Here is a 72,089-nt window from a genome sequence, read left to right as displayed (position 1 = left end):
TACTTTGTATGGTATAGATGAATGAATATATGAAGAGTTTGTTTGCAAAAACCGATAAGTCCATTTTTGAAGATTTTCAAGTACGGTCTCTGTCATAAAGTACAAAATAATACCTTTTAAATAATATATTGGTCACTACATATAAAGGTACATGTTTGAAGTTATGGTAAAAAAAACACAAAAATTTTCTTATTATTTTCTTTATTTTTCTTGACCTTTAATGGCGAATATCTCCATTTGACAAATATGGACTTATCGGTTTTTGCAAACAAACTCTTCATATGCACCAACACCTCCCCCTCTTTGATGAGCTCACGACACTTTACTTCTAATGAGTATCCATGTAGACCTAACATATGTGGCAAGGAGACATTCCAAACTTCGGATAACCCAATTACATGAAATTTTGTTTGTAGCGAATATTCATAAAGTAATCGTAATCCATCAATATTTTTGGCGATGATCTTATATTGACATGTGAAACATTAAGAGCATTCTTAGTCACTTCATTTACTTTATCCTCAAATGAACCTGGACATAAATTGGCAGAGACACACTGATGTTCAAATTGTTGGTATCATGATTATCTATCATCAATAATCAAATGTAAGCAAGCCAAAATGTGAACTATATGTTGACAGCGGTGCAGTTACTGCAGAAAATGCAGTTTGAATTGTTTGTAGTCCACATCATCTATGCCAATATCGAAGAGGTCATCTGAGCAGTAGAGATGTATTTGATCTCCTCACTGTCTTTCATTTTACACACGACAGTTCCATTGTTTGTGAGCGCGCACTGTACATGTGGCGAGTCTTTCGCAGCCATCAGAAGTTTAAACCTCATGGGAGTCAGGTCCTCGTTTAGATAAACTCCCTTACAGGAATCTTTCCCTTTCAAATTGAAGCGGGACTTGTATAGGGTGTCACGCTTTCTCCTTGCTGTAAAGCGCACCTATGGCAAGCCAAATTACGTTTTAAAAAGATTTTCTGATATCACGAATTCCATTTCGTGATATCAAAGATTCGATTTTCTGATATCACAAATTCAATTTTTGATATCACAAATACCCATTGGTTTATCACATTAAACCAAGTTTTTATATCACGAAATCGAATTAGTGATATCACAAATTCAATTCGTGATATCACAAATTCAATTCGAGATATCACGAATTCACATTCTTGATATCAAGAAATACATTGTGTGATATCACTAATTTCAATTTGTGATGTAATTAATTTACATGGAATTTCAGCACATATCTTTCGCAAAGAAATCATTTGATTTCGAGCATTAGTTTTGCGCTGAAATTCAACAGTAAATTCTAGCGTTAGTTGAGCGCAGAAATACACACGAAATTCGAGCATTAGTTTTGCGCTGAAATTCAACTGTAAATTCTAGCGTTTAGATACGAGTGTAAAAAGGTCAGTTTTCTCCTTAGCCCCGGACAAGAGATAGTACGGGACTAATTGGCCAGTGTAAAAAGCTGAAAAAATTGGTACGGGACTATAACGATAGTCCTGGGTCAGAGAGAGTCCGGGGTTAAGAAACACAAGTGTAAAAAGGGATTTTCTGTTTACACTCATTTTTGCCAAAGTGGGCTAGCCCCACCGATAGTCCGGTACTATCTGGTAACTACACTGAACTAACGCTCGAATTCCCTGTGTATTTCTGCTCTCAACTAACGCTCGAATTCCCTGTGTATTTCTGCGCTCAACTAACGCTCGAATTCACAGTTGAATTTCAGCTCAAAACTAACGCTCGAATTCCCTGTGAATTACTGATATCACGTATTCGAATTTGTGATATCAATTATTCAATTTGTGATATCACAAAATGGAATTTGTGATATCAGAAATTCGCATTTTTGATATCACAAATAAGAATTCTTGATATCACAAATTCAAATTCGTGATATCACAAATTCAAATTCGTGATATCACAAATTCGAATTTGTGATATCAAAAATTCATTTTGTGATATCACCAATTACCATAAGTTTTTCACGTGAAACCTATTTTTGATATCAAGAATTCGAATTTCTGAAATCACAAATTCATTCCGTGGTATCTCAAATTGAATTTTTCATATCACAAATTCGAATTTCTGATATCACAAATTGAATTTGTGATATCAAGAATGGATTTTTTGATATCACAAATTCGATTTCTTGATATCAGAAATTAAGTTCATGTGCTACATTTACGGAAATTTGTGATATAACAAAATGGAATTCGTGATATCAGAAATTAACTTTAAATGTAGAAAAGTCTTGCCATACGCACCATGATCTGGCGCACCTTATTCTCTGACTTTTTCCCCAAACGCTGGCAGGAATGATATCATACTCCTAAAGGTGGACTCCAGCCTGTTCTGCTACATTGCATACTTTTCGTACTAGATCATCTTCTCCCTCTTCGCCTCGGCCTCTGGTAGACCAGTGATGCGCAAGTTGTCTCGCCTAGAAAGCTGATCAAGCTCATCAGTCTTGAACTGCATCTTCAGGAGATGGGGATTTATCTCCTGTCTCATCGCTGTCATGCAGACATCTTTCACTGCCTGGACAATGGCAGGCATGGCAGCTTTGATAGCTGCCTCCACTGCCTGCGCAACTATTGGCCCAAGTTTCACTCTCTCCTTCTCACTGACATCATTGAGATGGTCAGCTAAATCCACACTTATTCTTAGGCCTTCACCATCTCCATTTGCTGACACACCCTGTTCTGCCGGCATGCCTCGACTCTGCTTGACACCGGTCTAAAGCCCCCGTTCCACTATGCCGTTCTCGCTACGATTTGACAATTTTCTCAGGTCGGGAAGGATCGGGTAAAACCTGAGCCGATCTGGACACAGTACGATGTTAGAACGCTCTAAGTACGCTGCAGTTACGACTACCAAGTGCTTGCTACGCTCTTACTACGATGATCGGGAATTAGACATTGCGATCTCTGCCGCTGCCGGTACGCTTTAGAACGATGTAGCTACGCTGTTATTTCTTCATCAGCGAGCCCGTGCTTCTGTGCCTCCAGTGCCCTGATTATGACCCACCATTTCCCTCTCCTCTCCCCTCCTCCCCCCCCCCCCCCCCTTGTCCACCTCGGACTTACGACCTTCTTCACTACTATATCTTTCTATCCTCTCATCAATTTTTTCCTTACAAGAGAGCCGCCATGTGTTTGTTAATGTGCGTACGTATATGTGCATGTATGTGTGTATTACTCTGTCTGTCTTTTTTTTTTTGCTACCGCTTAGGGAAATTTGTTGTTGTTGTTTTTTGCAATTATATATTTTTCTCTATGAGGGGACTGCATTCTAATACTACAAGCTCTGCTTTTTAGCAGTCCCCTCCATTTCCAGCAATATTTTGTATGCATTTACCACAGTGACGTAACTGTTATTTGTATCTCTGTTGATGATTTGCCTGTATCTCTTTTACAATGTTATTCTGTTCATCGCATTGTGGTACTGATTTCATGACGTCTGTGTATATGAGCGTTTCTTTGTATTTTTTATTATTCGTTTGTTGGAAGTGAAATAAATCAACTTGAACTTGAACTTGAAGAGCGTCCTCAACTCACGGTTCTTTTGCAGCAATGCATTGTATAAACAAAGACGTGCTGATTTTTAAAAGGATTTTTCTTGATGTCCTTGCTTTTATAGTCCGTCTTCCTCCAGTTGTAGATGATTTCATATTCTTCAAAATTCTGCTATGTCCTCTTCCTCCTCTTTCAGCATCACGTGTAGTCTCTCTTTCTTCGCCTTTTGGGTAGCTGCTTCGCTGCTTTCTTCTCTTCTTTTTCTTCATCTCTTCTTTTTCTTCGAAAATTACAGCTAAAATTACTTCCCGTTCTTGTGCCGATGTTACTACGCTCAGAAAGACCTTGTAACGCTCATCCCGCTGCGTTTACGCCGTCATTACGCTCTCCCCGCTGCGTTTACGCTGTCACTACGCTCTCCCCGCTTGCCGTACGATTAAAAATATGTCAATTTTGATCGGGGAGATCGGGAAGAAATTTTGAACCGGTTCAAAATTTCTTCCCGATCTGAAAAACTGCCCGCTCCAACCCCGACCTCTACACGCTGCTGCTACGATGCTTCCGATCCCCGTACGCTTTTGCCGCTCTCTCCCGATCTGCTAGATCGGGACAGATCGGGGTCCAAATCGTGATAGTGGAACGGGGGCTTAAGCCACTGCTGGTCGTAAATGCGCTCTTGGGGGTCGCTCTCTGGCCTTGCTGCATTCCTGAGGCTGAGCTGGGTAGAAACTGCCCCGGCATGCTATCCTTACCTCGTTTTCCTCGAGGCATGCTGACCTTTGACCTCTTTACCTGAAACTCTCTGGAGAATCTTATACCACCTTCATAAACTCAATTATGCGGATAATATCCGCATAATTTGGTCGTAAAATCGGAGCGGGGCAAGAATTATCCGGGTTGTTTTTTTTTTCGACGCTTCTATCATCCGCATGATAGCAGCATCGGGACCAGATTTGGAGTTTGTGAACGCAAATACAAAGTTATGTGGATAAGTAATAATTGCCGGGGTGCGGTCAAAAGGTCACCTGCCTTTCCCGCAGGAGGGACGTGTGCGGTCACCATGACGATTATCCGCCTTTTTCAGGACGGGCGCTCGTAAAAAAAAAAAGAAAAAAAGTGCGGATAATTTTCAGAGTTTGTGAACGCATTTTTTATTGAAATGTCCGCATAATTCTTAGGCGGATAATTGGAGGATGAGTTTATGAAAAGGGTATCATTTTGTTAGTACATTGTATGCAGTCACTAAGTTTGAAGAAAATACCTTCAGACATTGCATAGATATGGGGGAAATAATGAAATTTTAATTTCAATTTAAATCTTAAATTATTTTCATATTTCTAGGTGAAAAAAAATACATCAAATACAAGAAAATTAAATGAAATACATGATATCCAGCTGGAGACATACATAGAATATTGCAAATTTATAAAACATACAGTGGTCGATCTATGAAGTTTGGAATCTGTGAATGAATACTAAAGAAATATGAAGGAACCTACTTAAAAGCGAGCTTGTTGAGTATAGCTCCCAGTTAAAATCGAGTTAAAGATTAAGATGGGGAGCACGGGTACAACAATGACCGGAACATAGAGAAAAACAAAAAATAAAAAAGTACAATTATGCAGTTATAAAGCAAATTCTTCTCTAATGCAGGTTTGGGGTCGGATAAGCCACATGCTGTAGGCGGATGAGCCATTGTCGTTCTGGCAATAATAACAATATGACTCAATATATAATAACAATGATCCGGTTTAGACTGCAGTATCAAAAATGGATTGCGTGTATTAAAAATGGATTGCGTGTATTAAGAAGGGAACACATGCACCTGCAAATAAAAATAAAAGACATTCAACAACCAGTTACAGTGCAGTGAGAATTAAAATACCAGCTCTTACCATGTCCTCGCCCCAACTGTCTTTAAAGAAGGAAGAATATACAATGGGTCATGAACACAGTAACAGAATTTGAGGGCGCAAATAGCTGGGCTCTTTAAGTCTGGTTTAGGGCTCACACCCATAAATATTTCCCCATAGGGATGTGTGTTAAAAATCAAATTTCACAAAATTCTGTAAAATAGCTGGGAGAAATTAGGTATTTCAGCTTCACTAACCTGAATAAGTGAGATATACCCTTTCATCCATCAAATTTTCAGGGTGGATTCTTCAGTCCAAATTCTGTCCAGGGGTCCGCAAAGCCACACTACGAGTTCTTGTCACTCAAAAAATCACCTATTTTCAGTACACGTACCCAATGAAATATAGTCCCCTCAAATTCCATCAGAAAAGCTTTCATCTTCCAACCAAAATGCAGTTTGTATAGGAATTCATACTCAATATCTACAGCTATTCAGTTTTTTTGCCAAACTTCATCATTGATTTTTAATCAATTTTTTCCTTCATTTATTTTGGTATCTTTGGTACGAATTTGTGAAGGAGTCTGGGACATTCCATTGTATTTACGGGTGTGAGCCCTTTAACATGGCAACAACCCTGGAGTACAGTACAGCGGGATAGTCCTGGACAACACAAAACAGAATTTCAGTGAGCTGAATTAATGTAATTATTCAATAAATACTGTCTTAATTTGCATTTAAAGGATGATAGTGATAAACAACCTGTGAGTTCAGAGGGGAGATCGTTCCAGTATTTCGGTCCCGCATATACATAACTGTTTTCATCGTGAAAGTTGTGCGAGTACGTGGAAGGTGATAAGCGTCCCGTTGGCGGGTGGGATAATTGTGAACTGAGTAGTTTTTTTTTCTTTGAACATGTGAAGAAAACATCAGGAAGATCATTCGTGGAGTATTTATACATAAAAATACCTAGGTTGTAATCAAACAAATCAATCAATTTCAAAATTTTATTCTTGTGAAAAAAAAAATCGTTTGTATGAGATAGATACCCGGCGTTATTGATAATTCTGATGGCGCGTTTTTGGAGAAAGTAAAGCGAATCAAGCAAAAATCTGGACGAATTACCCCATGGAAGAATTCCATAGTTGAGGTAAGGGGAAATCATTGTTGAGTATATAATTTGTAATACATGTATGGGGAAATAATATTTCAGCTTGTTTAAAATTCCTATGTTTCTGGACAAAATTTTACTTAAATAGTTAATATGGGTTTTCCAGGATAGATCACTATCAATGTGAAGTCCTAGAAACTTGATACTATCTACCTCCAAAGCTCGTCTCAGATTCTTTCTTTCATTTCCTTTGCTGATGACACAAATTTATTTCTTTCACATCGTAACTCTAACACGCTTATACATGTTAAACAATAAACAGAAACTTGTTCAGTCCTGGATCCACGCAAATTAGTTGTCACTAAATATTGATAAGACGCATTATATGCTGTTCAGCAATTCTCTGCACTCTGTTTCTGATTATGTTAAGATCAATGGTATCAATTTAAACCAGGTAGATAATGAAATTTTAGCATTGAACTTGAACCTTCTGACCTTTGACCTCTTGCCAATTTTACTTAAAAACTGCTTAATTAATCGCCCCATCATACGTCATCCTTGGACCAGGTTTGGTGAAATTTGCTTAATCCAGTCTTAAGTTATCACGTAAACTGATACAATTTCTTATGCTAAAGTCGACCTTGACCATTGACTTCTAGTCAATTCGGGTATTAATGTGCACAATATGCTAATTAGGTGGTATTTGTATAGAGAAATAGTGTTTTGATATTACAAACCATTTCCTTTTGACTAAAGGATATGCATACAACTTTGGTAGTTTTCATCATAAAACGCAGTTCTTAGACTGTAAGAAAAACTTTAAAAATAATGTTTTTACTTCACTTTCTTCAGTAATTATTTAAATTGGCTGGTAATGATGGTTCAATTATTCAAATTCTTTCCACATTTTGTTTTACTAACGGGTTATATCTATCTAGGATGAGATTTAAGGGGGGTTTCATTATTCATAAATCAATTTGCATAACTCACATTATCATGCAAATGTTATGTTTATTTAATTAGGTATAAAATCAATTTTTGCAGGAATTGTTTCCACATACTCTAAAGAATACTTCTAGCAAATTAGCTATTTCTAATGAATGCACATATATCTATACGTATTCTTGCATAAATTATGCAAATTAAGGCTTATTTGCATAGATACAGAATGTCTCTTTAGATGAAAAAAATTTCAGTTGTACCGAGGAACATGTGTGCCAAATGGGACATTGATTTTGTACTATAAAATGCAGCAATCACCCCTTTTTTCGCCCTTAGCAAGCCTACTAAGGACGAAGGCTTGCCGATCGAACTGCTTCACTAGATTTCGAGCGATTCACACGCACACTCACAAACACACACACACACACACACATACACACACATACACACTCAAAGAATGGCGCACAAGAACATTCGAAATGCTCGACGTAAAGAGTACTTTTGTATTGTGTTTGGGCAAATGTACGTGACGATGATGATGTGTGTTGGTGCGTGTGAGTGCGAGTTCGTTTGTTTGCTTGCTCGTTTAAAGTGTCTATGGAATACGTGAGATTCACTTTGCACAAGAATGCAATTTTTTCTTTGATTTTTTATCTACGGTATTTCATGAATTTAAACATTTAACAATGTTTAAACTTGTTTTGTTACCTTTAATAGTTCAATCGAAATGAGGGTGAGTAAGAGTGTTTTACTTGGTTTGTGTTGTTCATGTGTTTCTCCATACATTACACTCAAAGTTCATTCTAATGTGGTATAGTATTCGATTTGATTTTTTATCTACGGTATTTCATGAATTTAAACATTTAACAATGTTTAAACTTGTTTTGTTACCTTTAATAGTTCAATCGAAATGAGGGTGAGTAAGAGTTTTTTACGTGGTTTGCTGTGCTGTTCATGTGTTTCTACATACATTACACTCAAAGTTCGTTCTAATGTGGTATAGTATTCGAAAGTTTTCAGTCTTTGTGGATGTTTTGATAATAAAATGAACTGTTCAGATTGAATTAGGGTACTAAGAAACTCGATAGTTAGATTTAATGGGGAAAGAGCACCCTAATTTGCTTTACGATATCAATCAGAGTCAGAGATAATCCCAGATAACGTTAAACAGCATGATGATAAAATGAATTCAGACAGCCAATTAATCACACACTGTACCTAAATCGCTGCACCCAGAGAGGTGGTATGGGCAAGGACAGCGGGAGGTAAGGTGCCTACTAGGCGAGCTCGCCTATAGTACCTCATTGGTATATGGGCTCAAGGAGCGAAGACAGTGCTTGGCTGAACATTGCGGTCGTCTCGACGCCATGCAGAGCCAGCCCAAGAGCAGCTAAATGAGCTGAGAGAGCATGATGGTGTACTTGAATTCAAGATATCATGGGCAAGCGAACAAATGTTTTGCAGGATTGTGATGAAAATGTGTAACCATAAATTCATAATAATTCACAACTCTCACAAGTCCAGATAGAATCGATGCAGCATACTTCAATTCAGATCAATTCAGATAAATTTATTCCAATCAAATCAATTACACACACACACGCACACACACACACACACAAATAAAAAAAAGGGAACATTTACATGGAACATGATAGGTAACAGTGATCTGATAAGGAGGGCCTGTCCCAAGTAGTCACACAGGGCACGTTACTTGTGTTGGGACGCCCTGATACAAAGTAACAATGTGAATAAAATGAATACAAGAATGACAAACACACACACACACACACACACACACACAAATAGACTGGGACAGAAGAAGAAGAAGAAAAAAAAAAGAAGAAGAAAAAATGTTACATACGCCTACCATAATTTCTCTAAAAAAATGTACATACAATAATGAAGACCTATATGTTTTTTCAATCCTTGGTCAGCAATTCTGGCAAATCTTATAGTTCGAATTAGTGCACTGATTAAAGGTATTTCTTAAATCTACTTTTAAACACATTCATAGATGGGACACTGGGTAACATGTAGGGATATAGTCATCGAGTTCTACAGTTTTGATCCTATAAATGTAATGTAGTATACTCGTACGTTGCTCTATAACTTGCAAGGTGTAGATGTAAAAAGACCTTTGTAGTTAAGATTAACGAGAAATACGGATCTTTAACGTTTTTCTTTTATCTTTAGTTATGAAAAACCATAAAAAGTGAGACATATACTTGCCGGAAGGGTAAATAGTAAAAGTTATTGTGGAGCCCTGATGTATCCTTATTGGCAAAGGGGGCAAAAAATTTCCGAAGACTGAGATGACAGAAAAAAAAATGTAATGACTGTGATTTCATAACTTATACTTCTGACTTTACAAACTGCATCCACATGTACAATGTGCAATGCCGTACATGCAGCGGCAGTGGCAAACTTTGGGGTGACAGACACCCTTCTACCATATATTCATTGTAACGAGGTAGAAGGTGTTCAGGCAGCTGAAAATCTGAGCTACAAATATAATCATATAAGTCTTTTGAAATCTAAACATAATAATCATATGTCACACGACGCAACAATGCACGTTCTCTTGTCTTGTCGTATAGTCCATGTTCGTCCATTGTAATTTCGAAACCTGTATAATATTGTATGATAATGTACTATTGTCATGTCATCATAAAGGGAACGGGCTCGTGAAATGATAGCGAATCAAGAAGCTGTGCGGCATGTCACGTAGTAGGTTTGATTAGTCGTTCATGCATCTGATTACTCATCTACACTAATATCGAACACGGTTTTGCAGTACACGATGCCACTGTACACAACCATGACAACGAGATTTGAGTGACCTTTTTGTGCACCAAACCATGGACCTAATATACGTACATGGACTGTTCACTGCAGTCTTTCTTTGATGTAATGATTGTCACCGACACCTAATTATGTGCATCTTCGTGAGTTCATTCAGGTGTCTGGACAATAACGATTGTGTAATCATGTATCGTCACTAACAAAAGGATCGTTTCCCTCATTTCAGTCTTGTTTCGCTGATCTGCCTTTTTCAGACGGAAATGTCTTTGAATAAATACTGATGGGGAGCAACAAACCTGAGATCATGACAAATTTTGTGCCAAAAGATGGGCAATTGCTGATTCGCACATTTTCGCACACGCATAAGACCTTGCCTAATGGCAAGATATATCTGTTCTCTACCATAACCGTCCCTTTTTGCTCTGGAATAAGTTGTAGAAAAGTGAAATATTGAGATCACAAATGACAATCAGTCTGCTAAAATGTTAGCTTTCTCTTAAAAACTGCCTGCTTCTCCCAAGCGAAATTGTTTGAGGTATGGTTTCCTAACATTATACACCACAACTGCACATTCACTTTACTTGATTTTTGTGAGTTATGTTCTTCTGCGCATATAGTGTTAGATTTCTCGAATCTCCGTCTTGTTCTTCTCCCGGCTTGCTGGCGGTGACGATAATGGGATCAAAGCAGTGAAGCATGCTAAATTATTACCTATACGAGGGAGTTTTACGAGGCAATTCCAGTTGTTATTTTGCAGGGTTAAAGGTCAGGAGTTGTTATTTTGCAGGGTTAGAGGTCAGCAGTCAATATGCTTTTCGCCACGTCGCTGCGTGTCGGTTACACACACCGCACCGTACACAAAACAATGTGTGCAAACAGTGCAGTCTTCCGGTTTGGGGAAGTTGGAAGAGAGAGAGAGAGTGGAATCTCTCTCCCCACCTCCCTGCTTTGGGGTGGGATTTCACGGAGCACGCGAACGATTTGCGAAGGACGCGAATGACAAAATCCAACATTCGGAAAAGTTTTTCTCCGAATGTGTTCCGACAATGAAGCCGAAAACTATTCTTGCGCAATTTGCGCGAAGTTTCCACGACGTATGTGCGAATGTCGTGTGTATCATTGCTAAAGTACAGCATGTTACGTACACGAAGAACACGCGACGGAAATGCGAACAACGAAAAATGTTCAATAATCATGGGAGAAAATGTACCCAAGGAGTGGTGGAAGCTGTCTTAAGTTGATTTTTTTTCGTTCCTCTATTCTCCTTTCTTTTTCTCTCATTTCTCTATCGTGTGCTTGCCTACATTTTTTTTCCCTAGGACCTATCTCCACTAGTAAAGCATTTCATTTTTTTTTTTGCAGTTCCTCTAACACATAATCTCTATATACAGTTCAAATGAAATTTTGCATACTTTAGATTAATATAATTATTAAGTTTATTCTGCGATTTTTTTTTGTATATCAAACATGTCTTTTTCTTTGGTAGTCTTTAATTTCTTTTGTTACTGTAGTTGTTAATGATTGTTTGATGTTTAGATGTATGGTACGATTTTTATTTGTAGAAAACGTATAGGTCATACATCCCCAAACGTGCGCCAAACGTTCGCGAGAATGTCTCAAAAGGTACGCGAACAGTTTGCGATTACGTCGTAAAATGATCGGAAAAACTTCGCAGATTTCGCGTAACATACGCGAGACATTCTCCAAAGTTTCGGAGTCTGTTTGGGGTTTCACGAACATTTTGCGAACACCGCGCGTGTCTTGCGAAGGTCTTGCGCATATGACGAGGCTTTAAAGACACTTTCGAGAACAATTCACGAGCAAATCACGACCAAGTGTGCGGAAAAGGTTCGCAAAAAATTTCAAACTTTTTTAAAATCATCGCCGAAGTAAAAACGACATTCGCGAACAATTGACGACGCTTCCGAACCCTCACGTTCGTTTGGCGATCTTTTGCAGACTAAAATACGAATGCTGGATTTTGCCATTCGCGTCCTTCGCAAATCGTTCGCGTGCTCCGTGAAATCCCACCCTTAAACGTAAACATTCCGATCGACCACGAAAAGAAAACTTTCCACGACGTCCAGGGTGTCAGTTACACGCACCGCAGAAGAACCCTGATAAATCAGCTCATACAAGGTCGACCACTTACAGCAGCACTAGGCAATGACTAGTCCATTTGTGCTCAGTAATTGCACAGTGACTATCAGTTTTACGACTCTCCAACTTTAAACAGAGAAGTAAAAATAAAGTGTAAGAGCGTTCAGAAGTTTGAAGTTTGCCTGTTACAACTTCATATGTATCTTTGAAGTTGGAGTTGAATGATATACATTGATGAACAATTTTGCAATTATTCAACATGTTGATGGTCTACAGGTAGTCAAATGTGGCTTGATCTGTATCAGTGTTTAGCCGTATTCACATATTTACTTAATTTACCTAAGGGATAGGTAATAATTATGATATTGACTGGCCTTTCTTTCGGGAGGTACCAGATAAATATTGCCCGCACTGAAAACATATTGCCCTCGTCTTCGACTCGGGCAATATGCTTTCAGTTTGGGCAATATTTTCTGGTACCTCCCTCAGGGCCAGTCAATATTATATAAATGTCTTTGTGGCGCTTTTGAGATGTATGGATACGATGAATGTCCATGTGTATTAGGTTCATGACCACACCAACGAGAGAGTCGTGTATTGGGCCGTCAGGAGCGTCGATCCGGGAGGGTGGGGAGACATATTATTGTGCCCGTGCCCCCACCCCCGTCCCACCGGAATAATTCTTCTTCCAGGGATATGCGGGAATAATACATCCACTGTTAAAATAGGCCAAACAAATATGGAAATTGAAATCATAAGTTGTTGCTTTCTGCTATCAAAACCAAGATTAGCCCAACGTATATATAGCTTAATAAGCTAAAAAAAAAAAAATTGGATGACACTCCTACCATCTTGCAGGTCTGATTTTAATTGATTATTGATAAATAATTGCTCTTTTAATATAATTTAACCAATATGATTTCAGTTTAACTGACAATTATGATATCAGTGATATCGGAGGAGTGCGGTATTAAGTTCATGAAAAGTATTCCACAAAACCTATTCTTTTCTATTCCTGTTGATTACACATTCACTCGGCTCTGCGTTGATATGAAGAGCTCATATTGAAGATGTTTTATGAAACAACTGAACTATTATACAGTAATATGCATCAAATGTGATATCTCGAACATCTTTTTGATCACTGCTTCCACTGGTAAACAGTAACTATTAATCACCTTCAGTGTTATTTCTGGTTAACTCCGTAAGCTCACTGTAATAGTAAAACACCCATTGCAGTGAAATGCTGAAGCTTGCTGAAGCATTTCATAAGTTTGAACAAATCAAGATTAGAGCATGGTCATTGACGTTTTACCCTGATCTTTCACTTTTCATTCCTCCATCTCACCAGAAATATTCCTGCCAAATTTGAGCACCATTACACATTCTCAGAAGGAGTTACGATAAATGATACCATTTTCAGATACATCAGTTTGTCATGGCGCAGCTCCATGCAAAGTTTAATGAAAATCCAAACAGGGGTTCTTGAAACTATCCGTGTTAACACGTTAAATAGCATATTTAGACAAGTCTCATGGATTTTGAATGAATGCTGAAGTTCCCGGGATCAGTAGTTTTCGTTCGACACATCGAAATTTCGTTTAAAGCCGAAATTTCGTTTAAGCCGAGCAGTATAAAGTATACCAGTCAAGTCACCATTTCTTTAAACATCAAACAATTATGTATTCATTTTTTTTTTATTCGAGAAAAATAATCTGTTATACACAAGTCCTCCTCAGGTGTTCCTCTTATTGTACCGTATATACCATTGTGTCTATTCTCTCCTTCTTCTGCATTCTTATCGGTGTAATTACGTACAATATTTTTTTGCAATATATTCAATCCAATGTTGTATTTTATTATTATTCTTACATCACGGAATCCAGTTTGCTTGCGTCCACGATGGCACGTGCTATATTTCCTTTTTCTTGTTTCTTTTTTCTTCTATTTTTCCTTTCCAAATTGATTTCATATCAGTTGACATTGGTTCGTTTTATTTTGTTTTATATCGGTTTGTAGATTAATTCATTATTTGCTGTCTTATGTATTTTCTGAGGGTCCCATAACATATGAGCTTTTCTTCTTAGTGGGACCCTCCATTTCGATCCCCATCTTTAATCAATTTGTACTATATGCAAATGTATATATTTCAAAAAATACTTGTGTTTTCTTCATTTACTACTCATTTTCACATGTACTTCGTTAGAGCATTTTTTATTTTTGCAATTATTACAAATATCTTCTGCTTATACGTTATATATAGTTTTTTCTGTTTATTGGATGGAAATGAAAATAAACTGGAATCTTGAATCTTGAAGCATAAAAACATATCGATAATAATTTTGAGGCCTGGATATTACTTCTTGACAAAGGAGATTTTGCTATAAGCGTCTTCGTTATATATACCAAGAGTACACTGCAGTGCAAAAAATTTGCCAGTATGCCAGAAAAAAATTATGCACCGATAAAATACCTTGACGACCAGGCCATATAATGCATGCACTTAAACTTTGAAGAAGCTATTATGTGTATACCTTAGTACTTTATATCATTCGTCATGATTGGCTCGAACAAAGTCCTTAAAATGTTGTACTTGCGAGTGATAGCGATACAATTGGCAAACTTGGTTTGCCAACTGACTGCAGTTTCAGTTAGATATTAAAACTATCATAATTTATGAACCTGCGACAACTCATGAGGCCAAAATTTAGACTCGGGGAACAGGATATGTGGTCTCATAAATGTAAATTTCATACGGTTTTATGACATTACCCTATTCTTGACAGGAATTGCAGATACAATGTAGCGTATCAAAGAAAGGAAACCTTAATCAAAGCTCGTCTGATATGCACATACTCATGAGTCATATAGCATAACATATCACAGAGTGACAGAACTTCGAATACAATCAAAAACCCATGATGAATGATATGTAAAATGCTATAAAAAGAGAGAGCGAAGATTTTTATCACTAAAAAAAAAAAATCGACAGTATTCAATTTAAAGTCAACAAGAGCACTCGGATAGGGCAGACCTCCGCCACGCAGCCATGAATAAAGTATCCCCCTTCGTAGGCAGTAATCTTCAACACAAGCATTGAGGTATATTATATAGGGACATCTACATAATACATTTTTGGTGAAAATCTGATAGTTGAGTTATTGGGAGGTAAAGTTATTCTATGCCCTTTATGACCCCATGACCTTTGATCTTTGACCTCATGACCCAAAATGTAGTTGTTTCTTTCTTGCTTCATTACGAACACGGTCTGCAAGTTGTTTTTTTTTTTTTTAATCTGATTATCCGTTCTTGAGTTATTGGGAGATTAATTTCATGTAATAAATGCTATGTTCATTTTATGTCCTTTATGACCCTGTGGCCTTTGACCTTTAACTTCATGATGCAAAATCAAAATATTTTTTTCTTATGTCATTGTGAACAGTATGCAAGTCTGGTTTTGAAGGAAAAAAAAGAAATCCAATCGTCTGTTTTTAAATACATCCTGCAAGTTTGGTGAAAATTCGCTCATCCGTACTCGAGTTACAGACCGACAAACATAGGGAAGCGAAAATATAACCGCTTATAGGTTTCACCTTCTGGCGGAGGTAACTATGAATGAGATTGGATAGGGAAACAAAAGCCTGAAACTTCCAATTTATCCTCTTAAGTGATTCGAGATATCAACACACATAACCAATAAAACTATAAACCATCAAAAATGCGATACAAACATTATTGTAGCGATAAAAGTTGATAACGTGATACGAATCGCGCATACAGTTTGCTGGCGCCTTCGTGCTCGTGAATGAGCAATTTATTACCAATGAAATCATCCGATTTTCACAGTTCATACGCACCGAGGCTATTGCAAAATCCCGGTATGATTTGCTTATCTGATTATGCAGTAAATGCTTACCCCCGAGACAAAGAGATTCGTTTCACCTTCAACGTACTCACACACTCTTAGCTCAAGAAGCAACATTCGTCTCCACCGGACCCAAATTCCTAACCTGTTATATATACTCTCTATAATTGCATGGCAGATAAAATATGAAGGCTACGCTTGCTTTGACCATTGGTTTCAGCATTTACGCTCTCATAATTATAATCATTACGATAGTTGTCATACTTTGAACTCGTTAATAAATTTGGTGGTACATAGAATTATGTGGATATGCTCGTATTTCAGCTTTTTCACATTAGTTATTATTCTTTTTTCTCTTTTCTTTTACTTCTCTTCATCTTTGTACATTGCTATTTTAGCTTTCATATAGTTGTTGTCATCAGTACTTTGTGTCCTATCTCTATGGAAGAAAAAGGTTTTAACATTGGCCTGTGTTTCTGGAACCCGAAATTTAAGCTTTGCTTTTGCGGCTCCTTTATACTTCACATCTTATCAAGTATAGTCTTTTATATAGATATCATACGCTTACACACTTTCTAGTCATATGATCCACTGTATATTATATTTTGTAGCTTGCTTGTTTTTATTTTGTTGTTGTTAGATTATATTATATTAATGTCAAGTGAAATATAGAAATAAATGTGCTGGAACTATCCACTGAGTCTCGAGTGTAAGACCAGTGCAGTTTCAGTAATTCAATTCAGTTCAACTCAATTGCTGCCGCCATATTCTGGATTCCTTGTCATAGATAACAAGAAGCGCATTCTTATCAAAATCAACGAGCATGATAGTTTTTTTTTTTAAATGTAATGTAAGCAATATAAATTGTATTTTATAGTGTTTTCTTAAGAACTTCACAGTTTACAAACTTTGGAACGAAAAGCAAATCTTGAAAGTGCGACAGCCTAGGAAGTAAACTATAAAAAATGATGTATTATTTACTTACTTAATACAAGAAGTGCAGGTGCATTTTCATGGGATGGGGGAGAAGCGGGACAAGAGAAATTGGCCCTCAAAATGTGACTCACATTTTTTTATATTAGGTGTGTTTATATAAAGTGAGAAATGTTTTTGTAACACTCAGCACAAAAAAAGGAATAAAAGTAAATACTTTTCCAGTGCATATTTTTCATAGACTTTGATAAAAATCTTTGTGTCATATACCATATTAACGGTTATTCAATGGGCTATAGACCTGATAGGTTAATACGCATGAGTGAACCATTCGTTTTTGTCTTACCAATGCATAAAATGTAAAACTTGCAGAATTTGACATTAAGTCATTCATTTGCAGAGGCCGTTAAAGGTAGGAATGATAACAAAAGACCAATTCAACACAATAAAAGAAATGAATGAATAGCAAAAATAATTTTTGTCCCTTGTAATATCTTTAAATCCCCAAACAAGAACAAAGTGGGGAGACAAAAGGGGGGAAATAAGATTTTTCTGTCCACTCAAAATCAAATGATGTAGGGAGTAAGCCGCAAAGGTGGCAAATGGACAGAATATTGTACTTCTTTTCTTATTTAGGAATTTAAGAATTCATGAGACAAATTCAAGAAACAGTTATCGTTTTAATGGTGCTGAATTCGAAATAATATTTCAAATTTCTACCATATTTCTCAATATTGCGTCTTCTCCAATATCATTTGAATTTGGATTTGACAGAAGATTCTTCATTATCTCCATTATTTTTGTCTTTCTCTATCTTTGGGGGCTACATAGACATTAAAGAGACCAATGGGTAATTTTTCCAAATTGATTTTTGCTTGTTATTGTGTTGGATTTGTCTTTAATTCTCATTGTTATATGGAAGAGCACATACGCATGCACTTGTCCACTTTTAAGTTTTTAATTTTTTGCCTTGGAAGAGAAAACGAATGTGTTCACTCATGTGTTGCGTTTCCTTTTTATTTTTCTAATAGGATGGTAGACAATTAAATTGCCTTCAACGTGGTATATCAATCATCAATATTTAGCCTAATATTCATTGAGAAATGAGCTTGAAAAAAATGTTTACTTTCTTCCTTTTTTTCCTGAGTGTTACAAAAAACATTTCCCACTTTTGATCCTTTATGGTTCAAAAACTATATATCAGATAACACCAATAGCTGAATAGTGTACAATTTTGTTGGAGATAATTTAAAAATGAAAGCATGATTCAGTTTCTTTAAATTCAACATAAATTTTTCAGTTAGGTTTCAGATTTTGCTCTATTTTCAACCCTCTGTACAAAACTTCAACTTTGCACATGGGGTTATTGGTGTGTATAGGAGAGTGTTGTTGATACCCCGGCAATGGTCCTGGACAATGGCCAGGACTGGAATGCTCTATCAAATATTTATGAGGAATTCCACTATCACAACTAGTTTTTATTCATTCTGAAATGAGGTGTATTCAAACACATGGAAACATATGCTTACTTTTTTTCATGTCCATGTATGTTAACCTGTGTCATGAATTCAAACTTGGAGTGCTCAGGGCAATCCACATGAATGATTAATAAAACATTCATGTGCCTTGCAGCAGAGCTCTGAACAGGTGGTAGCCATGTCCATTGTTCAGGGTCATTGTAAGCACACACTCACATACACATCATTGGTTCCTGTGTAAAGTTCAACTTTTTTACAGAGGGTTAAAATTTTGCTCAAAATCTGGAACATAACATTGAAATAAATCATTCATGAAGCATTCATGAAGCTTATGATAGGCTTTCATATTCAAATCACCTCAAACTAAATTGTACACTATTCAGCTATTACTCTTTCATATCAATGACAGTTTTATCTGATATATAGTTTTTAAACTATTAAGAATCAAAAGTGGGAAATGTTTTTTGTAACACCTAGTACATTATACATATGTACTATATTACTTTCCTAACATAATAGATGTCTACATATAGTACGTTTATATATATATATATATATATATATATATATATATATATATATTTGTATATATACACAATTGTTTTAAATGAATTGATTATACATATTACATTTATTTTATCTTTTCTTGTTCCAATTACAAAGTATTCACTGCTATAACATAAGGTATTATCGTCGTTCATACATATACTTTTGATTGTAGTGATTTGTCCTTCTTTCACATTGCTGAATAGTTGAATTGGTATAATATGTATTATTTTGTACATTGTATTACGGACTAGTTTCTTTTATACGGAAGTAAAGTGTAATTGATACTGAAAATGAAAATAAATGCAATTCGTCAGCATATAGAAGAATCATTGATAAAGTTATATATATAATTTTTGATTTATTATAGTGTTTCACTGCATAACATTTCTTTTAAACTTCTTCTAAAAGAGGTCCGAAGGTTTATCCGTTTGAGTGAATTGTTGATAGGCCTATATATTCGTCTGTTCAATGATGTCTAACGGCCTTAATGTGATACAAATATTTTAGGATCATGTAGTGAATTTTGTTGCATGAACGTGTCGGGTATAAATAGATGTTGCTATTGTTTGAAAAGAAAATAAAGAATACTGGGGGAAGCATTTTGCAGTGATATTTACACAAATAAGAGCTATCTGTAACATGTCCATATTATGTATCTTGAAAATTTTCCAAGTTGTGAATAAAGGATCTGTGTGTGAGAGATATGACAATTTTGGACAATTTGTAAAAGAAAAATGACCTAGCTTGGTCTTAGTGTCATTCCCCCAAATTATATTGTAAAAATACGGTAAAATTAATTCATCGCAAGAAAAAAACACTCTGACACGAATCACATCAATTAATTCAATATTCCAAGTCATGAACCACTTGGAGAAGACACATTGTTTACGATTTGGCACTATGATAGATGCCTGTCTGTTATAATACCGAAAAAATTGCCATTTTCTATAATTTCTCATCTAAAGGGAGGAAATAATGATAACAATTTGTGGTTAATTTACATTTCTACGAATAGTTTCAAACTGCATACTACGTTTTACTTACATTTAAAGATATCCTATTACATCTGAAGTATAATGACACATTTTTTCAGTTCTGAATTCATGACACTGATTAATTCTCCGGTTCTTGTGAAAACCAAATTTACTCATGAAATATTCAAATGCTTTTTTAACATAATTTACTTCTAAAAACTCAATCTTCATTATGTAAGTCTTCAATTAAATAGTATTCAAATCATCTTCTTTGATCATTGACGGATGCATTTAAAGTGTTTCTAAATGATTCGTAACATAAAAGACTTCATTATTATTAACAATATTTTTAAAAAAGGAAATATAGTTGTTAATGTTGCCGAAATCGAGGTCATTGTAGTTTAATAGTACATTCTTAAAATGGTAAAAAGCATATGAAGATAATGCCAATAGCCAATTTCGGAAAGGTATTCAAGGTACTGAAAGGCAATGACCATCATAGATATTGTTTACTCTTTCACATGTTATAGGTCCTCCCATGGGAAAAAATGAGAAGCAAACGGATCAACTTAGATATCTGTAGAGTGAAACTTCATACGTACAATAAGAACAAAGAAATTTGTGAACACACATATTCCAAGTCTTTACAATGAAAAGGAACTCCATTTGTGTTTCAAGCAAAAAAAAAAAAAAACAGTGAGAAAGAGGGTGAAAACGTATACACTGCTGACAAAAACGGAGCAAAAATCGGCATACCGTTGACAATAATATCGAGCCAATGAACTATGGTATTAGCCACAATACAATTACACGTAATGGAAAAATGATGAACTGTCACAAGACATGAATACATGCCGAATATAATTGAGTACTAAAGTATGCGTATTCAACAGAACCGTAATGTGCAGTCGCAAGAATAGACTTAATGCAGACGAGTCGTACCCACAACCGCATGTACTGACGAATCTCAATTACGGTAAAGGTAAAATGACAGGCCGACCGTTCGTCATCAGCATACCCTTTCTATAGTTTACTTGTAGTATACTTTGTCTATTTACAAACTGTGTTTACTTTGCCAGCACTATACAAATCGCGACATGCCGTATAATTATACAAATTGCTGGTAGACCACTTGTACACAGGCTTTCGCTTTTCTGCTAAAATCTAAAAACAAAATAAAACAAAACAAAACTCTCCTTAATTCTAACAATCACGTGAGAGAAAATCTATAAGAAAATATCATATCAAAAATAGTTGCCGTAGTTAATGATATAGTTGTGGGTACAAAAGAAATTACTAATACATTTTCATTCAAGAGTTCTTAAAAATAGCAGCCAAACAGTGAAAATGATGTTGTGTGTTTAACACTAAAGTTATGGTTTGTACCTTCCTTCTTTTTCATACTGTAATTCGAAAGACAAAAGATATGCGTTCATATACTCTCTTTACAATGATTTCCTGGGCACTTCAACGCCTAAGACTGCTCAAACGTCTTTTTTCTTCTTTCGATATACATCTAAAACATAATTGCTTTCGTGTGTTTAACATTGCCGTTAATGGTTCTTTTATGTTTCCTTTTCAGCATAGACCCGAAAGAAAAGACTTCAAATATAAACGTGTGGTTGTTTCCAACTTCATACACCTTACAAAGGTAATACTTTACTACATAAAGATGAAGTGTAACTATTTGACATAGACCTGAAAGAAAAGATAGATGCAATTCAAAATTTGATAGTCTTCAAGTTCAAGAGAAGTACTGCACTATAACATAAGATGATTACACATTATGAAGCTGCAAAAAGCACACAAGACGGTGTGAACAAGTCTCTGGCGTCATCCTCATATTATACATTTCACACGTAACTGAGTAAAGTTCACACCCAAAACGTGAAGCTGAACCACTTGTCCTTCCACAAGAGATTCTATGTGTATTGTCTTCTCTGGCTTTTAGCATAGTTTAATGATCATGGCTATTTTTAGAATATCAGTAATATTTGCGTGCAACATGTTTTGGTATCGAATACTCCACTTTATTTTCATTTTGTCTGTGTGAAGGCCGCGCAGTAGCTGACATTCCCGCCAATCTCAGAAGACAAATGTACCTTTTATTTTTATCTTTTTTGTCGTAAGCTTTTCCAGCGAAATATGCACTCACTTTGAAGAAATAGCGTTATACATCAGCCAATTTTAATCATTCCAAACCAATTATCACGTATTTTATTTTCATGTTTATGCACATACTCATTCAATGCATTTATGGAGAGCCTATGATATTCGTAAACCAATTTTCAGTAACTCAGTAATTTGTTGTTAGATTCAATAGGAACATAATAAAATCATTTTCTGAAAAGGAAATGTTATTATATCCTTTTTTTCAAAATACCAAAAACGTTCATATGAAATACTTTTGGATTATGTATATATTAATATATATATATATATATATATATATACATATATATATATATATATATATATATATTGTAACCGATGAAGATAAATGATCATCGGTTGAGATCGTCCAGTTAAGCTAATTTGATACCAAATTGGGCCTATCAGTTAAGCTTTCTAGCAATTATTCAGACAGAGTTGATTATGAGGACTCTTTTAAGGACATTTTGGAATTATTATAGGAATAAATTAGCAAGAAAACGGGTTAAAACTACCAAATTATGAAAGTTGCGTGATCGATTGCGTATTCTTTTTTGTATTAAAGAATATTTTGTTGTTCATCAATGGGAAATATAATGTACGAACAAATTTATACAAAATTCTGTGGACCAATTTCATGTTCATTTTCATCAATGGAAACAAAATTTATACCAAAACTTAACATCAATTTGATACATTTTGATACACTCTGATACATTTTATTCACATTTGCATATACACATTTCATTTATTTTTATTTATTCATTTATCTCAACATATTTTGACAGGATAACAAGATCAGCAGGTGAGTACTGTTTTACATCAAGGTCCTGTACAATCTAACTTTATGAATATAAAATCATGTTATATAAATATAAGCATAAAAAACACTACAAACAAGCGATCATATAGAGTTGAGAGGGGTAAAACGTCTGGTTAAAATCAGTAGTAACCAGACCAATGTACGATATAACAAAACAATATGATAGAAAGGAATGAATGAAAACAGCGAATAAAATGATGAAAGAATATATACACAATTAAACCAATTTGGTGTACAAAAGTAGTGCAAAAACTCCTCCAGTAAGAACTTGAATCAACAGACCCACGATCATAAAAAGCAGAAAAAATTCCCATGTAAAAAATCTACACTGATAAATAAATTACATGTAATTTCATTCTTTTCAATTTCATTCCTTCATTACATTGCACATTTCATTAACTTAATCAGTAACTCAAAGATACTTTCTTTTCAACATTCATTCAATACAACTTAAAATATAAATATCCATTGATTAAAGTTTATTGTTAAAAAACAGAAGACAAACACAACTCCCCCCCACCACCTTATACCCCGTCCATTCTCCCTCTTACTACCTTATCCCATTCCCCCTCCCCCTTCCACCCCCCCCCCCCAACAAAATCGTATGATCGATTGTTTCAACAAAACAATTGATTATGATTCGATCATGTTTGTTGGAATTTTTTTATAATAAACTTCAATCAACGGATATTGATACTTGATGTTGAAAAGAAAGTATCTTTGAGTTAGTGATTAAGATAATAAAATTCGTAAAATAATGAAGGAATGAAATTAAAAAGAGGTTGAAGGGTTAGTAGTGTAAAAATAGTTAAGAAAAAAAAAGATGTGTATATGGATTGTGAAAGTGTATCAAAGCGTATCAAATTGATATCAAGTTTCGGTATAGATTTTGTTTCCATTGATGAAAATGATTATGAAATTGATGTAAAGAGTTTTATATAAATTTGTTTGCACATTGTATTTCCCATGGATAAAGAATAAAATATTCTTTAAAACAAAAAAAAAATTGGAGGGAAAATAACGATTATGGCAGGATCATTTCAATTAAGAAGTTTTAGAGGGGTAATAAGGGCTGGAAATGCAATTACTTTCAATAATAATCCCTCATATAATTATTTACTTCGTTATCCAATCATGTTTGTATGATGCTAAGAGTAATTGAGCGTTATTATTTTGGGAAAGGTTTGCGAGTAAAATGTGTAACTGTTTTGGAAATATATAGCGGCCAGAGTATAAATAGGGGTCCAAATTGCATTACTTCAGACCGGTGGGCCCGGGCACTGGCCAAAGTGTGCCATGATCGGTGCTGCTCAGTGTTAATAAAGCTTGGTTGTATTGGTTACTGCTGTCTGGGATCGTTTCCTTTGAGGCTGTTGCAGCACAGTATAAGTATCGGTGAGTGGTGCAATGCAATTACGGTGATGCTTGAATAGTATGCGTGTGCACTGGTGGTAACAGGTCTCTGTATCTGCGTTGGATGCTTGTACTGGTATCTGGGCTATGATGAATTGCGACTGACAGTATGACTCGCAGTTGGAAAATTGTATAATTCTGGTATGATAGTAAGCGATTAACTGGAATAGATTGGTATCTAACGCCGTTCCCTACGCCTGTTTGTATCATTTCAACCAAATGGACCCTAAACTAGCTCGGAGCATCTTCACCCTTCTCCAACTAGTCCATGGGGGTGGCACAGCGCATATACACAAGCGAGGAAAGGCTACAATGTATATATATATATATATATATATATATATATATATATATATCATACGAATATTCATTGTCTTCGACTAAACAGCAGCAGTGAATTGAATGTAAATCCTACCCCAATGTTTAACACATCCCGTATTCAGATGATTTTGTCTGTTTGAGGAAGGATTCCGCCTTTTCATTGATGAGTCTCACGTGATCGCAAAATTCTCTCACAGCGCCACAACCTCCTCGTTGCTTAGCGACGAACTTTGCACACAGCTGCACACTCTCTGGAGCATCATTTGGAACACCAGACACACCGGTTGTTGAAATACACTCTATGTCGTCGATGTCACGCCCTGCGGATTAAAGGCATCATTGATCATTTGCAGATACATTGTATAACAAAACCCAACTTTAGTGCTTCAAAATAGTCCTGAAATGTGAGTTAGGGATAGAAACAACCAATGTGAAAATTTGAATCAGTATAACCACATTTGAATTATTATTGAATATATAGAATGTGAGCAGTAATTATAATAGTAATGTTTTACACTAAACCGTCTACAGTTGTGGTGTATTGAGAAAAATAGTGAAATTTCCTTAAAAGTTATATTTTAAGCTTTATTGCGAAATCTTTATGTATAACATGTTTTGTGATATATACCTGACCAACACATTTGCATCACAAGTGATATCTCGAACATTTTTCAAGTCACTGCTCCCAATGGTAAGCAGTACCTCTAAGATCGGGAGAAAAAAAAAACTTTAGAAAAAATGGGGAGTATTTATGCAATCTGACCTAAACAAGTGGAAAATTTTATATCAGTGTCTAGACAAGCCCAAGTTTCAGTTTAACATGTTTTCCTATATAGCGAGGTGCGTGTTATATGATCTTATGTACTTTATATACATTTCCCCTTGCAAACAACGCACACTCACGAACTTGCAGCTTCTTGGGTCCGGAATTATGCAGGATCAGTCACTATCTGATACATCATGTAGTAAAAATTTTAGCGTAGGCCTACTCCGGGGGCCTACTTCCCTACCATTTTCTTATTAAACGAATATTTTGCCGTGAACACAATTACATTGTATGTTGTTTGTTTGGTTGGTTGGTTTTATTTCTGCTTTTTTTTTCAAAGCGCACATATAAAAAGAGAATATAATTATACATTTTGAAAATGACATTACACAACGCATAAAGCTTACAATACTGTCTTACAAAGTAATTCAAAATGCATACATACATTATGAGCAAAACAGTACTAGTATTCGATGTATTAGACGTATGGAATAATATCACAAATACAAATTCAGAAGGAAAATGTGAAAATAAAAAATTATATATCAACTACGTGATGATTAACTATTCATTAAGAACATGGTATGTTGTCTTAATAGATAAAATTGAGGAGGTTCAAAAGAAAAATATAAAAGGGGGAGTAAAATACATGTAAATTGATGTACGGACTCTGGTGTGCATTTCTAGAAATCGTTTAAAAAAAAACAAGAAAAACAAGAAACAGCATTAATAAGCAGCTACCTGATATGGATAGAGGCCTCGGGGTAAAATTCGAAATTCAATTTGACTATACTGTAAGGGACATATCTACATAATAGAGTCGATAATCAACTCCTGAATAACGTAGTAAATTGTGAGTCAAAAAGAGGGGTAAATTAAAGATAATCTTCGTTTTGTTTGTTCTCAATACGCAATTTTTTTTCCTAATCTAACACAAACAAACTACTACTGTTAAACTGTGTTAAGATAAGTGTTGTGCTGTGCTGTGCTGTGCTGTGCTGTGCTGTGCTGTGCTGTGCTGTGCTGTGTAATGCTGTGCTGTGATAATCTGTGCAGCGCCCTAAGTACAATGTTGTTAATTGGATGTTTGGGCATATATAGTTGGCTTTGTTTTTAGTGTCCTGTATGTCCTGAGGGTCCTGTGTGTGTCTGCAACATATTTATGTTTGCCAAATTATTTTTGATGCGATCATGAGTACAATTTGAACTCATGAAACAAGTTACTAGACTCGTAATATACCTGTACAGACTGTCTATTAATGATCTAAAGTTTTAAAAAAAAAAATCCTGTGGTATATCAAACACTATCAACTTTCGATAAAAGATTTTTTTCACAAGTGCGTAAAAGAGTATTGTTAAGAGGTGGCCGTTATATAAATTACATTCAATATCAGGCAAATTAATATTTTTACGATGTATGAAAGGAGTTTTATTAATGTTAAAGCTTTTTTGTTTTGTACACTCAAACCAATAAGAAATTCTGCGTAATTCAGAATCGAGTGTGCGGGGAAGTTTTTAGGGATCATTGTGCGAGTAGAATATAATTGTACCGTCTGCAAACAAGATGTAATGCAAGATTATTGAAGCATTGGTTATATCATTGACATATATATGAAAAATAAAAGAGGGCCTAGACCTTTGCTGTACTCCGACACTGATTTTTAATCTCCTGGAGAAACATAAGTTTACATATTGCTCACGACTGCAAAAATAATCAGCGAACGCCATAATGTTTCTAACAAGAATTTTGTGATCAATGGTAATAGCAAATGTCTTACTGAGGTTCATAAAAACTCCAATAATATCTTCCCTGTTTAAATGATAAAAAGCTTCGATTATTTTGTTAAAAAGTTTAAAATGATGTAATTGGTAGAGTGATTTTTCTTTTATTTCTCTTTCTCTTTTATTAAAAAAAAAGTAATCTTTTGTAAACAATTTTCATTGAAATCCTTGATATTCCTGGAAGAAGGGATTATGGGCGATATTGTTTTAGTTGTGTTTGATCGTCTTTTTTATGGATTGGAAATACTTTTGCGATTTTCAAGGAGTTTGGACAGTAGCTTGATTTGAGAAAAGTGTTGAATATGTGCACTAGTGGGGGCAAGCTAAAACGAACAATCTGTTTAAGGAGATACACACATACACTGTCGTAACCCGAAGACTTACTGGATTCACGATGTTTTTCAAAACTAGTAGCAACTGATTTCACGGTATGAAGTTGTCCAGAAAAGAAAAACCAGAAATACTAAGTGATTGAGAAAAATACTGCATAAAACTTCTATCAGTTATATTTATACATAGGATATGCTTAATTTAGTCATAGATTAACGAAATACTCATTAAAATAATTTGCAAAAATAATTATTTGGATCCTTAATTTCATATCCACTTTAATTAATTTTAGAACAAGTGTTTTTTTAAGTCCTTAATTATATTCCAAATTGAGGTTGTATTAGATCCACAAGACTCATTGTTGAATGATAAAATATATAGGACAATCGTATAATAGTCGTTGACGCATTTCTGTATTTTTATGTTTGTTAGAATACCATCTAAGCGCGTGTGTAACGCTTTCCTGTTCAATTGCGTGTTTTTATTTGGTTTATAATTATAATACCCTTGGTAATTCATGGTCTTCGAAGCTATCTCCTATGTTCTCTTTTTCTGTGCAAGGGATATATTCTTTATATGTTAAAAGAAGCCTGTTATAAATAGTTCGTACGGCCTGTTGGTATCGGATTGGAAAACATCATCCCAAGACTCAACTGCCAAATCAACATTGAATCTATCTATATTATATTTTGTTTCTCTTCTAATATGTTCACGTTTGTGCTTACTGCTGATAATATCAATCTTTTGAGAAATGACAAAGATGGTCAGATGGACAGATATATCAAAATATAAAATACCATTAACATTTTGCGACTGACAAAAATTTGAAAAATACATTATCTATAAGAGTTTCAAGAGTTTTTGATTATTCTGGTTGCTTTATTGGTGTGAGGATGACGACTACACATTGACAATGTATTCAGTAACTTAAAATTGTTTTAGTGTAAATTAGATTGTAGGATATCCGTATGGTAATCACTAATGAAATTAAATGAATATGTTTTACGTGCCAATATATTGAGAACATGTTTTCTAAAAAGAAATTTATTGAGCTATTAGGGGGTCTACAAGCCACTCTAATGATAGAATGATACGCTCACGCCCCGTAATTACAAAACACTGATATCATCACCGATAATACAGGGGTTGTTCTAGCGTGCATTTTAAACGCAGCTCCAGCAACACGGCAAATACGCCTTTATATCAATGAAATGTCAGGGAAACAATGGAATAAGCATTGCTTTGCAATATCTATACAACGAAGAGGATGCACATTAAATGGCAACCCTGTGGTTTCTGCCAAAAATACCCCACCCTCGTATATTATAAAATTAAAAATGTGCATTTTCATATAACTCGAATATGTATATAATTATGTTCAAAGCGTTCACGTTTCCAAAATTCAAACGTGCCGTATAGCAAGGGCACTTTAGGTTTCAAGAAATGCAATGTACAAGTTGTAATTATTGAATAGAGAAGACATTGCTCTACAATATCAATATCATCAAAACAGTTCCAATTCAAAGGGCAACCCCTTGAGAAGTGTTCAATGCTGAAGGATCCTACCCTTGAACTACAAATCAACATGATCAAGGAAATGTCTAAGTGGAACGATTCTTTCTTCTTACAGTTACAGATGATTTGCATTTTATGCAAATTATTTTTGTATGACCAATTCGAAAATCCATATCCATATCCATATTCACATCCATATACTAAAGACATTCACTCAAGTTGGTTCTTGAACTGGTTGTAACAAACCTATCAATCTATTTAATTATTCAGTTTTTTGATAGGGGATTCACCGTTAACATGTTACAATTAAAGTCCCAAGTAAAACAGTCATGTCAGAAACAGAGGGAACATTATCAAAGTTTTTTTAAGTATATCAAGAAAGATCGAAAGCTGTTGGGTGGTCTATAGATTACACTAACAATAAGACTAGTCTCATTTCTAGGCTTCTGTTCGATCCATAAAATTTCGAAGTCATCTTGTTTTCAATCAGATCTTGTAGTCTTCAGGAATGTATAGATAGCATCGTACTCCTCCATATAGTTTTCTGTGTTTTTTTTTTCAAATTTATAACCATTTATTTATACCGTGTTACAACATAATATATCTTTGTCTAACCACGTTTCTGCGAGCGACATTAGATAATAGGGATAGTGTAACTGTTCACCTGTTCCTCGGTGAGAAAGTATTTGAATTTGTCATGCTTTACTATTCAGTGATCCAGGTGATCTAACTTTGTGTATTAGCGAAAGCAGACAGACCTCTCCTCTCTCCTTTCTTATATCCTATCTTTATGTATTATATATTACATCTTTATGTATTATGTACGAGGGCTGCATACAAATCAAGCAATGCTTAAGCTGTAGCCCTTCTGTGTAATTCATTGCATCTTCGGTATGTTTTGTTGTACATTGTAAAGGCAATGAAGAAACTTACTTTGTCAACAATAATGTTTATGTATATGTGGCACCAACAATATATACAATATGTATGTGTCTGCATGAGCAATGATAAATGCAGGAACCAATGAATCACATCAAAATCAAATCAAATGTTACAAAAATATCCTAACTCATCCTTCTTATTTTTGAAGCTTCGTTTGTTCAAATATGAACCTCCATTCTTTTCCCTCCGGGAAACTTAATTGAATGTTAATTGAAAATTGTTTGTTCACATTAAACTTTGTCAGTGTTTGCGTTCATTTTCCCTCTCCGTGTTGTGTGCAGTTATCTATTTATTTATTTATTTATTTATTTATTTATTTATTTATTTATTTATTTATTTCAATATTCTTTTAGCAGGGTAGCCCTTTCAGTTGGTTAACTGTTCTACCAAGGGGCCCCGCTCACATTATGTACAGATAAAAATGTCATGATCATCAAAGTAAAGTACAAACAATGAAATAAATCATACTACAAATCAACCACTACACCAAAACAAGTATACAAACAAACTCAAACATTAATACAATTACAGCTTAATAACAGCTTGATAGGGCAAGTTGTGTGCATTGCCCGTGCACAAAATTTTCTGTTGGGTCGTCATATACTTGTTTTGATATACCTGTGCATTTTTCATGTACCCATTTATCATACAGTACACATATTAAAACCTTTTGATTCCTTTATTCTGATTGTTAACAGAGGACGCAAAAGTATAAATGACTATACACATGTATGCTCACCAAAATGAGATCGACACGATACAAAAGATATTAAAAGGTTAGATGATAAATTGTCGTAAAACTGCAAAACGTTTGTACACTAAATTGTCTTGTTCAGGTTAAAGTTCAACTGGAATGCACCTTCCCCTCGACTCAGCATAACTTGCATGTTCCCTCGCCATGTCTTTTGTTAGTCACATTAATATCACAGAAACATGCAAGTTATGCTGAGACGAGAGGAATTTGTATTCAAATGTCTTTTGTTAAACATTTCAGTACTTTAGCAATGGTCAACAGATAAGGTCATCTCAAGAATATTGGTTTGAAAGATTTTTTGTGGGCGTTCCAAAGTAATCTGAAGAAAAATATAAGAAAAATCGTTAAAAATATATGGAATGTTTCTAGATATTTGTTTCACCCAAAAGTGATGTTGAGGGTATCATAAATCAACACAAATCAACATGTATTTGGATTTCAGGGCCCCTTTAAAAGCTCCTGCGTGCTTTCAGTGAGGGCGGGAGATCGGTTTGCACGGTGATTCTGGGCGGCTACGAGTTGGTTTGGGGTCCGCCTGCTGGGTGCATGGGCGCCGGCGCGTTGCTGTGTTCAACCGAAAAAGGACCGGGACGAACCGAGCGATGATCGGGGTAGGTGATCGCGGGCCAGTTGATCCGGGGTCCTGTGGGATCTCCCGCCGCCATGGCCGGAATAGTCGATTCGCGTTGAGCATCATGATGCGGTCAGCCCCCTCCTCCATGACGAGAGAAACGATAGTGTTTCTCAATGTTCTCATTTGGGGTTCGTTTAAGCTGCAAAACAGCAGGTTTTTCTTGCAGTTATAGATTTGTTAGAGCCGTTGATTTTTCCTTTGGTTTTTCGTATCGTTGTTGATGGATTTCTTCAGGTTTGGGATTTCTTTCTGTTCAGTATCCGATATCTTGTCGGATTAAAACCCCACACTGCGCTCGAGGTGTGTGAGTTTGTAGGTAATGCTGTTTACCTCATCGATTAAGTTGTAGAGTTTGAGAAAGAGTCTAGAAGATAGGTCCTGGATACTCTTCTTGAGGTCCTGGTTATTGGGCTGGGGACGTGTATCGGGGATGGCGAAACGTTGCACCAGCTAGTGCCACAATGACAGCACCTTTAAAGGTGCAACTTTAGGCTCGACACTAACCTTTTTTCCCGTGGTGGCTCGTTAGGTCCGATGAAATCCTCATAGATTTGAAATTGTGATAGCCCGAAACAGTAATGTATATGGCCCAAAATGATAGACACATAGCAATCCATTTGAATCCGATTGGTCAAGATACAATTTAGAAATTTGATGGCCCGACATGATTTTTTTTTTTTTTTTTTGGGGGGGGGGGGGGCACCTCAAAAGTCGAGCCCTGGCAAGAGCTAAGGCTTTATGGTCAATCGACATTCCCATCGTACTTGGGATAGTATACAGAAAATGAAATCAACTCTGAGATAAAATTTAGAACAACGAGAGATATTACAAAAGGTAACAACTCTATTCAGTTTCAAAGGCAGACAGAAAATTTGCACAGAGTAGAACGTTCTCGACCTATTTATTAATTGCTCAATTTTATCACTGCCAATTTCGTTCCTCTTGCCGAGGACCATGTTCTAACAGTATTGTCATGAACAGCATGGCAATTTTTTTTTTTCAGGGGGGTGCTTCATAAAGCTGTTCTTGTACTGAATTATTGAAATTCTGATAAATATGCCACATCATAACCTGTTCCAGTCGTTCTTAATTCGTTCGTAACTTTAAAAACAGCTTTATGAAACATCCCCAGGTATTTTTGTGTTTTGGTTGTATTGTGTGTATTAACGTTTCAGGTTTGTTTAGGGCTGAATTCCAACGCACGGTTGTATGAAGGTTTTGTAAAAGCATTGTACATTCATCTTATTTCTGGAACACCTGTAAAGACTGAAGCAATCAAGCTACAGAAAATAAAAACGGTAAGGAACCACTCAACACTAATAACCTGGCTGTGGACGGGCGTTGAAACAGGGACGACAGACAGAATATACTGTATATTGCTACGATTCATGTGTAGCACAGGTGGTCTTCAATACCCTCATTCTTTTCTTTTTTTTCCGAGGAGGGGGAGGTAAGGGTCAGAAGCATGACGAGCAACACCTTTATAATCACTACCACTTCCATGTCTTCTTTTGGATATCGTGTATACGCAAACATGCTATCCCTTTCAAGATCATCGACTCATGGACATCGACTCATGACGCTTTCAATCCGGTGGCAATGGGAGAGCTATTATTATCAAATACAATACATCTATGAATCATAATAGCACTGCTCACCCATGAATGCGACTTCCTCCCAGCACAAATCCTCTTCCTTCTTCCAAGTGCTGACAAGATTACATTTTTTCTCCGACTCCACCGACAAAGCCAGACCCAGTTTGCGATGCAGGTAGACGTTCATTTTGTCATCGAACGCTTTGGACGGATTAAATGCGATCATTTAAAAGATTTAGGATGGCAAAATATTTCATGGATGTAAGGTGTAATATTCCTCTGAAAGACAGAAAATAATCGACAAATAATTATACTGCGGATGTAAGTCTTAGGGATTACTGTGTATGCTGCTAGCAGAATATATAGGACAGTAGAGATGTGTCAGAACTGGAGATATGTTATATGCAGTGCTTTTTAAATGACAAAAAAACAGAATTTTATATCATTTATGTTTTGTTTCATTTCAATTAAAATTTAACTCAATTCAATTCGATTTCATACCAATTACTGGAAGTTTGTATTGTCTGCAAGCATACACATTACATCGGTGCATACATATGCATGCATACAGGAAATGATGTAACATTTGGATACATACATGAATACGTTATACATACAAGAGATATACAACAACATAATATCTCTATCAATATCAATGCCAGAGGTACATGATATTGGTTGAAATATTAATCCGTATTTATGTATGAGTCATGTTGGGTTTCATCAAACACTATTGTAAGAAAACCAAATTAATAGAGAATCATGCGAAAAAGATTCCAAGACCTCAAATAGGCTTCGACGGTAAAGCTACATCATGTTTCTTCATAAGGCGAGAAAAATTCTACAAACATTAAAAAAGAGAAGATTCTTAACCACTGAAAATACTGTCTGAATATATATGCCTACAGCAAAACACCTGGCCGTTTCTTTGCAAAATCTCGACAGTTTAGCAATTTCAAAACTACTTTCAGAGAAATGCACCTCATGGTACTCTGTAGTTCATGGTAGGTCAGATCTATCTGAGCTAGTTGTCTTGCAACACGTACAAAAAAAAAAAACATAAATAAGAATGAATAAAATACGAAAACCGCTTAGGGCTACATCTATAGCCACACTGCGCTTGCTTATATATTTTTCTTTATTTCACACATTACATTCATTGGAGTGTAGATCTTTTTTTTTCCTTATAAAAAAAAAATGTTATTTGTTAAAGAAATACCTGTACATTGCAGTAAGCATTTGAAAATACGTGTTTTCATGATCATTATGAGTAATCAGTTATGAGCACGAAAAATGTCATGTATGTTCTTATTACAAAATCACAAGAAAACCGAAATATCAGCTACAAACTTCTGATCAGGTCAATTTGTTCAATGTATCCAATAAATCTGTTATACAAGTCGTGAAGTTTCTATTCAACGTAACGTTCTCTTAATATTCTTTCACATGGCAGCATAAAACCACACATTTTCCCACTAATCACCCACATAAATTCTTGCCTATGCAAGGGTATTTCTTATTCATTCTGAAAGAGAAATGTAGTAAAGATGTGTTATGAATTGCAAGTCATAAAGGACAAGTCCACCTTTATAAACATGTGGATTGAGTCAATGCAGCAATATTAGTAGAAGACATCAGTGAGAGCTTGAGGAAAATCAGACAATCCATTCCAAAATTTATGAATTTTTGAAGTCTCTGCTCAGCCGGATAAGAAGACTACTACAACCTATGATGTCACATGTGTACAATTATAAACGATGTAATGAAGACATAACGAAAATTCAACATATTTTCACTTTCCTACAATAATAATAATAATTCATAATAAATGAACTCTCGACTTGCCTCTTTCAGAAGCCGGGGGAATAATATTACCCTTTATATACGTTAGTGACAAGTCGAGTAAATTTGCACTTTTTCAAAAAGTAAAGTTTTGTGAAATTCTCTTTATATTTTCCTTATATCGTTGAACGCGAGTGACATCTATCACTGTAGTAGCCTAGCACATCCAGCAGTGACTGGGCAGATAGTTTAAAATTTCATAACTGATTGTCCGACTTTCCCCAAATTTTTGCTGTGTTCTACTACCATCGTTGCATTCACTCAATCGGTTACAGCTCGTTATTCCGAAGGTTCGTTATTCGGAAGGTTCTTTTGTCCGAAGGGTCGTTATTCCGAAGGTTCGTTAATCCGAAAATGTGATGAGGTTTGTTATTCCGAAGGTATACATTAATCCGAAAATGAAACAAAGCTCGTTGTTCCGAAGGTTCGTTACAGACCCTATATCACTTCGGATCAACGAACCTCGGAATAACGAACCCTATTTCATTTTCGGATGAACGAACCTTAGGAATAACAAATCCTTTTTTTTATTTTCCGATAAACGAGCCTTCGGAATAGCGAACCCTATTTCATTTTCGGATTAACGAACCTTTGGAATAACGAACCACAATAACGCCACAAATTTTCGTATTAACGAACCCCTTTCCATTTTCGGATTAACGAACCTCTATGTGTAGGGAATTAGTGTGTTTCGGATTAACGAACTTTCGGACCAACGAACCTTCAGAATAACCTACCTTCGGAATAACGAACAGCACCCACTCAATCTTCATGTATATACGAAGGTGGATTTGTCCTTTAAGTAAGAGCGACGACATTATGGTCGACTCATTTAATTTGCTCCTGCTACTAATATTGCTGTTTCGTAAAGACATGCCAAACCTATAAATGGCATGACTTGTATTTTTCTTTGTGTGATTTGGACTGAATTTCTCCCTTCGTCTCTGATTAGCACATAAATCACGTGAATATACCAAGCAGAACAAACATTTTTATCGACATGACGGCTGGCTGTGCCTGTAAAAATAATACTAGGTAAGCATAAATGAACAAAAAGATAAACAACAATGACACTTATCGCAGGAGATTCTGAGTCACACAGACCTCATGTGATATTTGCATTTCTATAAATCAAAATCAACATGACCCATGCTCACTTGTGGGCGAGAGAGAACAATCCTGAAGGGAGGTTATTCACTATATAGCTTAAGTATGGTTTGAGGGTTTGTAATTGGAACATTGATAATACAGCCGTACAAATAAATCAGACATTCGAGGTTCGGCGACTTTACTGCCCTTGCAAAATATAGGGCACTCCTTCTTCATCAATAAAATGATTCGTGCCGTGGCCGAGGATACCACTGACTATTGATATAATGAAGCAATGCCTGTTTCCTACTCAACTTAAATCTCCATGCACGCTGTAGAAACGTGAATTTCCCCCTTTTTTATCAACTTTGTTTTGTTTCATGTTGATATTCCGCTGCATTTCTTTTTCATTCTTTTGAAAGTGTACAGTACGTCTTCATCATAAACAAACTCAAATTTCTATGGCTTGTAGGAGAATAGGGTTGGGGACATTGCGTCTGATGCCTCTCTACTGAAAACGGTCTTGTTCTGCTTACATCAAAATTTAATGTTTGGTTTGGTTTTGATTGTCTTACTCTTTTTTAGTTTTCTGAGGCGCTCTTGTGAATTGAATATAAAGCATAAAGGCAGATAAATGACAGATTAAAAGTCATTAAGCCAAGGGTTATCAATTACGAATACAAAGTACTTCAAACGAACACACAGCTGAACTCTCGTCAAACACTAAGAAAATGAAGTTGAAATTTCCTATGCTCTTGTAAAACGAGATAATTATGTAGTAGTATTGCTCTTGGCAATTATGTTCAAATTACGAAAGAATATAAACCCCTTGTTATTAGCATAATTATTTCTCTGTTCACTGACCTATCATGAAGATAATGCTGATGGTCCATAATTTCAAAACTTATACAACCGTGTCCCTTTTGAATGCAGCCTTATTCGATTATTACACCTGTACGATTATTTGAAGAGTGTATAATATTTTTTTTCAATTCAATTCAATCATAGTTTATTTCCATTCAACGAAAAAAAAAAACATAGTACAAATTTCCAATCAACAAAAATCAAAACATAGTACAAAGTATACATGTGATGAAATGATATTGTTCAAAAATTTGCAAAAGATTCATGTAATATCCGAGATAAATTACATGTATATAACAACATATATATGTTTATATATATATATACAATAATTAGGAGGAACAATACATATATGCTTCGTGGACGTGCGGAAAATAGATTCGATTATGGAAAATAGTGATCCACTAAAAAGCAAAGCTTGTGGGACGTGGATGGCTAGATAAATAATGGGTAAATAATCTATTTAGTTGAGTAAATATTCTCTAAAAAAGTAAGTAAAAACTTACTTTTTTATCAAGGTTCAAATTTATTTTTATTAGGAGGAACAATACATATATATACTTCGTGGACGTGCGGAAAATAGATTCGATTATGGAAAACAGTGATCCATTAAAAAGCAAAGCTTGTGGGACGTGGATGGCTAGATAAATAATGAGTGAATAATCTATTTAGTTGAGTAAATAATCTATAAGAAAGAAAGTAAAAGCTTACTTTTTTATCAAGGTTCAAATTTATTTTTATTTCCATCAAATAAACAGGAAAATTTTATACAATGCATAAGCAGAATGTATTTGTAATAATTTCAAAAACGTAAATTAACAAAATACACGTGTTAATGAGTAAAACGTGATTATTTTTAAGGATACACATATGCAAAGTACACATTAGATAAGGATGGGAATGGAAATGGAGGGTCCCACTAAAAGCAAAACAAACTTGTACGATATGGGGCCCTCAGAAAATACATAAGAGAGCGAATAATGACTTATTGAAACTGCAAACAGATGTATAAAACAAAATCAAAGGAACCAGAGTCAACTGACATAAAATCAAATAAGGTAGAAAAAATAAAAAATGAAACTACAGCACTGTTGAAACTACCAAAAAAAATGGAACTACAACACATTTGTTTCACAAAATGAAACTACAATACTTTTGTGATCTTATGTAAAAAAAAAAAAAATGGTGAAAATTTCCTAGGATCAATGTCAGAATCTATAAACTTCCATCTGTAGCTATCCCAGATATTAGTATGAAAACATGCAGGGAACTTTGAAAGTCCCCCTCCCCCCAAAAAGAGCACTATAAAGCACAAAGCCAAACTCCAGCGGCGTACGTAGTGAAAGAAAAGTTCTTTTTTGTCTAGAAGCATCGAATTCTGCCCATCAGATGCAGATATCTTACGCAGATTAAGATATTGAGCCTATCAGAATTTTAACCGCTTCTCCCTTATGGTAACGATTTTTTTTTTTTTTGGATAAACCTTATATTTCCAATTTTACATTGCATGAAAATCAAATTGAATGAAAGCAGTCTACTACATCCATAGATTCACAGTTACTCAATCGACTGCAATTTAAGCCCGAGTCATTCAAGGTCATGAAAATGCTAAAACCTGCTCTTGTTGCCATGGTAATACTTGAAATTCCTGAAACTAACACATTATTTGTATTATGAAACTATGTACACACATGATAGTATTTGTTCGAGAATATCTATTTTTAGTTATAATTTGCACGTCGTCTTAATCTTGGGTCACGGAGAATCATTTTTCCCCCCTCTTGATCATGGTGGTTGCTGTAGCAACGACATCGACAACGACAGTGAAATTGCTGCGTACTTATATCTGTAGATCTATATATATATTTATCATATACTCTCTAAAAAAAATCGAGTGAAAATATTCACTCCTAAAAGAGTGAATACAGAAAAGAGTGAATTAAGAGTGAAATTTGGAGTGAATTTGAGTGAAAATGTTCATTTTCACTCGTTTTAGAGTGACCTCAGGGATTACTCCAAAATCTACGAGTGATCCCTGAGGTCACTCCAAAATGAGTGAAAATGAACATTTTCACTCAAAATTCACTCCAATTTCACTCTTAATTCACTCTTTTTTTTTTGTATTCACTCTTTTAAGAGTGAATATTTTCACTCGATTTTTTAGAGAGTTTAATTATACTGTATATAAACCCTTCAAAAAAAGTTTGGAAATTTGAGTTTGATCAATCATTTCTCATCTTTTCTTAGAAATGATTCATTTGTGCTTAGTACCACAAAAAGATTGTTTAATTCTCTTTGAAATGATACCATACTTGTTATGATTATCGTATACATGGAGGTGCAGTGCTTACAAATGTGAGGTAAAGTCAGAATTGAAAAGCTGCAAAGACCCAATTTTTGACGTCCGTAATGCAGTTTCCTCCTGATGAGTGAGTTCCCCATTTTTTCTTTGGTGTTCATTTACTGTATAGAACATCAGCATTTTTATAGAGTGAAACATGTATGCATTCAACCAAACAGATGAACACACACACACACATACACAGCATTACACACACATACACACACACACACACACACACACACACACACACAAACGATCATGATTTAAACCATTTCATCTCACAGAACCTCGCCACATTAACCGCAACAAAGACATAAAGAGGTGAAATGGCATGGTCTTAATTTCATTGGAATTTTATCTTTATTCTGTCTTCATTTTGTCGTTATTTTGTGTTTACTTTATGTTTACTTTGTCTTTATTTGGCCAATGAACATGATCGGGGCTCAGCATCTGGTGGACGAGTCAAATGCTTGCACCACCGCCTGGCACCGTGTCCTCATGCTGTTGATTGGCGTCAACCAGTATCTGACGTAGTCCTGCCTATATGTCGTTGCATTTGTGACCCTCTTCCCCACAGCTCGACCAAGTTGATCCCAAAAATGTTCTATGGAGTTGAGGCTTGCATGCAGGCCATTCTAATGATGCCCCCCCCCCCTCTCTCTCTCTCTCTCTCTCTCTCGAAAGTTGCGCACATGTCTCGCTCTATGTGGTTTTGCATTGTCATCTTTTTGAAGCATCTCAGCTTGAATTTCCCCTATCGCGCGGGGTTTTTGAACATTGCTTATAAATGGCATGATGTCCAACCATAAAACTTGATGGGCTATCAAAATTGCCCGGCATGCCACCACTGAAAACTTAAATGTGAAGTTCAGATGTCTATTGAAGTTTGCCTTCATGGCTGACGAGTTGAGAACAAAAGACATAACACAAAAGAACATTGTTCTTTATGTACTCTTCACGACCATTCTCATTCATAAGGACAGCTCTTGTTCGTTTTGCAACTTTTCAATGTAGACCTTATCAGACACGTTTGAGTACAGTTCTTTACTTGATAGCATAATGATAATGAGTAGGATATCATTTTAAAGAAAATTTAACAATCTTTCCATTGATATCAAGCATATATTGTATAGTGCTTACAAACTGGAGAAATTTGCAACTGAAGTCAGATTTCCAAACTTTTTTTGAAGGGTTTATATATATATATATATATATATATATATATATATGTACATATATATATATATATATATATATATATATACCTAGTCATTTGTGTTATGTTTTGATATAGAAATGAACACTGGACAAAAGTGGGAAAATTAATCTGTCATAGTCTCTTTCACTACGTTTTCTTCTCTCTTTTTTTTTTTTTGCATGATTAAAGTGTTATGAGCAACGGACCTACCTGCTACCAAACGCACATCTATTCCGTCATCCTTCAACATCTGAATGCCCACGATGTCTCTTCGATTGTACGAACGGCACTCGGAGTCTGTCAAAGATTATGGATGAAAACGATAGAGATCCATCATTGTGAATGTGTGGCGCACAAGGGGAAATTAAGTGGTGTAAATGTATATTATACCACAAATCTATTTTGAGCGTGTTTCCTGCAATTTAAAAGTAACATCGATGGTTGTGTTCGCTGAATTGACTCTACGGATATGCAAACATAAAATATTCCACTGTTTGTGCAGGTGTTTTCAAATACACATAAGGAAGAGCTGTGAAAAACAAATAAAGAAGAAGGGGTTCGGGTTCACGTTTATTTGTTTATTTATAATTAACCAGACAGGTGTTTCATATATTTGCTGTTTAAAGTAGGCGCATGTAATACATTCACTCTTAAACGGGGATGTCAATTACACTTTGATATGTCTTAAATCATGTATAGCAGAAGGGTGAGAGGTAGTAATCTAGTTAGTGGAATGGTCTCTTGGGGAGCGCGGCACCGAGTATGGTTCAAGGGACTCTATTCCAGTGCCCTTTCCTTCTTCTTTCACCTCCATGATCAAAGTAACGATTCGATATTGTAGTTTATTATCACAATGAGTACAAACTTTATCGGAAAGCTTCTCTCCCATTACCTACTTAAATCTGATGCGCAGTGCAAAACATACCGATAGATTTTTAATCAAACTTAGATATTAAGACACTATTTGAAAACATGATGGCACGCAGAAATTCCTTAGAATAACATGACACTATACGCTCTCATTGCACACTTATTCATGAGGCATCTCAGACTAAGAAATATACGATAGCATCCATGATCTATAAGCAGAGAGAGAGAAAGAGATGAAGACAAATAGCTATAACACAGATATCTATTCATTTCTCTGTACAACTAAAAAGGCAATAACGAGATGCCCAGTTTTAAACGAAAGTTAGTTGACAAAGTTTTACCAGAATTCTATGTTTGCACATGGTGATGAGTGTGGGGCAAACATTTCTTGACCAGTCCTATATGAGTATTCAAATGAGCGAGTTGATGCCCTAATGCCCTCACAACTTTTCATGTTTATTTTAATAAAATTCAGAAAAATTGTTATTTTTAGTTACTACAAGTTAACGCATCTTCTCATTCTCAAATATATCAGGGGCAACATTTTTTCTTTTTCAAATTTCCTTATCAAAAGGAAGTACTCGGCAAGCTGGTATAAGGATATTCTAATTTCGTATTTTTGTTTTGGCAAATTTCCAGAAAGTTAGAAGTGTTTCGTCTATTTTGATATTTGATATGTCATTGTTTACCGCAACTGAGGCGAAAATTAAGTGTTATGGCCTCTCTCTCTCTCTCTCTCTCTCTCTGAGACTTCATATGAAATCCTTTCGCATGGTTGCAATTTGCGAAAAACACATTAACCTTGATATAAAAAATCTGAGCTTGATTCAATTTGAATAATGTATCATTTTATCTGCAGTAATAGATAATTACACAACTTATGTCAAACAGGCTGACGTTCATAATCGTCCTGTCAGGTAGTCTATCGAGGTTTTTATAGTGAAGGATAATGTAGAATAGCCACAGTATGTTCATTTGCTGGTAAAAAACTAAATTAGTCTTGAACTAGCTGAACTGACTAATTGATTTGATTACATGGGAAGACGTATTAAGGACAATGATCTTTACCACTTATACGGCAGAGTTGGTTATTCATGAGGACCCCCTCCACACAGAAGACGACCAAGCGCACACCAAAGGGCTGTGCCATGCCAAAGTACCCAAACTTTAGGAGTCTCTGCTCGGCGATCACCCAATCCAAGTCGGTGTCGATGTCAACGCTGTATTTCGGATCCATCTCGAAGTATTGTTTGCTTTTGAAGAGTAGATTGTTTACAGTTTGTAATACACAATTCTTATATATTTTGAGTGCCGACACCACAGCTTAGGAATAACTCGTGTAATTTCGGTGTAGATGAGGAAAGAGAGTGGTATCATAATTGCTGGAAGCAGGATGTTCAAGTGTGTGTTGAAATGATACTGATAATAAACATAGTTATGATCATAATAATGGTCTTATTCACTAAAACCTTTTCCCTTATATAAAAACTCTTAAAATCAATACCACGTACAGGTTTATACAAGATAATTTTTCAGTATGTATTACGCGCAAATATTCACAACACAGAGACATGACCTTTAAAAGGTTGAAATAACAATGAAATAACCGCACGTCACCACAGAACTCTTACACATAGAAGAATCACTCGCCACCCGTTTTGTCGCCGTCGCTCGACTCATTGTCACGTGACGTCCGCCATTTTGCTTAGCGGAACTTTTTTGCGTGCAAATCCCAGCAGACGCTATCCACATACAGTGACTGCATGTTGCACCGTGTTTTTCTGACCCTGAACGAGGCATTAAAATGCCGTATTGTGCGGCTGTAAACTGCACAAATCACTTGACAAAAGGATTTGGAAACAGGTAAGTTTGACACCAAGCCATGATGAGAATAACAAGTAATTAATTCCCCAAGTAACGTTACAATTACGCGGATCGGTCGTATGTTGGCTTTCTTGTGAGCGCAGTAGCAAAGGTAGTCCCAGACACTGGATTTTGTGTTTGCCGTCGACATATGTGTTTACCACCAACTACCAAAATGATGCAAAATAAAAAAGATCAAGTAGGCCTAATTTAGGCCCTGGGGCTATACACTCTGTACTTTGTGTATTGGGGCAAGCAGCTTTGTACATGAAAAAAGTACTATCTATTTATGTAAATTTGAGCATAGGTGTAAACTTTACACGTAGATTTATTCTTGTCTAGCTAGAGTCACAGTACCAGTGGTGGGTCAGTGTCAGTGACAACACTACAGTCGTTTAGTAGATATTACATTGTCTAGACTGACTGTGTACTCTGGTATTAAAGTAGAGTAATAGTAGTAGTAGTAGTAGTACGAACAGTTGTAGGGTAGACTGAAGTTCCAATGATATTGATAATACTAAATAAATTTAACTATTCTAGTATATTACTCAAACTGTACTTACTTTATACTAGGTAATGTCAGTGTCACGTCAGTACTGAGTCTGTAGATTCTAGTTTCTGCCCAATTTCTGGTAACCTTTATCTGTTTATTTTTACTTCTGTCTGAATTAGCTAGACCCGACTGATGCGTAACTCACTAACTGTTATTGCGCTGACATGTAAGTCTCTTACAACAAAGTTAGGGGTGATATTGGATATAAACTGTCAGCTGCCAGTGCCTTGTTATTAATCTTATCAGGAGCTTTCCATGGACCATGTCCATGCATGCAATCGTCATCACGCTTGCCATAGTTGTATTGTAGGTACACATGTTTTATGATTATGAATATGAGTTCTATACAAATCTGATATGGTAATAATTTTCACATGTATCATATGTTCTCTGTGTGTTAAAAATCCTAGATTTCCAAGAAGGGGTGTTGCTCTTCGCCAAAGATGGATTGTGAACATGAGAAGAGACCACTGGATTCCCAAACCATACTCTACCTTGTGTTCTGACCACTTTGAAGAGAAGTACTTCAGTCGCACCAGCCAGATAACAAGGCTGCGGGCAGATGCTGTACCAACTTTATTCAACTTTCCACAACATCTCATGAGGGTACATGCAGAAGAACAAATTTTAATTTTGCATGTTAGGTGTTTGAAATTTGAGTTTTAGTTTTGAAATCCGTCCGACCAGGAGCAGACATATACCCTTGTGTGTATGTCTGCTTCAGAAACGTCGGATTTTAATCTACCATGACATCGCATCCTGGTCGCTGATGAAGAATGCAATGACTAACCTGTTTGGTGTCTTGTTTCTAAATAATGCGCTTTCCTCGCCAGGATAAAGCGTTCTGAGGTCTATTGCTATTTTAGGTTTTTATCACATTCACATCTGTTCTTTCAAACTATATTGCAGGATTTTATTTTAAATGGTGCTTAACCTAACAAGAGCAAGTGCAATTTTGCACTACATGCATATGAATGTATTGCCTTTGTTATCATTGCCAAGAATGCCTTTCATATTCTTGCCAGACATTGTCCATTATTCATGGATTTATTTTTATGTTGTTGCCACATTGCCAATTTAATGCATGTTCATGAAACATTGCTTTCGCAATATGCAATATTTGTCATACATGTATTTGCGAGACTTGTCTTGCCTACATATTGTTGCCACATTAAAATTTCGTACTATACCATAGTATGTTTTCACACTCATAAGGATTTCATTTTGAATTGCGTTTGAAGCGAACAAGTGCAAGTGAAATCATGGATTATACAGTATTGCCTTTGATATTTTTTTTTATCATTCTTGCCAGTGTCCATTATTCATGGTTTTATTTTGCTGCCATATGCTAAGTGATTGTACATGTATTTGCTTTCATGATATACAAGGCATGTAGTTGTCATATTTGTGACACTTGTTTTGCCTACAATATGTACATACTTTGAGATACAGTGTAGTATGTTTTCACACTCTTTAGATTTCACTTTGAATTTCGTTTGAAGCAAACGGGTGCGTGTGAAATCTTGCATTATACAGATGTTCATGTATTGCCTTTAGTTGATATTGTTATGCCAAGAATGCATTTGATATTCTTGCCCGACAGTGTTCATTATTTATGGATTTTATGTTGTTGCTATATTGCATGATAGTTGATTATACAGGCATTTGCTTTCGTGATATACAACATTTGTTGTATATATCTGTGATACTTGTTTTGCTTACATGTTGTTACCAAATTATGTTTTCATACTACACAGTGTATGGGATAGTTTTTGTTAAACTCATTACTAAGGATTTGATTTTGAATCATGCTGAGCTAACAAGTACAAGTGAAATCTTACATTTACAAATGTATTGCCTTTAATACTGTTGCCAGGAATGCCTTTGGTGTTCTTTTCAGTGTCCATAATTCGTAGATTTATATTGCCATAGTGCATGCGGATCAACACAATATGTTTTCATACTATACCATAGTGCGTTTTTACACTCATTAGGATTTTCTTTTTGAATCACGCTTGAAGCTATCAAGGGCAAGTAAAATTTTGCACTATAGCATGCCTTAGATAATCTTGCCAGACAGTGTTCATTATTCATGAATTTTATGTTGTTGCCCTATTGCATGTCCATTATAGATGTATACATTTGTATATGCATTTGCTTTTGTGATTACAATAGTTGTCACAAATTTGCGACACTGGTGGTCTTGCCTATCATTAATTTGCATAATATGTTCCTGACGCATGTACTGCCTGTGATTATAGCCGCCGTATTAGGTATGATAATGGTACATGTACTTCAAGCAAATGGTATATCACTGTACTGTGGTTGATTCTCAGCAATCAACTTTGACCTTGATAAATGTCAAATAAATTGTAAAAAAATCAGGAAAATTAACTCTGTCCAACTTAACTTCCTGTTTTTTGTGGGAAGACAATCTTGAAAGGAGTTCATGCTTGTAATGTGTGTGTGTGTGTGATTGTGTGAATACATATATATATATACATATAATATATTTACATACGTAGATAACTATATATATATATATATATATATATATATATATATATATATACTTGTTGGTGCAGCAATATCATGATATCGAAAGTAAAACAGGAACCAAGTTCATGTTGATCACCAACAATTTATTTACAGCACACAAATATTTGAGCGATTCGCTCTTTCTCAAGTGTTGTTGCAAATCGCTCAAAAATGGGTGTGGTGAAATAAATTGTCGGTGATTAGCATGAACTCGATTTCTGTTTTATTTCATGTATACAGATATACAGTGTATATATGCCTATAGGCCTATTGCTTCCTATACCAATATGTGCAATAGTGATAACTACATTGTACTACACACTATACTAATGATAATGATAACAGCAGGAATATAGATAATTAAGGTGATGTTGTCTTCCAAATTTCTAATATGTTGAACGAGTATATGTCAGATGGGGAAGATGTATTACATGATCATATCCACAAATCATTGATTTTTACAACTGGACTGACTGGAAATTTAATTTGACCTGTTTAATGGGAGAAAAATCAAAAGCACGAACACATCTTCTTACAATATCATTGGAGGGGAAAAAATGCAAGACATAGGGTTGAGAGGGGTATCAGAAAAATGGCAGGACACAGACAAGGACAGGCGCGCGTCTTAGATTATTTTATACCAAAGCAGATCACGTCTCCGAAGTCAAATAGATCTATCCGAAAGGGGAAAAAACACCTGTTTCAATACAGACAACTTTCAGGGAAGAGTGTGAAATAAATATGAGTACATGACTCTGTGGTCAACGCTGGATTGAGAAGTACCAGTTTGACAGTTTACAAGTTCAAGTAAATATCAGGGGCTATGAGCGGCTGTCATACTGTCCGATCAGTGAGTTGACCGTATCGTACTCGCGAGGAGCTGCTGAGGTTCCGCTAAGCAACATGGCGGCGTGTGCACTGAGGCGTCACATCCGGGGCGCGCGGTGGCGACACCGAGCTCAGCGGGTTGTGAATGGGTGTGATTCTTCTATGTGTAAGAGTTCTGTGCACGTCACCCAGGAATGCGCTGTAACAACAAGGTAAGAAACACTCACCGGCCACCTTGCGTGCATCCGGCTGCCATGAACGCGTCTCGGGTGGTCATGTAAAAGGCTCCAGTTTCAAACAATTCTCCCGCCCAATCCGCATCCCCGGGCCGTTTTGCCACGTCAAAATTCAGTGGCTCAGTCTCGACAACTAAAGGCAGTATCATAAGCAAAAATGAGATTCTGGGTCTAAACCAGAAGGGAAAAAAATAGTTCAGTCTGCTTTGTCGAAATATTGGGTCCCGCGAGATTTTTGTGCCAAAATCGATTTTTTTTTTTTTTTTTTTTTTTTTTTTTTAGCTGACTTAGTCAATCTGGGGGTGCTGAATCAAAAAAAAAAAAAAAAAACAAAACATTGGTTCCATTTTGTCCTATACCACGTCTTCAGCCGCCATTTTGAATTTCAAAATGGCCGCCATAGCAAACTGCATTTTGATCCAATTTTCATTATGTGAGCATCATAGAAGGTTGAAATTTGATGCAAAGAGCGTGTTTATGATGTCAGACATTCTAATACACCTATAATCATTTATCATTTTCTGATATTGTGTATTGTTTTGATTAAATTTTCAGGCAGCCACCTTGAAATTAAGAATGGCCGCCATAGCTAAAAATATATTTTACCCATGGTTCAGGTTGTAAGCATTATGAAAAGTATAAATTTAGAGCAAAAAGCATGTTCATGATGTCAGACATGATGTCAGCCATAGCTAAAGATATATTTTACCCATGTCTCAGGTTGTAAGCATTATGAAAAGTATGAATTTATGGTAAAAGCATGTTCATGATGTCAGACATGTAAGGTTCTAATTTGGGGCAAAGAGCAGGCGTATGCTATCTGACATTCTGAAACATCTTTTTCTGAAACGATGGTTCATTTCGATATTATAGGTGGCCATCTTGAAATTCAAAATGTCCGCCATACCAGAATGTATATTTTGACCCATATCTCATGTTGTAAGCAATACAGAAATTTCACAATTCGGGCATAAACCAGGCTCATGATGGTGATTATTCAGATGCATTTTTCCCTCCCTGATATTGCAGATCACTTTTGAGGCTGGCATCTTAACATTCAAAATGGCTGTTTTCAGCTTATATCTCCGGTTACGAGCAACTTTCAGGCATATCGATGTTATAATATGGTGGTGTAAAGTGTACATTCTTTAAAAAAGCACACACACATAGGGCCTATACATTCTGTAATACTCAAGTAATGGATTATTAATGGCCGCCACTCTTGAAATTCAAGATGGATTTCGACTGCTATTTGTTGCTGTAGGTGCAAACTCAAGCATGCTGAAGCACTAACGTGTAAAGCTGCGGTCACAAAGGTTCGTACGAACGATGAGTTCGTACGAATGTCACTGTTCGTACGAATTCTGGAGTTCGTAGAGATTTGTAGATAAGTCACAGATTCTTATACCGCCTTCTTACGAATTTCGTACGATTACTGTTTAATTCGCAAGAACAACTTAAGACCTTTTAGAGAAACGAGATGATTTATGGCCCTAGAATTCGTACGTTTTTCGTAAGAATGCCTTGAGTTATTCTTTCGTCAGACTTACGGCCATCTTACGATTTCTTTTTGTCGTAAGATGGTCGTACGTGCAAATCACGGCATTCTCAAGTCATTTGTAAGAACATTTACGATTTTTTATTTATATTTTTTCTGGTTGTTAAAACGGCGCTGCCGTATCCTGTCGAAAATTCTGTAACAGTTGAAAGTTTTATACTTCAAGATAGCAGTAGTGCCAAGGAGACTACAACTACAGCTGCATCTACAAGTAGAGGAGGAGGAGGTTGTTACTCCAACTCTCCCTCTCGCTCCTTCCTCCTCATCTCCCTCTTTTCCATTTGATTGCCTTCCCTTTTGGTCCCATATTTAACAGAAATGATTTCTGTCAACCTAGAACAAAGTGAGGATTTCAACTTCGCACGTTTGGCTTTATACCCCTATAACTCAACAGTTGCACAAATATTGTGTACCTACACCTTAAAGGTCCCTTACGAACGCCTTACAAACACGAAGAGTTGTTCGTAAGAACGCCGTATGAATCTCCGTTCGTAAGGCATTCTTACGAAAGACGTAAGAGCCTTCTATGAACGACTTAAGGCGTTCTTACAATCATCGTAAGAATTTAAGGCCTCTAGAATTGTCTCTCGACCCTGCAATATTTTGTGTAGTTCTAACGATGTTCGCACGACGTTCGTACATCCGCCTTGCGAAGAGAGGGTTTCGTGAAAAGTGATTTTGGAATGACTTAGAACCTTCCGATAACAGTATTGTCCAGCAATGACTGGATAATTACAGGTCTGTCAGACTGTAGAACCATTAGATATGTAATGAGAAGGTGGTGATCCTCTTAAGCGTAATGACTTTGGATCCTATGTCATATTATATTCCCCTGTAGTATTTATGAAAAGTGAGGAGAAGGCCATGAATTTAAGAGATGAAAAGTGATTTTGGAATGACTTAGAACCTTCCGATAACAGTATTGTCCAGCAATGACTGGATAATTACAGGTCTGTCAGACTGTAGAACCATTAGATATGTAATGAGAAGGTGGTGATCCTCTTAAGCGTAATGACTTTGGATCCTATCTTACAGGGTGTATTTTAATTGCAAGAGCTAAATGTCTGGCCTTTCTCATACTATCCCAGATATATACACACATTATATATACATATGTACACATATGCATATTGAGTAAGTTGTCCACGTGTTGGTGTGATACCAGGGCCCTCTGGTAGAGCAGTGGTCACACTGAAGAGGCTACCCTGGGTAGATAAGACCTTATTATAATTATTATTGTTATTATTATTATTATTATTATCATATCATCAAAAACAAAAATGAAACAAAGTTCATGCTGTTTTCAACAACAGTCTATTTTGGCACACATATTTCTGAGAGATTCGCTCTTTCTCTCATACTGAGAGAACAATTGAGAGAACAATAACAGTTGATACTGAGAGATTCTCTCAGTATTAACACTTGAGAAAGAGCGAGTATCACTTGAATATTTCTTAGAACTTGATTCTCGGTATCGCCAGTAAGTAGGTGTCGTGCGCAGAGCAGCGTTTTAGATGCGTTATGGGATAGCTCATGGGACAAACTTGCCCCGGTTTTGGCTGCACATGCACTTACATCACGCTTTGTCTTTATCCAGAAGTTTTTTTGTTGAAGATTTCTTCGCTTTCCATCATGTGACCAGCACATTGAAGGCCTGCAGTAGTGAACCATGACTCTATAATAGTGACCGCAAACCAGTAAAGTTTAGACACTTTCAACTCTTTTAAGCTGAATTATAGCCAAGAAAAAAAAAAAGGGGGGGGGGCTTACAACGGAAAAGCAGACAAAGAACTCCACTGAATCGTATGGGAACTGCGACTCGCGTGAGACAACCGGAAGCGAACAAGGGCACCGAGGAATCCCACAGTGCATCTGTGAGAGAGCTCTTCAGCGTTTTTTAGAATATGATCCACCTTGAATGTTTCCGATACCGGATTGCCAAACACTACATTCATCAGCTTCAATGCAGCTGAAATTTTTGAGATTACCCTCTTGTGATGGTCCCCTAAATTGTGGAGGAATTATGTTGCATGCAAATCACCACAGAACTGAGCTATTATTGCTCCTTTGCAGTTTTAGAATCATTGGCTGTACAGCAGTGAGCATCTTGGAAGTCTTGATAATTGAGGATGACCCGCACAAGGGCAATCAGGAAAAAGCCTACTGATTACTAATTCATTCCGTGTTATTCCAGAAATATATCGAGAAAACCTTGTTTCACTTTGTGGCTTAAAACAGACAAGCTTGTGAATGGAATGCCTGGTATGGTGACCATGGCATTTCTAGCCATTGTGAGACTTTTCCTGTTTGTCTTCATTCTCTCGAGGCAGCATCAATTCTTTGAAGATCACCTTTAATTGTATCAATGCATGCTTTTGTACAAATATTTAATTACAGGGATTAAGTTTAATCATTGATGAAGTTCCACGACGTAAGATAATGTGTTGCCTGAGAGGCAAAAACAAATTACGTGTGTATTTTTAAGCTCATATAGCTTTTGCGCTTAGTACGCGAACCTCGTGCACGTCTATACTGGCCTGGCTATATGGGATATTATATTACACGCTTGCCCACAATAGGACAGTGGTATGGGACCCCATCTCACCCCCTCCCCACCCCTGGGCCACCCCATACGCATTTTTGTGTGTGTGTGTGTGTGTGTGTGTGTGTCTCTCAGCATGGCTTTATGGCGTCATTGGAACCTTGTCCTTACATTTTGAATTTATTGCGGTAATTTTGAATTACAAAATGGCTGTGACCGGGAAAAGAATTTGGTCTAACTAGGACAATTTTATGGAAGGTGCTTACCTCAGAATTATAATTCTATGGCGGCCATCTTGCATTTCAACATGGTGGTCTATCTAAATTGAACCACAATTAGAAACAGCTGTACTGGAACGTTGGACACCACAAGCATGTGCATTCTTTAAAATTTGATGCTTATACAATAATTGCAGCCTGAGATATTGGTAAAAAAGCTGTGGCGGCCATTTGGAATTTCAACATGGCAGCCTAAAAATTGTATCAAAACAATCCACTATATCAAAAAAAAAGATATATCAGAGTGTCTGACATCACAACCATGCATTTTGCACCAAATTTGAAGCTTCTACAATGCTCGCTTTATGAGATAATTGTCAAAATGCAGTTTGCTATGGCGGCCATTTTGAAATTCAAAATGGCAGCCTACAAATTGAATCAAAAAACATATATCTGAGTGTTTGACATCACGACCATGCATTTTCCACCAAATTTGAAGCTTCTACAATGCTCACTTTATGAGATAAATGTCAAAATAAAGTTTGCTATGGCGGCCATTTTAAAATTCAAAATGGCAGCCTGCAAATTGTATGAAAACAATCCACTTTATCAAAAAAAAGATAAATCAGGGTGTCTGACATAACAACAATGCATTGTGCTACAAATTTGAAGCTTCTACAATGCTCACTTTATTAGATATGGGTCAAAATACAGTTTGCTATGGCGGCCATTTTGAAATTCAAAATGGCAGCCTGCAAATTGTATGAAAACAATCCACTTTATCAAAAAAAGATAAATCAGAGTGTCTGACATAACAACAATGCATTGTGCTACAAATTTGAAGCTTCTACAATGCTCACTTTATGAGATATGGGTCAAAATACAGTTTGCTATGGCGGCCATTTTAAAATTCAAAATGGCGACTGAAGATGTGGTTGAAAAACATGGAACCAAACTTTTTTGGATTCAGCACCCCCAAATTGATAAAGTTTGCCCCCCCCCAAAAAAAAAAAAAAATAATAAATAAATAAATTTTTGGTAATCCGGAGGTCTCGGGTTCGAATCCCGATGAAAACCCTTTATCTTTGCTCACAGTTTTCAGTATTTATCATTCATTTCTGATCAGTTTTCCCTTTTTACATATAAATGTATATATATATATATATATATATATATATATATATATATATCTTGAGTCTAATAAACTCATTCTTTATTGGCCAAAAATGCATAACCAGTTTGTTTATATATAGTTTATATATACATGTATATATATATATATATATATATATATATATATACATAAACTTGAGATTCAGAATAATTAAACCCCCCCCCCCACTATTCTGTAATGCTATGTTATTCAAATATCATACTATGTATAATTTTCTTTGTGTCAAATAGGAAGAAATAAAACAAATAATCAAACCTGACAGAAATCAAAACGTCCAGTACTTCCATCCCCTCCAAAAAAAAAAAATGCAATCATGGCGTTCAAAATATATGGCAAGACAACGAGAACATATCTCATTAAGCCTTGAATGTTATCACCACTGAAATACCCAGGTGTAGAGCTTAACGCTGCGAACTTGTTTAAGACTTTCAAGGTTTGTATTATATTATGCTTCCTTGTTTGCTTGTGTTTGTTTTTTCTGAATCAAAACTACACATATCCTCACAGCGTGAGTAAAATCCACTGCGTTAAAATCATGTCGATACTTGGCATGATACGAGCAACAGCAGGATGGCCGTTAAATGTTTATGGCACCACTTCTGTTCCATTATTATTTTCCCCATCCATAGTCGTAATAATAACTTCAGCTAAAACAACCAACCTAAAGACAGCACTAAGAAAAAATCCTTCTGTATCAGTCTCATAATCGCTGTAAAAATATCACATCATAAAATGTACTACTCAAGTATTCATATCTGTTTAAGTGTCTGGTACCATTCGATTTCCGGAATAAACAATCACGTAATTTTTTTTAAAGTATACTTCCTCGCCTTTCGTAGCCAAGCGACAAGGTTAAAAGCAGCGTATAGACTTGTGTATAGACCCGTCATTAAACTTCTTTCTTCTTTTCCTCGAGAATGTAAAGGCAGTGCGTATATGAAACAGGATACTGCCTTTATGCCTTTTAAGAGAAAATTCCTTAATATCAGGTAAAGATTTACAGACTCTGACCAGTGTCAACTGAAAGCGTCTTTGGAAGGGATCCAAACTTAGAAGCCATCTTTGATTTCCTTGCTTCAATCTGTATAATACCATAAGAAGAATTGATGAAAATGCTCATTTCTCCCAAAAACTGGAATCTCTTACCATTGAATGTATAAGAGAATAGAATGCTACACACATTTAGATTGTTTTATCTTTATTTTGCTTTGATTGGCTTAGTTTGGTTTAGTTTGATTTGCTTTGGTCTGTTTTGTTTTGATTTGGTTTGCTTTGGCATGCTTTGATTTGGGTTGCTTTGGTTTACTTTGGCATGCTTTGATTTGGTTTGCTTTGGTTTACTTTGGCATGCTTGGTTTGGTTTTGGTGTTTTGCTATTGAATATCACTTGCTGGTTCTTCCTCCAAACCATTCTTCACACCCCTCCCTGATTTGTTCCTCTACTTCAGAAATCTCTCTCACCATCTCTTTTCCTGTGCTTGAGATGATCCGGAACCTCTTTCCATCTCAACATTCGAAGCCTGGTGACGGAGAAGACGGAATCGTATTGCCCTCTCCGTATCATAGCAACTGGTTCTTTAAAGTGCCAAGGATGAAGGGAGGGTGAGGTGCACTGGATGTGAGCAACCATTTCCACTTCTACGAGAGATCGAGGAATTTCAGAATGGACCAAAAAGTAATATCTTCATTTCTGTTTCCTTCATATCCAAATGATACAAAACTATCAAGGTGTAAGAATAGTCACAAGCTGAAGTTTGCGAATGCAGGAGGAAAGGTATACAAGTATTAAGATGTTATAATTGATTAAAAAATAAATGTATGTGAAATGAACGTCTGGTTAATGCGCAAACGATAAATGGATAAACATACACATATACATATAGTGCATATACACACACTTACATACACAAAATATGCAAGTATTTTGATCTTCGTGAAAGAAAGACGACGTAATGTAGTGTAATATATCAAACTGAAGAGTGTTGTTGCTACAAACCCAAACTTTAAATACTACAGACTTGAGGGAAAACTCATGCATGTTATTCTGCGAATTTTGTCCTACCCGACTTGTCATCACATCCTGTGGTCAGTCTACACACCCTACCTCCCTAGGAGCCTAACTTCTCCCATACACACTTATATAATATTGACTGGCCCTGAGGGAGGTACCAGAAAATATTGCCTAAACTGAAAGCATATTGCCCGAGTCGAAGACGAGGGCAATATGTTTTCAGTGCGGGCAATATTTATCTGGTACCTCCCGAAAGAAAGGCCAGTCAATATCATAATTATTACCTATCCTCCTAGATAAATTAAGAAAATATGTAAATACGGCTATACACTATATATGATACAGATCAAGCCACATTTGACTACCTGTAGACCATCAACATGTTGAATAATTGCAAAATTGTTCATCAGTGTATATCATTCAACTCCAACTTCAAAGATACATGTAGTTGTAACAGGCAAACTTCAAACTTCTGAACGTTCTTACACTTCTATTTTTACTTCTCTGTCTAAAGTTTGAGAGTTGTAAAACTGATGGTCATTGTGCAATTACTGATCACAAATGGACTAGTCATTGCCTAGTGCTGCTGTAAGTGGTCGACCTTGTATGAGTTGATTTATCACCGTTCTTCTGCGGTGCGTGCGTGTAACTGACACCCTGGACGTCCTGGAATGTTTTCTTTTCGTGGTCGATCGGAATGTTTACGTTTAGAGCTTTTCAGGCAGGTGGGGAGAGAGATTCCACTCTTTCCCTTCCCACCTCCCCAAACCGGAAGATTGCACTGTTTGCTCATACTGTTATTGCTACGCAGCGACGTGGTGAAAAGCATATTGACTGCTGACCTTTAACCCTGCAAAATAACAACTCCTGACCTTTAACCCTGCAAAATAACAACCGGAATTGCCTCGCAAAACTCCCTCGTATAGGTAATAATTCTGGATAACCTGTCTCCCCATTGTCTACCGGTGCTAAGTTCTCCCCCATCATCCCCATCATGTAATATGTGAGTCCTGGTGTCAGTGACTCATGGACTGACAGTGGTCACTATTAACCTACAGCTTTATTTTATTATAAGTTAAATCCCTCTGTTTGAATATTGTAGATTGAGCCCCTCCTTCTACATGTATTATAAAAGTGACCATGTGCTTTGGAAAAGGAGTTCTTTCTTTCACCCTCTTCGGGTTAAGACACATTGCGTTGGTCTCCCTTGCCATCCCTATTTAGGGACGATATATGGCTGTCGGATAGGTAGTACCTCTTACACCTATTATATCAAATACTGTATCTGTTAAATCTTCTATCTTCCATCGTCACCTGAAATATTATGATTCGGGAGCGAGCATCTCTGTGATTAAATAAAGAGGCTGGATTACACATGTATATCAACAGTCATCGTGGTCTTCTGTGTGCTGTTGAGAAAACGTGTAATACTAATGGAACACCGACATTTAATACGCCATCGAAAAACACAACTACAAAACATAAGTGTTACAGTAGCAGTGAATTGTAATGAAAACGGACGGAACCTGTACAACAAGCGATGTTTGTACGTTTAACAAGTTTCTGCTATGATTCCTCCTATTTAGCGTTACTGCACTTTTTTCGGGATATACATATATGTAGGCATATATATATACATATTTATATATATAATATATATATATATATACATGTTCACGATTCAGTCAAATTCGCTGTCATTTCCAGTATCTAAGTATCTGTGACAAGGAGTCAATACTGTCATATTTCGTGGTGTCTTGATATCGTTCAGACTGAATATCAGTTAGGCCTATTATTGAAAACTTGGCAAATATTTTGGTCATTTGGTCATTCTGCCGATGTGATAGTCACTCTGCGCTAAAAACTCAGAGGCATAAAGAAGATCAAAATATGTCTTTGACTTTGACTTTGTATATTGATTTCGTTGTCCTAAAAGGGCAAAACAAATGCGTATAGAGTTGTCATTGTACAGTAACAGTAATAAACTGTCCCTAATAATGTTGTTTTGCCACTTCTGCTATACCGTGTGATTGTATCTTGCACATATTAATACGTGGACACCATCAGGTAACGTTAATGTCCAACCCTTACACAAGGTGCAGGAATTCATTGGTTCTCCTTTAGATATTAACTATTGTTATAGCATAATTGCATATAAATCAGAATGAATGTTTTCATTTGGATTATTTAGTGTTAAGCTACTTTGTTTTATATCTAAATACTCTTACTTGCTCAGCGATTCTAACTTCCTATTCCTCTCTACAAATAGAAGGAAGTTAAGGTACATCAACATAGATACATATGTTCAGATTATAATGTACGCATGTAATATTCATATACATATGTTTATGTATGCATATGAAGAGTTTGTTCGCAAAAACCGATAAGTCCATATTTGCCAAATGGAGATATTTGCGATTAAAGGTCCAGAAAAATAAAGAGAATGATAAGAAATTTTTTATTTCTTTTGACCATAACTTAAAAAATTTACCTTTATTTATGTAATGACCAATATATCATTTAAAAGGTATTACTCTGTACTTTAGGACAGAGACCGTACTTCAAAATCTTCAAAAATGGACTTATCGGTTTTCGCGAACAAACTCTTCATATATATAGATATAGATAAACAGATTAAGAGACACATTATTCATATAGAATAAATGTACAGCTGTAGATGTCACAAGAAAAGTGCAATGTTTGAATATCTGATAATAGTTTATTGCAACATATTCACGATTATTGATGCGTGGGTTCTGCGATGGTGAAATTACTTCGGTAGCGCATATCCCAAGATGAATTTTAGAAGCAAATTGAAGAACATCACAATGTAATCTCTTGGTCTGTGGGCATATGTTTCAACAAATTAATACTAGTACGTAACGTGAGGATGCAAGTAAAAAAACGAAAAGAAAGCAAGATAAAGCAAAACATAGAAACAAAAAATAACGAAGTCAAGGTAGACTTACATCCACCCGTTATTATTGTTGTGGGTTTTTTTATTTGATGAACTTTTTTTTTACTGAAAGGGTGGGAATAAATGAGAAGAACTTCTAAGCCAAGCACCATGTTTAGTTTTTTCTTTCTTTCTTTCTTCCTTCTCTTTTTGGCCCTTAGGCATACCTGGGTGAGCGTCGAAAAACTCCTTGATAGCCTCGGAGGACGAGGCGTGATCGCGCGCGGACCACGACCCGCGGTGGAACACGCTCGCACCGCATTCTTCCGAAACCCGAGCGATGTCTGCATGATCCGTAGACACCCATACGCTATCGAAAACTGCAAAAGTATACAAGTGGCCAGGTACATTAACTCATATATATATATATATATATATATATATATATATATATACAAACACACACATAAGCACACACACACACACACACACACACACACTTACAGCAACTATTTTGACCTGGATAATCGGAATATCACAAAGTCAGGTGTTCACTATTGAAAGGGGAATTCACGTCCAAAACGTCAAATGCACAAAGTATAGCCCCATGGCCAGTGTATTTCCAATAAATTATTCACTATACCTCCTTGGTTTATAAACGAGAATCCCCTATTCTTCTGTTTCTGGACTATCACCCTGCGACAAATTTATTATACCTTTGTTGGTGCATCAAGCATAAAGCCGCTAATAGTCCAGCGGATAACTTTATTATAGAGAACATAGGGTGAATCATGCACATTATGGTAAAAGCACCATACTTGGTACATGTGATATAGCAATGCTGTGTATTTTGGAAACTATAAGTCCGATTGTCGTGATTCTTGCACCAAAGTATAGGTTTTGAGGGTCAAGGATTCCAATGAAATAATATTTGAGAAGATAAAACCATGGCAACCTACTTATTAGGGGCCATTTTGAAAGAAAAAAAACATGGCTGCCGCTCTACATTCTATTCATATATCTTTAAAACGAATGGATGCATCTTCATGATTCTGGTACAAAAATATGTTTTTGGGGTTCCATTATTTAAATGGATACATCTTTTCGTGTATACAACCATCACATCCTATGTTTTGGCTGCCATTTTAAAACAGGGCCGCCGCAATATATATACTGTACGTCTTTGAAACTAATTGGGGTCAATGATTTTAAACAGGCATCTGTTGATGAATAGAACTAACACGTTTCGTTTTCATGTCCATTTTGATAACTATAACTGCCGCACTTCATAAGTATACACACACACACAAACATTATATACAGTGTGGCCTAGAATTGACGGAAACGTGAGTTTTCACAAATATTTACACATTTGCCATACTTTGATGCCAAAATGAATGACAGAGAGTTATAGAGAATTTATCTAGAAGAAGAATGACACCAGAATAATCCGATTTGGTTCATTAGTTTAATTTTACAGATTTTTTTGTAAAGACGGGTCAAGAATAAATTTTCTAGCTCAATTCAACAAATTTCAGCATCGAACAAAAGCCACTGCCTTGGGAGACTAACAAAGAATTGAGGCCGCAAATCACAATGTGGAATGCTTGAATAGGATTATTGTCGAAAATTGACCTTTAATTGTTGGCCAGTCTCCGTTGCTGAGCTTTGATAAAATAAAGTAAGAAATTAATGATCAACAAAAACATGTCTAGAAAGAAAAGTACTCAACCAAATTGGACAATTTAGTTTTGGTTTTGAAAAAAAAAAAAAAGAATATTCGTTTCCGTTTTCTGAGGGGCCACCCTGTGCGTTTAGTTCTTTATTGTTTATTGCTTGTTGTTGATTGACCATACCTTTATCACATACACTATTCAAGTAGGTATTGAACATTACATAAGCACAATTGTTGCATACCTGGAATACTATAGATAATCGTGTTGAATATCAAAGGTAGAATAAATGGTAAGAATGGAATAGAAGACTCCCACCCCCCCCCCCCCCCCCATTTTGGATGCATAGACAGGCATGACAGGAGAGTACAATTAGTGTACTGCCATAGTTTCCAGCCACAAAGACATGATTATTGCAGTCCTATAAGACCCACTGATTTCTAAAGTTTGTGTTCAGTTCTTCTTCATTATTTCATTGTATGACCTTGTCAAAACCGTTACACAAAATTATGAGGAATCATATGAAGGAATCGAATGAGCTCTGGCAATCCAAAACAATTATTGTTCCTTATCATTCATTGATGAGGGGTGACATAGGCGTAGCCAGGATTTTTTAGAGGGGGTGTTCAAGATTAGATCTATTCTTTATTTTAACTGAAAATAATTGATTGACAGGAGAAGCGGGAACGCTTTGGAAGTATGGTGGAGAGAGGGGGTGGGAAGCGGGAAGAAGCTCCAAGGAGTTTTGCCGATAAACATGGAAAATGATAATAATAACGATAATAATAATGACAATAACAATTATGATAATAATGTGAATTCAATCAACTCATCGTTTATTGTCCATATGGGAATTTGTTCTCTTTACATGTAACTCAATGGAAATTACATATTCAGAAGATACAGAGACATGTAGACATAAAAATAAAACATGCAAATATATGAAAGTGACATTAACAGGAAACAAGGAAAAGGAAATGTCAGATTTAATTATTTCATATCTATCTTAACTATTTCTGTCATTCTGTTTAGTATTATTATTATCATTATTATTATTATCATTATCATTATCATCATAATCATTTTAGTACAATTATTATTATTATTATCAATCATTATCGTTATTATTATTGTATCGTGTTCGTAGTGATCTCATCTGAAATTTCATTAACTTAACTTCTCTTTTTTCACGGTATAGAAGTGTGATTTCGTCACCAAAATTCACTATAAGCCTATAAGATAATTCCATCACCTAAGCTATCAGCCGCAAGCTATCAGCCGAATATGACTGTTTGGGCACTTCGCTTGCCGTCCGTAACCATTCTGCGAGCGAGCGACCGAGAAGAAACTTTATTTTCTTTAAAACGTAGATTCGTCATCAAAATACAATAATTGATTTTTATTAAGTACATCTTCATGCCGCATTCGAATATAGTTACCCAAGTATTATGATATTCAGGCATGGCAGATCACGCTACTGATGGAAACCATCTTGTTCCTAGATTTTACGAGCGATGAAAAATTGGAATTTTGTATACTGAGAACAGGGGGGCATTTCATGAAGGAACTTGTCCGATAAAATATCCGACAAGTCAATTATATCCGACAAGTTTTGAGAAATTCTTAAGTCTGATTGGCTGATTTCTCTGAACTTGTCGGGTATAACTGACTTGTCGGACATTTTATCCGACAAGTTCCTTCATGAAACGCCCCCCCCCCCCCCTAGGTTCTAGTGTATTGTTTCTCCATTCTCATGATGGTGTATATTTTATCGGCATCTTCCGTTCTCATATAGTGGGTATGATAGGACTAGGCTATTGGTCACAGGCCATTATCCACAGATGAAATTCATCTATTTTAGGTCAACCTCCGCCCGATTATATGCAGTTATATTATATACTAAAATTCTTTATAAGTAAAAGAATAATATGACATTAGATAGAGACACAAGATACAAACCAATTCCCTTTTATAAGAATAGTAACTATCAATATAACCTGCATTGCTTAAGATACTTAAAATGCGTGTGAGCGAAGGTAGCGAACGCTTCCGGGTATTTCTCTTCCACTTTCTTTTTGTTTGCTCTTCTTTCCTTTCTCTTTCCTTTTCTTTTCCTTTCCTACTTTCGTAAATGTTTTGTTGGGTTTTTTGACCAGCCAATTTGAGGGGACATGTGCCCCCCATGCCCCTTCTCGTAGTTATGCCAATGCGACTCATGGGCAATGTGAACTAGTAGGGCCGTCGAAGGCGGCAAACCCACCCCTCTATTATACAGTGTCAGAGCCCTGTTGTTATGAAGGAAATTTATCTTGATTCTTTTTCTTACGAGTTACATTGAATTTTGCTTTAACTTATAGATTTAATGTAGTATCCCAGGAAGTCACTGGGTTAAACATGGTTGGAGTGGTTGAATGCAACTGATTGACAAATCGCCCTTCTCAACATGTATAAACACCGATTACTCAGTGTGTTTTGAGTAAGCCATGATATTAAAAAAAAAAAAAAAAAAAAAAAAAAAAAACCATCATGGGCTTTACATACTCGGATGGGAATCGAACAAACGACCTCCTGATTACTAGACAGGCGTCATATCCACTAGACTACCGAGCTTTCGCCCGATAGTCAGTGTTGGTCCGAATCCCTTAAAGTTAATAGCAGCGAGTACTGCATATTTTATTCAAATTAATAACTCCACGCAAGGATCATTAATTTAAAAAGAGCCAAATTAATTCAGACATAGCAGAATAATACAATAAGGCAACAGCTTGCCCAGGTAACCCACAATGCGTGTTTTTTTTTTTGCCCGTACCTTTCTTGCGGAGGCCACGTCCGCCACGTTTTTTCTGAAAACGGAGGGAGTGGCAACCGCCGGAAGGGAGTACGTCAACGCACGTCGGCCGTACGGTTGCGCAAGGTGTAAGTACGTGGCCCGCACGCTGTTTACGTGCAAAAAAGTTGGCAAAATTTGAGATCCGTACGTGGGGAGTACCGATTCCGTACGGATTTTGGAACACGCAGACACGTCTTGGCACTTTTAGTGCATGAGGATCTTTCGCTTCGATTGATCGAGCTGCGTGAGGCGCGTGCTCTCTACGGTCAACTCACTGACACCGGGCGTCTTTTATATTTTTTCGTAAAAGACGCACGGTGTCAATTCGTTGTGCGCTCGTTGGCTGTAGAGAGCACGCGCATCATACGGGGAGTGAATCCGTGGCCCAAACACAGCCCGGACGCAGCAGAAGTTTCTCATGCAGTAGCCTAAAATTGCTACGTCGTGTCTGTGGGCTCCCAAATCCGTATGCTTTTGCCAACGGACGTTGAACAAGTGTGTGTGTGTGTGTGTGTGTGTGTGTGTCAACGGCGTAAATCCGTGCTGAGGAGTGGGGGGGGGGGGGGGGAGGCGGGATGATCGGCGATAGTCACCATCACCACGATTACAAGCCCATAACCGGACGGGTGCAGCCAGTGACGTACCGTGGCGGGTTGGTCAAGACAGGGGGGGGGGGGGCACCTCGTGGAAAAGTAATTTTTAGGGTGTGTATGCATGCTTGTGCGTGTGTATGTGTGTGTGCGCGTAGGTGCGTGTGCTGTCAGTCTGGAAACTGTAATGGGGACTGCAATACATAACGGAATGTGATACATTCCACTGCGCAGTCATGTTTTTCCTTATGGATTATGGAATGACGGACGTCGGGTGTGAAACGACAAATTACTGGCAGTAACATCAGGAGAATTGCATAACAATTGAAATGAATGCGAGAGAGCGGAGCGAGCTAGCTTGAAAATTTTGACATTTTACAGTCCCCAAACTGCCGTTTGTAGCTATATTTTTTCGCTTTGGAAATTAAGTGGGCGCACCGGACGCAACTGCTGGCAATTACTGGCAACGACATCAGGAGAATGACATAACGATTATATGCGAGCGAGCGAAGCGAGTGAGCTTGAAAATTTTAACATTTTACAGTCCCCAAACTGGCGGTTGTAGCTATATTTTTTCGCTTTGGAAATTAAGGGGGCGCAACGGGCGCAACTGCTGACAATTATTACTGGCAGCAACATCGGGAGAATGGCATCACGATTAATGCGAGCGAGCGGAGCGAGCGAGCATGAAAATTTTGACATTTTACAGTCCCCAAACTGCCGTTTGTGTAGCTATATTTTTTCGCTCTGGAAATTAGGGGCGCACCGGACACAACTGCTGACAATTACTGGCAGCGACATCAGGAGAATGACATAACGATTATTATGCGAGCGAGCGAAGCGAGCGAACTTGAAAATTTTTGCATTTTACAGTCCCAAAACTGCCGGTTGTAGCTATATTTTTTCGCTTTGGAAATTAAGGGGGGGGGCACCGGGTGCAACTGCTGGCAATTACTTGCAGCAACATTAGGAGAATAACATAAAGATTATAATATGCGAGCGAGCGCAGCGAGTGAGCCTGCAAATTTTGACATTTTACAGTCCCAAAACTGCCGTTTGTGTAGCTGTATTTTTTCACTTTGGAAATTAAGGGGAGGGGGGGGGGGTCACCGAGCGCAACTGCTGGCAATTACTGGTACCAACATCAGCAGAATGGCATAGCGATTAAATGCCAGTGAGCTTGAAAATTTTGATATTTTACAGTCCCAAAACTGCCGTTTGTAGCTATACTTTTTTGGCTTTGGAAATTAAGGGGGGTGCAACGGGCGCAACTGCTGTCAATAACTGGCAGTGACATCAGGAGAATAGCATAACAACTAAAAATGTGAGCGAGCGGACCGAGTGAGCTTGAAAATTTTAAAATTTTGCAGTCCAAAAACTGCCTTTTGTAGCTATATTTTTACGCTTTGGAAATTGAGAGGGGGGCGGATCCGCCACTGGTAGTCAATGGTGTCGGTTTATGTTCATGATTTGGGGAGGTATGACGAGCGAGGGGACGTCGAAGTGACCAAATGGGGGAAGGATATCCAAAATCTGCACTTTAGAACATCCTCTAATATTATTGTTTGTGTTTGTGTGTGTGTGTGTTTTATATACATGAAAAAGTTAGGAAATAGCCCAGGTCAAGTCTTATTATTGGCAATGCAAGGCATTTTGATATAGACTAGTATGTAAAGCAACACTGCAAAATCATTAATGATCTAGCTTTGATATATACGAAGCGTAAGGTACAAAGGTGTACATTCTACATTACATTGCGCAACGTTACAGCGACTCTTTTTGCCGTTCGGATGTTCTGAGTACACTGTGCACATCCTGCTTATATTCAGAATGCCAACCAGGAATCATGCGGAATCGTGGTTATTTTGTCGGCTCAGGACTTTTTGCACAATGTTTCACGTTATATACCTCTTTAATTATGGTTAAAAGAAATCATAGCAAAATATCTTATTTCTTGATCCTCCTTTCATGTCGATTTCAAAAGCAGTTTAGTAACCCTTGAATTACCATTTTAGTATAATCAAGTTTTTTATTCGTTTTTAACGAGCAGATGCGGGGGGGGGGAAGCTTGGCGCCCCCCTCCCCCACACACACACACTTAACAGGGATCGAATGTACCACTGTTTTGCATGAAATATAAAGTATGAGGGAAGTGGCAGCAAAAACATGAAGACTTTTTGTTTTTGTTTGTTTTTTTCTTTTGCTTGTCAGCCGACTTTTGGCGGAAAATCAGACCTTGAAAGAAGGAAGGATTTTTGTTGCTGTTTCTCTTATCTTTTGATTTTCTTTCTTCTTGACTGACAGGTGATTTTGACCCCCCCCCCCCCCCCCCTTTTAAAAACGTAGCATAGCCCTGAATAATGCCCAAATATATTCAATGAAATGGTAATATGGATCTCCATTTCTTTGTGTGTAATAACGTACCGGTATTATCTTCCTGTAGGTATTGTATTTTTCTGTTTTCCTGATTTAAGTCAATAAAGCAATCATCCCAGAGGCATCGTTCTGTAATGATGGTGGGTGGGGGAGGGACTTGGAGTTGGAATATCTGTGCGAGGGAGCGGAGCGACCGAATGGGGGGAGGGTGTGGGAGAGGGATACCCCCCTCTCAGACGAGGAAGATTTTGCATTTTCAGACCTGAAATTAAGCGATCTGGTGCACACTTTTGGTGAAATTTTGGATTTACATGTTTACAATGTATAGGCCTATACTATTTGACGTTGTCAACGTCTGGGTCATACCTTATGTCGATATTACTGTCTTTGCGAGCGAGCGAAGCGAGCGAGCGCTTGAGAAAATTATGTATACATTATCCTACAAGACTATTCAGCTCTATTACCTATCTGGAGGCGGGCGTACGAACGTCATGCAATATGCCAAAATTGATGCAATCACATTTCTGCTTCCTCCATTTTTCCCTCAAATTTCAGGGGGGGGGGGGGGGGTGATTGTACAGGCCATCCCCCCTCCTCCATTTCGGGGGGGGGGGGGATATATCCCCCCATCCCCCCTCCCCCGGGATTTACGCCCATGGTGTGTGTGTGGGGGGGGGGGGCAATGCACGGTGCAATGTGCGTCCCTCAAGAACATACATGCATCCCCCAGTAATATTGGAGGTGTTCATAAAGGGGCATTAAATGCAAATAATTTGATATTAAATGATTTTAGACATTAAGTGTAAAATCTTAGTCGATACCTAGTTGAATCATTACAAAAAATCTTTCATTGCAACAACTTCCCATTTTCGTCCTTGCACAGATGCACTGCGTTTGCGAATAAAATATTCCCACATCAGACACTACAGAACAGAACTAAACTTAGGTCTGCTGATACTGGCACGTCATGACAGGGCTATTAGGAGTGTCGATCGTGGAAAAATTAGGAACTTTTAGTTTTGTGCGCCTCCGCTAAAAAAAAAAAAAGAAGAAAAGAAAAAACCCGGATATGAATGGGTCTAATAATTATATTATCAAAACTCATTCAAATAATTGCATATCTTTATCTTCAAAATTTGTGGTCAAATCATGAGACAGAGTACTAGTAGTTTAACTTTGGAGGAATAAAAATTATTCACTTTCCGGAAATGGAAGTGGCAGCTAAAGGCTTTTGTTTTTATATTAGTGTTAATAGTCTGGATCCCCCCCCCCCACACACACACACAAATTAGCTTAAATTAACTTCAATTATTAAGAACAAAAAAATCGAAATTTGAGGCACTGCATTGTGTAGCGTTTTTTCTCACTTTATTTTGGGAAAATAAGGAAGTTGATAATTTTGGCAAAAAGCCGAAAGGTTCAGCTCCCCTCCCCTCCGCAGGCGAAATTGTGCTCGTATAACCAATGTTACTACTAGTAATAAATGTATGAAGCATCAGTATAGTTAAGACTTAAGACCCCAATTTCATGAATTACTTTTACAAAAGATAATGGAGAGGGGAAGACCGGATAGATCGCCGTTTTTGGTGTAACGCCTGCCATGCATATGGAAAAGGGCGCAAAACAGCATTGGATAAGTAACCGACGCATTTTGTGTATAAACAAATGGGAGAACCTGACCCAGACCACACCCGTGTAGCCAGGGGGACGATGGGTGTGGTCGCCCCCAAAACGCAAAAAAAAAAAAAAGGAAAAGAAAAAACATGAAGAAAAAAAGGAGTAAAAAAGACAAAAAGGTGAGGAAAAGAAAGAAGAGAAGAAGTAGAAACGTCGATGCTTCGATAATACACAAAGCGCGTCACAGAATCGGTATAGCATGCATTGCACACACATGAATGCATCATACACAATTTACGGTACCGCGTACGGTGTAATACCGGTAAACGGTGAACATTATGCGCAATGTATCTTCGCGATTCGGCCAGAAAGCAAAGCAGGGAAGAGAGAGAGAGAGAGAAAGAAAATGAACACAAAAGAAAGGAAAGGCGGAATTCAAAACGGAAATAAAGGCGGTAAAGACAGCTTTTGTTTCATTTTTTAACATCTAAACATTGTTGAAGAGGGGTGTTGAACAGCTCAAACACCTCCCTTTTGCCCAAGGGAGGTGTTTGAACACCTCAAACACCCCCATTTTGGCAAAGGGGGGTGTTTGAACACCCAAAACACCCCCCTCGCTACGCCCTTGAGGGGTGATGAACGTGACTGCATATATAGATGTAGGTGCGCTTTAGAGAACGTCTTCAGTATTTCTACTGGTGCCGGTAAGTAAGATCGATTTACTGGATATTTTATTCTGCAGTTTTATCTTCCAATAATTATGAACCTAAAATTTTTTATTTCTTTGAGTTTTCCTTAAATTCATAAATTAGCATAATTTTTCTTGTAGTTTATATTTTGGATGGGCGCTGTTACGTTATAGAATTGTGTTGAACTGCCCACTGTCCATTTACCTGTAGAAGTTACTTTTGAATTATGAAACCTTAATCCTTATTCCATAAGAGAATGGCAAATGCATCAAATACATATTTGTATAATTTCTTTGGGGTTAGGGTAGGGTGAAATTCAGTTCAAGAGGCTAAAATCATTAATAAAAATTAATGCATAGATCAACCACAACAAGTAATGTATTATGAGTAGAACTACACACGGAAACAGATTATTTGATTTTTCCTTGTTCTTGTTCTTTACAAATTATTGTATAGTACATCAAAAGGTAAAATTCACAACCACAAATCCATTTAAAAAGAAAATGTTAGTCAAATTTCTAGAAAAAAATATACACATAAGTTTTTTTTTTGCTTTACCTCTGTTAAACACATTTACATAAAATGTTATCTTTTTAAGTAATTGGTAATTGGATTTATTTGTAGGATAACATGGCTTCAAAAGTAAAGCTCATTTCAACCGATAAACCAGCTCCCAGGAAAGAAACAGATTGGGCCAAGTGCATCATAAATGTCAAGATGATGACACAAAAACCTATCGTGTCCAGCTTTGTCTAAAAGAAATGATGTTGGTATAGGATACAAAACTTTGGCAGAAGATCTAATTTCTTTCATGAGGCCGATTCTTTACCCACTACGCTGTAAATGACAATTAGATGTGAACCTATAAAGATGTATTATTTACTTTATCGTTTGATGTATAAGATTCAGTGTAGTTGTAAGTATCAGAACAGCCTGGTCAATCATGGATTTTATAGACATACATATAGTGTGTTTACATTTGATGTAAGTGACCCAAGAAATTCTAGAAGTTTTCTCACACTTAGTGTCATGTTTCCAAAGAAAACAGATGTACTATGTTGGTTGGAAACTATGATTTTCATTCCATGGTCCAGGGACCAGAGAAAGCGAGATTGTATAGAAAATGTATAATCTTGATTAATATGTACTTCAAACATGAAATTGTGAAGATCATGTTTTTCACATACACTGTACACACAGAAATCCTATAAAAGAAGTTGAGTAATGAGTGAACAAGTGATTGTTGACCTCTAAAACGAACGTTTACACCAGAATCAATCCACAATGGGCATCCCGCTTTCATAACACTCGTACGCTATGAGGGAGGCCATATTTATTAAACGGCCGTCAAAACAAAGGATGTCATGAACCTATTCACTTTGCTAAAACATCATTGCATTGAAAACCTTCACCCCAGAACTATACTTTTACAATTGAATCGTTATTATATATCTTTTGAGTTCGAAGATATATAATATTCATTATCTGTTGTATGGCAGCCATATTTATTATAATGGCAGCCAAAACGTAGGATGAAACGATTCATATTCACTTACAGCTGAATTTATCGGAATCCTTGACCCTAAAAACATATAAGTTGGTACCAGAGCCATGACTCTTTGTCTAAACATTTTAAGGATACGTTATATCTAGCATGATGGCCATATTTTTTTTCAGAAAGGCCGCCAATAAGTAGGTTACCATGGTTTTATCCTCTCAAAAATTATTTTATTGGAATCCTTGACCCTCAAAACCTATACTTTGGTGCAAGAATCACGACAATCGGACTTAAAGTTTCCAAAATACACAGCATTGCTATATCACATGGCGGCCATTTTGAAAAATGCCTGCCATGGCCGCCAAAGGGAGAATTAGAGTGGCTTCCATATCAGAATTGACTTGTATTGGCATCATGTACATGTGTACCAAGTATGGTATATATATATATATATATATATATATATATATATATATATATATATCACAAAATCAGGAAATTCAAAATGGACTGAATTTGAACTGAATGGAGACTAGAACAGTAATAGTGTAAATGTGCATAATTTCAAAAGAAAAAGTTACACACAAATTGCTGAGAATTGAGTGGATTAATAGAATATGGAATTGCAGTTTTCTACAACGGCCTGTTTTGCTTTTAAATTGTGTATATTTTAGGCACATGCCTTGAAGAAAGATTTGGCAAATTCAATACATTTTCCCTCTAATTTCTAATTGTCCTAATTCACATTGAAAATGAGTATTTTCATTATCCAGATAATTTTTACCAAGAATAATTCTACACTTTCTGTTCTGTATTCTTTCCAAACTTATACTGCAGTAGTTGTTTTAAAGTAAGTCCACCATTAAAAACTGGTACACAATATTCTAAAATTGGGGGAATATAAATTTATATAACACCAGACATTCAAAAAATTTACTGTTTCACCACTTTAAACATAAACATGCATATTTCAGGCTATCTACATGTTTGTGTGAGTGTGTGTGGTGTGTTTGTGTGTGTGTGTGTGCACCAGTAATTTTCATTCATTTTCCAATGCATGATATCCCAGCATTTTCTTCTTTTTAATCGTTTATTCAAAATAATTTATTTCATTTTCGGGTTAACGAAACTTTTGAGTGATTTTACGAACCTTTGGAACAGCAAACGTTTGGCTTAAAGAACCATGTATAACGAGCCTTATTACGTTTTCGGAGTAACATTCTTCATTTCATTTCAGAATAACGACCTTTTGAATAACGAACCTTTTTTCCCTCTCTTTTTTTTAATTGACGAACAATTAACGAAGCTCATATGGCTACTGTCAAGACATTTCATGTTGTAATATACTCAATTATGACAAAATATAGCATCAGACATAGGCCCTATACGGGTCATAATAAATGGTCCAAAGAACGATTCAAAGGATTTTCTCCCTTTTCCCTTTCTTGTCGGTAATATGATTTACAGCGATTGTTGTGATGCTTCATTCGACATAGCTCAGATAATTCTTGACTGAGCAGAAAGATAGAGGACACAAGAACGCAAGTCTTTCTCATGACTAAACATCTATGCTAGTTCCTGTGGAAGGGTATATATACAGTTTGTTCCTATACTACCCACAAAATTATTTGATTCCTCATAACGTATGTTGCTATTATATTTCATGTATTCTTTTTTTCTTACGTTTTCCACTGAAATTGCACCGTTTCGGCAGTATTTACACACGCGTCACAATTGATAGTGCGACGTTACCCGTGTCATATTAATTATAATATTCCATCTATTTCAATATAGCCGACAGTATACCACAATGATGCATTAAATTTGCTAAGGCATTGTCTCTCTGATCCTGTATAATGGGAAGGATTAAGCTTGCGTCTTACGGTAACAACGTCTTTGCAAAATATATATAGATCAAGAACTAATGTGTTCGTTTAAAAAAAAAACTGATGGATGGCTAATGATATGCTTGGTATGTAGTACATTAAATAAATTTTAATAGCTGTCTGTAGACATGCACCTGACGGAGTTAATGATTAACATGATAGAAGAATTGAGGAGTACCTTCAGAGTCGATGGCGGCCCTAAGGGCCCACGTCACGAGCGGCTGACCCGCAATGGACCGGAAGTTCTTCAGCTTAATCCCCTTACTGCCTCCTCTTGCCAGTATCAGGGCTGCAAAATGGCCCGAACGAGCGGCCGTCGAGTTGTTGCCAGCGACGCCTCTCGCCTGAGATGCGGCAGTGCTGAGAGAGAAAGTTGGCACCGCAGGTTCAGACATGTTTGAAGTTTTTAAATAGAAAGACAGTTTCTGTAGTCTCTATGAATCCGCAAATCTTCGTTCGAATGAGTGTCCTTCAGCGAGCAAACGCGAATTAAAAAACCTCAGACCAAACAGTTAGACTCCGTTTTGTGAACAATATCATATCTCAGTAAACCCTCCATTCATGCATTGCGTTCCGAATCGATTTTGTTTTCTTTGCGGGCGGCTCACTCTGGCGATACTGGGCTTACTGGGCAAATTTCTCCTAGACTCTTTGCCTATCTCAACCACCGTCACGACAATTAGTTCTTCGTTACTTATGAAACTCAACAGGCTGCTGCATGAAATTATTTGCGTTGCAATATAATTATCAATCGATTACGTTTTCAACACAAATTTGCAGCCCGTCTACTTTCGGCAAGCTTATCACGGGCTTTTGTACACAGTGCACGTAATCAAAACATCGTCAAAAACACGACTGCGACATTAACCAAATGGGCATTCTTTTCTATTTTTTTTTTTTTCATGAGCGGTTCCGGCTGATTTCTGTTTGGTTGTTTTTCTTTTGTTGTTGTTGTTGTTTGAATGGGGTTTTCTCTCCCCTCCCCTTTCTTTTTTGTTCTTATGTTTTTGCTTTGCTTTTTTTTGCGTACTTTCTCGCAGCTTTAAGATCTACGGAGTGCGTAACAGAGTAGCGTTTGCGGAAAGCCATTCGCCTCCCTATACTCTCGTGGGTTTCTCGTTCTTTGCTATGCAAG

General features: G+C 36.5%; 1 protein-coding gene across 1 annotated transcript; it reads right to left on the bottom strand.

The window, feature by feature from the left end:
* Positions 1 to 24,955: 24,955 nt before the first annotated feature.
* LOC139743514 (N-acylneuraminate cytidylyltransferase-like) lies at positions 24,956 to 71,522 on the bottom strand. The gene is made up of 8 exons (XM_071653993.1): positions 71,133 to 71,522; positions 58,023 to 58,175; positions 54,350 to 54,526; positions 47,388 to 47,529; positions 42,447 to 42,631; positions 40,719 to 40,805; positions 33,235 to 33,372; positions 24,956 to 25,173 (listed from the first exon to the last, which is right to left on the bottom strand). Exons 1-8 carry the CDS (start codon positions 71,347 to 71,349, stop codon positions 24,956 to 24,958), a joined length of 1,317 nt encoding a protein of 438 aa, XP_071510094.1. The 5' UTR covers positions 71,350 to 71,522.
* Between the last annotated feature and the right edge of the window lie 567 nt (positions 71,523 to 72,089).

This window comes from Diadema antillarum, unplaced genomic scaffold (genome assembly GCF_040938485.1).
Source record: "Diadema antillarum isolate AM-2024a unplaced genomic scaffold, OU_Dant_1.0 seq00001090_RagTag, whole genome shotgun sequence".
NCBI lineage: Eukaryota > Metazoa > Echinodermata > Echinoidea > Diadematoida > Diadematidae > Diadema > Diadema antillarum.
This window is presented reverse-complemented; position numbering and strand designations above follow the sequence as displayed.

Bases quoted from the DNA above. Each gene is read 5' to 3' on its own strand.
- LOC139743514 (XM_071653993.1), bottom strand. From the start codon at position 71,349: ATGTCTGAACCTGCGGTGCCAACTTTCTCTCTCAGCACTGCCGCATCT. The intron at 58,176-71,132 runs GTACTCCTCAAT...ATACTTTTGCAG, and splicing joins GGCCGCCATCGACTCTGAAG to TTTTCGATAGCGTATGGGTG. The intron at 42,632-47,387 runs GTGAGTGTTTCT...ACTCTTCAAAAG, and splicing joins GGATGCACGCAAGGTGGCCG to CAAACAATACTTCGAGATGG.